At 36.2% G+C, this 72,089-nt stretch overlaps 3 protein-coding genes across 5 annotated transcripts in view; all 3 read left to right on the top strand.

Moving 5' to 3' along the window:
- Positions 1–14,844: 14,844 nt before the first annotated feature.
- LOC149151458 (beta-glucosidase 42-like) lies at positions 14,845–16,088 on the top strand. Its single transcript, XM_089440885.1, has 3 exons — positions 14,845–15,037; positions 15,310–15,376; positions 15,976–16,088. The coding sequence occupies exons 1-3, from the start codon at positions 14,942–14,944 to the stop codon at positions 16,047–16,049; spliced, it is 237 nt and encodes a 78-aa protein (XP_089297011.1). The 5' UTR covers positions 14,845–14,941; the 3' UTR covers positions 16,050–16,088.
- A 15-nt stretch (positions 16,089–16,103) lies between these two features.
- LOC149151457 (beta-glucosidase 13-like) lies at positions 16,104–50,485 on the top strand. The gene is made up of 7 exons (XM_089443165.1): positions 16,104–16,274; positions 16,377–16,448; positions 16,552–16,639; positions 16,741–16,975; positions 18,365–18,480; positions 18,713–18,930; positions 50,427–50,485. The coding sequence occupies exons 1-7, from the start codon at positions 16,223–16,225 to the stop codon at positions 50,483–50,485; spliced, it is 840 nt and encodes a 279-aa protein (XP_089299291.1). The 5' UTR covers positions 16,104–16,222.
- An 18,839-nt stretch (positions 50,486–69,324) lies between these two features.
- LOC149151456 (beta-glucosidase 12-like) overlaps positions 69,325–72,089 on the top strand; it is a 4,345-nt gene continuing 1,580 nt past the window's right edge. For all 3 annotated transcript variants that reach the window (XM_089439551.1, XM_089439550.1, XM_089439552.1), the window contains exons 1-4: positions 69,325–69,509; positions 69,611–69,845; positions 71,246–71,361; positions 71,594–71,811. In XM_089439551.1, coding sequence (XP_089295677.1) covers positions 69,505–69,509; positions 69,611–69,845; positions 71,246–71,361; positions 71,594–71,811 — 574 coding nt within the window. In that variant the 5' untranslated portion in view covers positions 69,325–69,504. The remainder of the gene's footprint in view (positions 69,510–69,610; positions 69,846–71,245; positions 71,362–71,593; positions 71,812–72,089) is intronic.

The following is a 72,089-nucleotide window of genomic DNA, read 5'->3' as shown; positions in this document are numbered from 1 at the left end:
TTGATGTTCTATGTAATGCAATTGTAAACAATTTTTGATGATATATACAAGTTGCATTCAGTTTCAGTTTCATTTCTTTCTTTAAAGTTTAAATTTTTGGCCTCATACAGTAAAGTAAAGGTGACTCAATTAGAAATAGGCACGTCTAATCACACTTACGTGTAATTTCTAAACTATATGTCCAAATCAGATTCATGTCATTCAGTTATGTTGGCAGCGTGATTTATGTCAGTTTAGTTGCGAATAAATGTGACAAATGCCGCTTAAGTCCTTTGTTAGCATAATTGATGGACGGAATTGTTTAAGAAATACGATAAGTAAAGACAGAAAAGTTGCATGCAATAAAGTTAAGGACATATAATCAAAAGGTTGCACTTGTCCATGTGGGAGATTGTTGGATTTAGAGACGTCTAATTGCAATAATTAAGTTGGACATACGTGCATCATGATTATGATGTCAATTACTGTCAGCAAGATTACATTCATATGCCAAATAATGTGATTAATTAAGTCATGGCATTAAACGTATTTAAAAATAAGGATTTGGATACAAATACATGTAGATTAATGTTAATCAATTATAATTGTTAATGGACCGATTATAATTGATTAAAAATAATAGCAGTAATAAATTTGAGCTGAATAAGGAAATCAGAATCTATTCTGATTGATTGATTGATTGATTTCAATCAATCTGAAATTTCAGACAGACTTGTTTCAGCTAAATTTTAGGCTGCCCTAGGATTGGGGTTTTGCACTGCTATAAAAGGGCTGAGTCTCCAAGGCTTGCAATCACTCAGAAAAATTGTCTGCTCCATTGAGGACTAGGTACTCTGTCATTTAGAGAAAAGGATTGCAAGCTCTTGGAAGGATTCAAGAGCCAACAACTCAAGCAAAGACCTGAAGCATTTGAAGATGGAAAGTAAGTTCCGCTGTGCATTATTTTTAATTTCTTACAAAGGAGTAGATCTTGGTTAAGAGTTTAAAGTAATTAGGAAAACTCAGAAATTAAATCTAACAGAGAATAGTTTTTTCGATTAATCACATTGTAAGAATTGGGTCTAAATTCGATTAATCACATTGTAAGGATTGGGTCTAAATTCGAAGCAACTAATGTGGTTGAATTGACTTTTAAATTATATTATGTATTTTTTATTTAATGTTATGTATAATTGATTTTAAATTTATATTTTTTTAATATTATAAATAATTTTAATATAATGTTCTATAAATTCAAAATTATTATAAATTGTGAATTTGAATAAAGTAATCATTGTTTTTTTAATCATTCTAAAAATTTAATTAATATTATAATATCATGTTTTTTTGTTCTGAGCATGTCTCTTCCTTAACCCAGGGTATAGTCACTTGGTAAGATTTGATTTCTTGCTAAAGAAATCTATCTTCAATCAGTTATGTCAATAAAACTTACAACATTATAATATTATTTATATTAATAGATATTTTAATTTAATTTAAAATTTAAAAATATTAAACATTAAAAAATTATGATATTTATTTTCTATTCAAAACTTTTAAAATGATATATATATATATATATATATATATATATATATATATATATATATATATAAAACTAATTTTTTTATAAAATAATTATTTTTTCAATAATTTCTTATAAATATATTTTATTTTATATAATTATAATAATATTTAACTTTTTCACTATTTTATGAGTATTAATGAAACGTAATTTTTTTTATAATATTTATAGTTTAAATTCTTATTGAAATTTAATTATAATTATTTATTTTATAATATTAATAAGTTAATTTTTTATTTAAATTTATGTTGATATTTAAAAGATAAATTTATTTCATTCCAAGTATGTTAAAGGGTATTAAGAGTTTTAAACCGAAAAAAATAAGTATAAAAAAGTAGGTAAAAGAGTGTTATGAGCTTTAAAATGAAAGGAATGATTATAAGAGGAGTAAATCATAATTATAATAATATTATTAATAATAATTGTTTTTAAATAATTTATAATTTAAAAAATAAAAGATTTTTTAAGTTTACCTTTTTTTTAACTAGCTTAAAACACATTCACGTAACACTCAAACCTGTTTATTTAATTTTCTTAAATACAATATAAAATATTAATTTATATGAGTTTTACTTTATATTAATTATGAATTTATAATAATTGTAATTAAATTTATAAAATTAATTTAATAATATGAAATATATTTTTTATATATAAATTAAATTGTATATAAAATTAAAAAATATATATTTAAAAACATAAAATCTAAATAAATTAATAATAATTATAATTAATTTTATAAAATATATAAAATTAATTTAATAATATGAAATATATATTTTTATATAAATTAAATTGTATATAAAATTAAAAAATATATATATTTAAAAACACAAAATCTGAATAAAAATATAATTAAGGTTATAATCATTAATGTAAAATGTCAAAAATTTGTAAAGAAAAATAATTTTATTATAAATAATAATATGTTATAGGCATAAAACAATTAAATACAAAAGTTTTTGTTTTAGAGATATTATTAAAATGGGAAATTGAAATCTTTGAATCTTCAAATTTATTGGAAATTTGTTTTAGAGATATTATTAAAATGGAAAATTGAAATTCATCCATTATTGTTTTATTAAGAGAACAATCTCTAATACATAGTACATTTTGAGAAGAGAGGAATGTCTTATATTTATGTTGGAAATCCATCTATTATTGTTGCATTAAGAGGCTTAAGAGAATAATTATCTTTAATACATTTTGAGGAGACAAGAAAAAAAAAATCATTTGATTAGATGTCTCATGGGTAGTTAAAGGATACAAAAGGTGTCTATTTTTTTGCTAATGCAAGAGTCGGTCCTTCAATTTCATTAACTCTCAAATAAAGTACATAAAATACAACAATTCTCACAGGGTTGTTGACCAAGGAAAGAATCCATCAAAACCTATACCCAGGCCCAAAGCAAAAGCTCTGCCCCCTATCACCAAACCTTACAACTTTCTAAAGAAAAATACACAAGTTTGGATTCGAACTCGAAAAGAAACAACAGTGCCAATATTGTAAAGTCTTCATATCCGCACAACTCCCTAACACGCGAATCAGTGGCCAGAGTGATAAGCCTCTTCACACCAAAGGCAAAGGCTTCCCGCCAATTCCTAACTTGCTTCTTTAATCTCAACCGTCAAACTTCTCTGCTCGATCCAACGGCAATGGCTAATATCACTATGATAAGCAGCCCGTCGTTTACCATAAGGACCCACCAACATGCTCGATCAATCTCATCCGTAGACCTGCATTGCAAGATCCGACGGTTGAGAATAATATCGCATCCACCTACATTCTCGCACAATAGCGTGCGATGAGGCCGGTATTTCTCCTGACCCCACCACCATGTGGAGCACGTTGAGTGGAATCGCTCCCGAAAAGGAAAAACCACTTCCCGCTTGTTAGGGCTGTGATCACCTGAAAACCGCTCAGTCCACGGTAAAGTGAACCAACCGGAAAAACCCCTGATATCCCGACCTCCGAGAGTTCTTGGCTCCCAGCCTCTCGCTGCGTCTATCCTTCTTGAACCGATATGAACTAAAGCAACCACCACCCTACCTGTTAACCACAAAACCAAATCATCCTCGCTGTTGCAACTGGAAACTTCAGTGAACATATTAACCTGGTAATCGAAGGTTGACCACTGCAAGCAGCCTTCAAAAGACTTAACTATGAGCAAACCGCTAAACAAGAAACTGCTAGTCATCTGTACCCGCCTCCATGGCTCTTTTAAGAAACATTGTCTTATCTTCATCTACTTGGTCTTGACACACCGCCTTTAATCTATTATGGGGTAGTTCTTGCCAGTTCATCGCCACCCTATCATCTGTGCAAATCACTCCTTGATTGGCCATTCTTCGCACATGTGCAAAACTAACTGTTCTCAGGCATTGGAGGTGACTGTGAATCCGTTGAAAGACTTGGATCAGCCTCCAGTTTCTTGAGGCTTTTTCCAGTTTTGTTCCCTAGCTGATTGTCTTGACCGAGTTAATGATTAACTTTGAATCAGCTTCAATGATCACATTTTGGCGGTTTTCCTGAACTAGGAACTCTAGACATTGCTCCATAGCCATTAACACTGCCATGTTGTTGGTGGCTCTACCTAAATGACAATGGAAGATAAACAGAATGCTTCCATTTTCATCCCTTAACACCCCTCCATGTCCAGCCATGCCCGGATTACCTTTAGAAGAACCATCAATGTTGAATTTCAGAAAACCCTTAGGGGGAGGATGCCAAAAATCTAGCTCAGGATCCAAAATTGAAACTTTCCTAACTAAGCCCTAAGGAATAAGTCCCTGTAATTCTAGCTGACAAAGAATCCTCAAATCTATTGCAGAAGGGGGATTCAGAGGGAGATTTTGAACTACAGTGCCAACCGTCTCCTTAATCTATTTTAGGATCAGATCATAAAGACAATGGGAAGATTTCTTGACATTTTTGAAGATTCTATTATTCCTTTCTTTCCAGACATTACAAATAATGAAGCTTGGTGTAAGGGTCCAAGCTGAACACAGAACTTCATTATCCGAAAAGTTCCTTCTCCAGTTGATAAGGGTATTGAAAATACTCCCAATGTCTCTGTCAGATTGTTGGAAGATAGAGGCATAAGAATCCCATAATCTGGAAGCGAAAATGTGTTGTTGAGAAGGTGCTCCATTGTTTCCTCTTGAGCTTCACAAAGCTGGCATCTGGAGGGCCAGGACACCCCTCTTATGAATGTTATCTCAGGTTAGAATTTTTCTGTCCAGCGCTGGCCACATAAAAAGTTTAATTTTCATCCAACCTTGATGCCTCCAGAGGTTTTGCCAAATCCTATCTGGAGCATGGGAGTCTAATTCAAGGAGTATGAGTTTAGCTTCCTTGAGATTAAATGTCCCCTCATTATTGTTGCCCCATCTCAGCTGGTCATGCCCCTCTGAAACTAGAATTTTCCTTTGTTCTAACACTTTCATTAGTCTCTCTGCCTTAGCTTTCAGGGGTTGTCATTTCTGAAATTAAATTTCCTCCAGTTTCTCGATTTCCCTATACTATTGTTTTGATCCCAAAATTCCTTAACCTTGGTAAGCCCCTTAGTATCTGTCTCTACTTTGATGTCCTCCAAATCCTCCTTTAACAGAATAGGTTCTTGTTGCCATCTATCCTCCTAGAATAAAGCTAAGTCTCCCTCTCTAATTTCCCAGAAGCCGTTATCTTGAATTAAGCCTTTGTTTTCCCAGGCTTTAGTCCAAATGTGTGATCCCCTTATATTACCATCCATCCTTATGCAGTCATTATCTTGCCATGAGCTAGCATAGTTTTCTTTCCAGATGATAGCCCATTGTGCCTCTGGTTCTTTAATCCATCACCACCATAATTTTGCCCCTAAAACCTTGCTTAGAATCTCAGGATCATCCAATCCAAGACCCCCGTGGTTTTTGGGTTTGCAGATTTTTTTCCCAGGCTATTAAGGTCCATTTCTTCTTTTCTTCCCCCTTGCCCCAAAGAAAGTTTCTTTGTATGTCTCTGATTTGATGCGGGACTCCTTTAGGAGCTGGGACAGCTGAAAGCATAAAGACTGGGATTGATTGTAGAACAGCCTTTGTGAGGACCAGCCTACCAACCAAGTTTAATGATCTCATAGCCCATTTCCTAGTTTTACCTTGTAATTTATTAATCACTTGCTCCCATATGCTCTTGTGTAGCGGTCTAGCAGTTAGAGGAACTCCCAGATATTTTGAGGGGAGAGAGTCTCTTTGAAAGCCCAGGATTCTAGATATGTTCCTCTGAATAGCAATGTTAGTATTGAAGAAAAAAATATTAGATTTGGAGAGATTAACTTCCATACTTGAAGCCCTGGAAAAGTCACTGAGGATTTGTTTATACGCAAGAGCTTCATTGATTGTGGGGATTCCTTGCAGCATGGTATCATCAACAAATTGTTGATGAGTCAAAGCTTGTCCATTGTCAAAGAGTTGGAGACCTTTGATTTTACCCACTTCTTTTGCATGCTTGATAGACCAACCCAGTCCTTCCATCATGAGGACGAAGAGAAAGGGAGAGAGTGGGTCACCCTACCTAAGGCCTCTAGAAGGAATGAAAGTCTTCGAAGGAGAACCATTGACCAGAATTGAAAAACTGGAAGAAGTGACCAGAGCCAGGATCCATCTCACCCAATTGTGATCAAACTTGAAAGCTATAAGAACTTTCCTCATATAGATCCAATTCAGCTTATCATAAGCTTTGGCTATGTCCAATTGCATGATCATTCCAGCCTTTCTCTTGCTAGTAAGAGAGTGCACCACTTCATGTGCTTGAATGATGTTATTAAGAATTTTCCTCCCTTCCACATATCCATCTTGTTCCCTCGAAACTAGGGAAGGAAGGAGGGGTTTGAGTCTATTGGCTACAACTTTTGATATTATCTTGTAAACCACATTGCACAAAGCTATAGGTCTGAACGTATCCGGGGTTTGAGCCAACTCCTGTTTGGGGATCAGGGCTATAAAAGAGGTATTCAGAGCCTTCAAAATGGTTCTGTTCATTCTAGAGTCTTCCACTACATGTAGAATATCCTTTTTGACAATATTCCAACAAGCTTTGAAGAAATCCCATATTTTAACAAGTGATAATTTTTCTCATGGTAATGAAAGATGGCTTTCCTGTCATATAAGTATGGGCTTCCAAAAATAATCCCACAAATTCCAAGTGGTACCACATCAAGTTCTACCTCATTAATAAAATTTGCAGTGATGACAAATCTAAGCATGCATTTTTTCATCACTTGCAATTTGGAATTGTCAGATACCCAACCCAAAGTATAAGGTTTAGGATGGGAAATGGTTTCCAAATTTAGTTTTTTGACAATGCCTTTTGAAATGAGGTTTTCTTGTGAACCACTATCAAACAAAGTATCTACCTTGTTATGTTTTGTGATGATTCTAATATGGAACAACTCTATTATTTATCTTTCATTTTGAGTTTCAATGGGTTTGCTAGAAGAAATAGTACTTGCAATTAATCCTTACCTTTCAATCCCATGGCTATGATTTTATTTCACCTCCAGAATCAGATCTTAGATCTTGTTGTGTATTTGCAACAATCTTTTCTTTCTCCTTGTTTTTTAAATTTTTGGGTCTCATCTCAGGATGAATTTTCCAACAGTGGTCTTCATCATGGCCTTCTTTAGAATAGTGTTTACATGTGAGTTTTTCTCCTTCTTTCTCGGTTGAAGCATTCTTTTTATCCTTGCCTTTAAACTTCTCTTTTCCTTTTTCTCCAAACTTGAATGACTTCTCACTAGTTTCTTTAGAAACATTTTTCCCTCTTGCTTCTAAATGAGTTGCTTGTACACAAACTTCGTCTAGTTTTGTAGGGTTAAACATGAGAATGGTATGTCTCAAATAACTATGTAATACTCCAATGTATTTGAGCAAAGTATCTTGAGAGGAAAAATATATACCCAAAATTAAAGCCCTTTTCCTAAATTCTTGAGTATAACTTTGCACATTTTTCCCCTTAGCTTGCCTAAAGTTTTGTTCATTCATGATAGTTTTTTGCATGTATGCTAATGTATAAAACTACCTTATTATTGCAACAACAAAATCATTCCAAGAGGACAAAACCTTACCATGTTTCTTCATGTCCTCTTGATGTTTGGCTTTCCACAAAATAAGTGATGCTCTTCCAACCTAAGAGAAGCAAGCTGAATTTTGGTCTCATCATCCCTGATTCTTTGTATCTTGCCATACACTTCATTCTAATGAATCCAATTATATAATTTCTCAGCATTTACCTCTCCATCATACATAGGCAATTCAAAATTTATATCAATATTTAACAAAGGAGTTTTACCATGTCATTTTACAGAATTTGGAGGTGTTTGTGAAAGGTTTGAAGAAGTATAAGAAGATGAGGATGAATATGAGGATGAAGATGGAGGTGAAGGTGGTGGTTTGTCACCATTCCCTCCATTCTCTTTTGGAGGCTTCTCTCCTTTTCCTCCATCTCCTTTTGAAGGTTTTTAGCTCTCTCCATACAACCTTGAATTACTCTCTTCATAAAGAACCTTTACCATTTCAGACATCTCAAATAAATATTTTTTGAAAGTTCTTTCATCTTCAGACATCCCTTCAGGACCTTCTTCATGTGCCATGACTATTGAAGCTCGAGGTGTGTTTGTTCTCCTTGAAACAATTTGAGATCTTGGCTCCAAAAGCTCCCCTTCTCCTATTTCAAGCTTCAACCTTGTAAGCATCATAAAAGCACTTGCAAAAAAATCAAACCTTCATAATAACCTGATGCTCTTATACCAAAATAAACTGTTTATGAAACTTGAAGGTGATGAACAAATTTCATGTGAAAATTTTATGTATTTTGGGTAATGGATCAAGTTATAGAACAAATAAGCAAATGATTTTTAAACTTAGTTAACAATTAGAACAGAGACAAAATTCCATATCATAAACACTTAACAACAAACATGATAAATGAGTTCACCCCTCTCCTAGGCTACATCTCTTGGTCCATCTTCCAATGCAAGGCCTCTTTCATTAAGTGCTCAAATTTATGTCTCCAACGGATCCAGAACTATCAAAAACCCCCATCTGGGTTCTTTCTGCACCTCATTTGGCCAAAAACTGCAGAAGTTATGCATATTACAAGTTTTTCCCAATTTCCATAGCTAACCCTCCTCTAATTTGGCCCAACTTGGCTTGAGCGCCCCAAACTATGATGCAGGCAAGTTCCCTCTGCGGACAAAGGCAACCCCTCTAGCCCTAGAGTGTGTCTAGTCACATAAAAAACAATATCAAAGAAAATTCCCTTAGATAGTTAATGTCATGAAGGCCTACCTTCAAATCCTTGTTTGATGAAGTTCTCGTTGTGTTGCTCTAGCTCTTCTTCTAATCACTTTTGTATCTAGAACAACATACAAAGAACAACAACGAACATAATAGAATACGACAAAAACAATCTACTTAAAGGGTCAAGGCACTTCAAGCTATCAATATGCAATTTGACATAAGATATTTGTATTAATATGAACTGAAGAAAAACTTACAACCATGCCTTGACGTTGTAGGCCTCCTTGAAGGGTCCTGTCAGCATGTCTCTGCAAGAATTCACTCATGAAGTGTCTCCCAAGAGGATGAATAACTCTCTCTCCTACCCAAAAGGCAAAATTATGATGTTAGAACACTCATACAATGAAGCCAAATCCACACAAAACCATACCAGGCTAAGTTACATAAGAGGCTACTTCCAAACTCTACTCTCTAACTTCAACTTCCACTTGCCACTACCACTACTTGAACTAGCAGATCTCAACCGTGAAGGAGATATTTATGAGAGGAGGAGCCTCCATGAGAGATGGGAGAAAGAGCTTATCCCTTTGGGAGGTTGCACAAAAGGTGGAACAACCATCCCAAGGGAGAGAGCCGAGCTCATTTGATCCAACAACCAACCTTACTATCGATCATTGACAATTTTTTAAAACAAACTCGCCAAAAGTAACTCGTCGCGAGTGAAACACAGAGACAGAGCGACATCGTTGCTAGGCTTAGTTCAAACTTGGCCATCTTCACAGGTGGAACAACTGATGACTCGCGACGACCCAAAAACATAGGTTAAAAAGGGTCTACTCTAGGAGTAATGAATTGAGGTATTCTTCCGGATCTAACAAGGAAGACACTAACACATATTTTGCAACATGACACAAAGTAGATGTTAATAACATGGACCAGCAGTGTCCGGGATTAGGGAATGCAGGGTCGGTGACAAAATACTGTGTAACAAAAACCTGGAACTGGCATGCAAACATGGCCTACAATCCCGCCAGATGGGCAAAATTATTGGAAAATTAACTTGTCCACTAAACCCCAAATTCTGAAATTTGTGGTTGTATGGGGGTGACATACCCAAGGGCTGGGGCTAACTGCCCGCCCCATCGGCCGAGCCCTCAATAGAACTGGAGTTGTTCATTGGGTGTGCCATAAAACCTGGAGCTTGGCACTTGAAACCCACACCTGAACTTAAGGATTGGGTTGTGGTTATATGCGGCCATGTGGCCTTGGGGTTAGCCCCCACTTTGCACCCTAGAGGATGACCCCCTCCATACTCTACCTATAGTCTTATCAAGTGCTATATGATTGAGGGATAGGCCCTGTGCTATGCCCCCATCCAAAATTCTCCCTGCCTACTCCGACCTGTGGTTATATGGGTCACATACGGCCCAGGGCTGGCCCCCTTTACTCCAAGCTTCAACTCTTAGTGCAGGTGGTTCACATGGGCGTATACGATGGCACAAACACTATGGGATGGGGTTAAGCCCTAACCCTTGGCTCCCTCCACCATGGTCCTATGGTGTGGGGTGTGGCCATGGGCTAGGGATTATCCTTGGCCCCTTCCCCTCTATGTGTTACACATAAACCTGAAATGTATGTGTGCACCCATAGTTTACAAGGAACACTGGTGGCACAGTGGTTAGTTTACAAGGAACACTGGTGGCGTAGTGGTGGAGCACTGTGCTGCCACCCTCACCCATTCGAATCCCATTAGGCTCGTTCAACCCACAAACAAAATTTTACAATACATTTGGGAGGCCGCATGGCAATCAACCATTGGCCCACATGGCTCTCCACCATTGGACCACCTCAACGAATGCACAACCAATTAAAACTCAAGAAAATTTGACCAATGTGGAGAGGCTAAGTGAGAACCTGCCATTGGCTCATAAAAACATAAAAAATAGTAAACTTCCTAGTCACCTTCCTAGTCTGCGTACAGACTGTTGACTGGGCATACCTGCAATCCATATTACAAAAATTTTAGTTACTTGACAAATTAGTCAAAACGCGATATCGAGAGCACACAATATTTTTTTTAAGTGAAACGAGTTGCATTGGATTCAGATAGCCAAGATCCATGCTATGGTACATGTTTCGATCTTTGTCGCACACTTTGATTTTTGAGCACTAAACTAATCCCTTGAATTAGGGCCAAATCATTATAACGTGAAATTATGGTTTTGTTACTAAGGGTCAAGAACAATGGGACCCAAGTGAGGTGGGAAGGTGGCATGATTATAGGCTAACATGGTGCCATAATGGTGTGTTATGTTGTAGCTAGAATAGGCCATATCAGAGGGTCGAAAGGCCCAAATATTCACTAACATGTGGTGCTCCCGAAAGAGTCCACTTGGAGGGAATGATGTTGTGATGATGTCATCTCGGCCCTTGGGGTCTCGAGACCTCGGAGGATTGTGGCAAAGCATGATAAGATGTGGGCTGAGATTGATGCCGATTGAGATGGAAATCCCTTCCATTAATTAATGCGAACAAGTTTATATCACCTTGAAACAATGGGAAGGTGGTTGGCAATAGGCCAAGGTTAATGAGGGGGTGAGGGTCGAGAGACGTGAAACCCCACTTAGGAGTTGATGTAAATTTCCCATATCACCGCAGACTTAATGTTTTGTGATTTTTCACTTTGTGCTAAGGAAAAGGAGTGGCCAAAGTTGAGAATGAATATAATGAGAAAAATGTTGATTGCAAGGTTAAGAGGGTGGACCAGTAGGTACCACGAAATGGTGAGGATGAAATGCCACTTAGGAATGGTTATGAACACGTGAGAAAAGAAGGATGGCACGGACCTCCCATGAGGGTGTGGAGGGATACCACATGGGTGCCAAATGGAATCATAACACTGATGTGGCGGGAGTTTAATGGCTCAACTTCAAATGACTATACCTTTGATTCATGAGTCAATTTTCGATAAATTTTATATCACTGGAAAGGTGTCATTGATTCAGGCACAACAGTGGCCTTAATTTTTAGTCCCAAGGAGTTTTAAAATTGATGAAATTTTAAGACCCCATTTCCATAACAGGATTTTGAAGTTTGATTAGTGGTATTAATGCCTTCTTTTTCACTTAGTATGGTCAATGTGGTGGATAGAGGTGTTACAAAGTGTTATTTGAGAAAATAGTTCAACACTGGACCTATGGAGAAGAGCTAGGGGCTTTTTCCTGGTATGATGATGTTTTAAGATCTATTGTAGAGTGTAGTCTATGATCATGAATGTTGTTATCCGATGTTTATAATATTGGAACCATGGATTTCATATTAATTTCATTATTTCTATGATAGATGTACTGACTTGGAATTTGATGTTACAAGATAGAAAGACACAAAAGGAATAACACAAGATCAAAGGGAATAAACAATGAGATGGCACACTATAGCACTGATAGGTCAAAACATGTGCATGAGGAAGAATTAGTTAAGAAGACAGGAGAGGTAGGATCTCCTGACTAGATGGATACACTTAGAAGTTTGAAGGAAAAGATAAGAAGTTGTAAGGTTGACAATAAGAGGATTGTCAGAGCTCAAGAGCAATGGGATGAAGTAAATGTGTTCCTACTGCGAAGCTTATCAGATTTACAAAGATATAAGCAACATGATCTAGGAGATAGCTACAAGTTCAAGCAGATTTATTTAGGGAAAGGAAGGAAAGGTATGAGGATTGATCGTGCAAAAGGAAAGAGATCGAAGAAAAGGCACATAAAAGGAAGTGAAGACATCATGAGGGGTGGAACTCCTCTGAGTACCCCATAAAGGACAATAATATTCCCCAAATAACTACCTAGTGCTATAGCAAAAAATACACCATCAATGAAGAAGGAAAGGGAAATACTTCATGCTGGAAGAACTTAAGAAGGAAAAGCCTCCTACATTTGATGAAGAGGTGAAGAAGGTTGAAGAAGCAGAGGTATGGATGTTAGGGAAGAAGAGTTTTTTCAGGGTTAATAACTAATTTGAAAATATGAAAACAAAGGTAGCCACCTTCATCCTAAGGGTGAAAGTTGATATCCAATGGGAATACTTGAAGAATGTCAAGAACATTTAAGGAGAAGAGTTGTCCTGAAAGATATTTGAGGGATACTTCTAAAAGAAGTGTTTGTCTAAAGGGTACTATGAGGAAACTTATCAGCTTTTAATTTTTATTATTAATTGAAGTATTAATATAATGAATAATGATTTCTCGTAAACAATAATTTATATAAAAGCTGAAAAGTTTTTCATACATTCTTCATCATCAATGTATCATTCACAAATTTTGAGGAAACCTTTGCAAATTTAGAATGACATTGTTTAGCATTGAACTTTTTGAGGGTGGAGGGGTTTGTAAGGGATTTTGATCTCGAGATCGAAGCGAAGTTAAACATACCAAAAACAAAATGCTTGCCCTTCAATAGTAATTGTCTCTGCTACAATAATTTGGGATCTTTGATGAGTTTTGTAATTGTTCGGTTAGCATTTTCATGGATGACTTCATAGGAATGCAAATGCTTGTCGCTCTTTGTTTTCGTACTACTCATTGCTACTATCGACGAAGCAATCAACAGGCTCCATGTAGTCCATGTAGTCGGAGAGCATGGAGATTGTCTGGTCCACTGACGCCCCAACCTTGACAAGGATGATCATTAACCTCAACTTCTTGATTTCCTCATGCCTTTTCAGGCTTCTGTTAGTTAAGATGTCTCTCCTTTTCACGGGAAGCAAGCCAAACATTGGAAATAAAGGAATCAACTCATAGTTCATCTAGTTCAGGCAGTTGACAGTTCAGGCAATTGATAATTCAAGTAAGAGCCAATGGTGGAATCTAATGGGTGAACATATTTCAATAGTCTAACAATTGATCAAAAGGTGCCCAAAGATGCAGAGTGGCACTCTAGGGAGTTCTTTCTTCCAGAGGAAACACCTTACTACTTAACTAGTTTTTTTATATATATAATGGGACATGGTTATATCTCCTATCATATTGTATGGTGATAAATTTGGTTGAGTTGAAACATGTAAATAATTTAAATTTAGATAACCTACTTAAAGAGAATAAAAGATAGAGTTTAAACTATCTTTAAATCTAGAATACATTTATGATCTTTGGAATAGATTTATTAAAATCATCAAAATGATTAAATTCAATTTATTAAAATTTGAAAAAGTTTGATAACATTAATTATAAAATATGATTTTGAAATTGATTATATTAGATTTGTTAAAGTAATATTATAAGAGTTAATATTTAAAATTGATTATATTTGGGTTTGTTGAAGTAATGAAAGGTTTGATAAATATTAATTATATAATATTATAAATATTAATAGTTTTAAAAAAATTCATGAAAAGGTTAATAATAATAATAATAAACGGCTGGAGTATGCCGTAAAACTGCTTCTGCTTGGCTAAGAGCTCGTCTTCCTCGGACGTAAGGAAACAGGTTAACGGCCCAAGACCCAGAGGCATCTGGCAGGAGTGAAAGCCTGCTCCCTTACGGACCACCAGCGGGTTATTACAGGTGGCGTGGTTTTCCTTGATAACGGTGATGAGTCAAACCGACATTCGCGGATAGCAGCCAGAGATGGTTGTCCTCACTGTTGGTTTGACACCTGAGTTTGATAGGTTTTGCCACCTTCGAAAGAAAAAAAAAAAAAAAAAAAAAAAAAAATAATAATAATAATAATAATAATAATAATAATAATAATAATAATAAACGATCAATCAAACACCAAATTTGGCATATGAAATTTTTCTGTCTGTGGGTACGACGAACGAATGATTCCAATTTTAAAATATAAAATTAACAGAATCTTTTTATGGGATTGCCAACACGTGTAGAAAGACACGAGATTGGCTGCTTAGATAACGTGCTGTATGTGCTGGGTTGACTGCATATGGGGCGCACATGTTTGGTCCACCAAAATTATTTTTCAAACCTTTTAGTTTGTTCGCTTTCAAAGGTAAGACAGAGTAATCAAGAATTTGTTAAGCCGAGGCCTCAGGTGTGCGTTCAGGTTCAGGTCATAAGTACAGTGGATTGTAGTTCTGAATACATCAAAGTTGAACATGGAGAGTCACAGTGAAGTGAACGATCATAGGGGACTAAGGAGGAGCAATTTTCCTCCGGCATTCATGTTTGGGGTAGCGACTTCTGCTTATCAGGTACTGGCACATATCTCTCGCTCTCTGAATCAACTCGAAAATTCTCACGGTAAACCACTGTAGTCTATATGCATAGTGTGAACATCCGACGAAATAAATGTTAAAATCTATCTATTTCAAATAAATCTGTAATGTGTCTTACATGGTATAGCTTAATTGATAATAGTTGTAATTATGAAGTATTATGTAAACAATGAAATTGGAGGTTCAAGTCTCCATAAACCTAGCCAACAAAAGAACCTATAATATCTTTGGTATATGTATTGATGCAGTGTGAAGGAGCTGCAAAAGAAGGTGGAAGAGGTCTAAGCATCTGGGACTCATTTTGCCAGACACCAGGTGCAATAATATGCTCAGCGTCAAGTCAGATTGTTGCTCCTATAGCCTGAGCTTGTGTTCACTGTACATGTAGATTTGTACATACATTGTAGATTTGTATATACATTGTTTTATGTTTGTTGGATGCAGAGAATATGCTATTTATATCAAAATACTTTTTATGTAGCATGCTTTTCAATCACAATTTAAAATTAGTATAAACATGTTTCAACTAGGAAAGTAAGATGTGAGCTAACTCTGTAAATTTAGCTAAACCGTTGTTGAAAGAATTTTTGGTCTTGCAGACTTATATTAATTAATAAATTCCAAATTATAAATACCAGTATAAAGTTTCAGACAGAGAGATATGTTTCTTCTTCAATGATGGCTTCTTCATGATGATATTTACAGACATAGAATTTTATTATTAAAGAGTTTAACTCTAAATTACATTAGTATGATTACCAGTCAATTAACTCAAAGTCATAAAGATGAATATTTACTACTGTGGGTTACATAGTGAGACATAGACACATCTCCACTTCTTAGCTGCTTCTCTCTTAGAAGTAAATTTGTATAGAATCTTATCACTGAATGATTAGTATGTTTTTGCAATGCAGGCAAAATTGTTGATGGGAGCAACGGTGATGTAGCTGTGGACCAGTACCATCGTTATAAGGTAACTCCTAACTGAAATTTTGGATCAAATATAATTTCGAATGATGTTGTAGTTACATATAATATTATACCAGAGTTTCCACTGTGTAAGAGTTTGCACGAGCTACTCAAAGGGATTCTAATTTCTACTCACCAGTCACTTGGACTAAGCGATCTAACCTGCAGGAAGATGTTAAACTTATAAAATATATGGGAGTGGATGTCTACAGATTCTCAATCTCATGGTCTCGAATGTTTCCAAGTAAGCTGCAAAGAAGTAGATTAATACCCAAATGTTTTTATTTCTCAAAGTTGAGTCTAGAGTTTATATTGTCATTGACCTAATGTCTACAAATTGTTGCAGAGGGAAAAGGGGAGATCAATGAGGAAGGAGTAGCCTATTACAATAACCTCATAAATGAACTCCTGGAGAATGGTTGTATGATGTACCCAATGTTATCACTTAATGATCGATATTGCCTGTCTTGTGTTCTGCTTGTCTCTTCTTTTGAACAATGCTGATTGTCAGTAGTTTGCAGGAATCCAAGTTTCTGTCACTTTGTTCCATTGGGATGCTCCCCAGTGTCTTGAGGATGACTATGGAGGATTTCTGAGTCCATGCATGGTGTATGCTAATTTGTATTTCTGCAATATTTTGGATTAGAAAGTTGTTGCTGTATTGACCATTGATTAAATCATTTTTGTGTTGTCGTGATATATTGATGCAGGACTGATTATACTGCCTATGCAGAAACATGCTTCCGATTATTTGGTGATAGGGTTAAACAGTGGATCACTTTTAATGAACCTTATCTCGTTTGTTACTTTGGATATGATCGCGGACTTCATGCCCCTGGCCACAGTAGTTTTGATAATCCCATTGCAACTGAAATATACAGAGTGGCACATCACATTCTTCTTGCACATGCAGCTTCTGTGGAAGCATATAGGACTAAATATCAGGTGAAGCTCTTCTGCAAACGAATGCATTCTAAAAGAAATTGAGGCTACTAGTAGTTCTCATGACTGATCATGCGGACTTAAAGTCTGACCATTTCAATTTGGCTCTGAATACACTGTCCTTCCATCTGGATATTGGAACTTGGATTAGAAACATTGGAATTAGAAGTGGAAGTGGTTTCACAGTCGTTCACACTTCACAGGACTTGCTTTGAATATAGCCTTAAGCTTTTTTTCTTTACTTTTCATTCTTTCTTTTCTTTTTTTTTTTACTTTTCTTTCCTTCCCTTTTTTTAGGTCAGAAGTTTTGGTATCTATAAATAAATTTAGTATTTTCAGATTTCTAAACAATTCAATTGCAAAATTTTAAAATATTCAAAAATTTTGACATAGGCAAGTTCAATTGTTTGACTTCACCCATGTCTGTAAGATCCCTCAATATTATGGGAATCCCAATAGAAATAAGAATGCTCAAATTTAACAAGAAAATATTAACCAGAAGCCTTCAAAACTTAGAACAATTAAAATATAGCTAAAACATCATCTTCACTTTCTTAACAGACAGCCCTGGGAATCAAGGTACTTTGACATTATCTTATATTTTGATACTAGTGCATGCCTGTGACTCATCTCCTAGTCTCTAGTTTTATCTAGTAGTCTATCTATTATAAGTGTTTTAGGTTTTTTCAGCATAATTGTTGCTGTAATTTGCCTAGAATCTAGTAGGGATTTGTTAGAATCACAAGTTTGAGTTGTGAATTTTCCACAATTCTAGTACTCCAAAAATTTTCCAGCATATTGAATCTAAATATGTAGTCAAAAACCATTTACTCAAAAACCCTTTTTAGATTTAAAATAAAATAAAATAATTCAAACTAAAAAAAGGGCCTGGAGTATGCCCTAAAACTGTTTTTGCTTGGCTAAGAGCTAGTCTTCCTAGAACCTAAGGAAATGGGTTAATCACCCAAGACCCAAAGGCAGCAGGAGTGAAAATCTGCCCCTTGAACCACCAGCAAGTTATTCCAAGTGGCTTAGTTTTCATTGAATAAGAGTGATGAGTCAGCCTGCATTCACGGTTAGCAGCCATAGATGGTTACATTAGTGGTTAGCAACAAGAAATAGTTGTCCTCACTGCTAGTTTAACAACTAAATTATGATAGATTTTCCCACTATGTAAAAAAACACCTCATTATAGATTCTATATTTCCTGGTTCTACTATTTCGTTCCCTTTCATGCAATTTATTGTCAATTTACCTTGTTCGGCTGTTTCGTTCACTTTCCTGCACTTTAACGAAAATACGATGAATTAGGTTATTAACCAGGAGAGAAAAGTCATGAAATGAAAATAGTTTTGGATTATTAACAAGGAGAAAGTTTTGAAATCCTTGCAGGTTGAGCAAAAGGGTTCTATTGGGATTACATTAGTGTGCAACGGGACCTATCCATATTCAGCATCTTTGGATGATCAAAACGCAGCTCAGAGAGTTATTGATTTCACGCTGGGATGGTATTATTGTGTTTATATTTTTAAAAATTTCACATTGTTATTTTGATTTGAATTATCAAATATCTATCAATCAAAGAATTATCAGATATCAATCAGTCAAATCTTATATTTAAAAATATTTAGGCTATATTACAAATTTAAATATTTTTATAAAATCAAATTCTAAACTTTTCCATTATTAACAGGGTTACAATACTCTGTTGTAATCAAACCAGTAGTTTCTGTATGGCAGGTTTATGGATCCAATAACTTCAGGCAGTTACCCCACTACAATGAAAGAGAGAATTGGGAATCGTTTGCCAAAATTTAGTGAGCAACAATCTCAACAGTTAAAAGGATCCTTTGACTTCGTCGGAGTGAATTATTATACAAGTCAGTACGCGATAAATTGCCCGGAACCGACCAGTCAGATGTCCTGCTGGAATCTGGACTGTGGGGCACGTTGTGTTCGTAAGTATATATTGGGTGTTTACCACTGCATTAGTCTCTTAATTTGTAAAGAGTTTAGTATTCTTTATAATATTTATAATTTAAATTTTTATTGAAATTTAATTATAATTATTTATTTTATAATATTAATAATTTAATTATTTATTTAAATTTATGTTGATATTAAAAAGATAAATTCATTTCATTCCAAGTATGTTAAAGGGTATTAAGAGTTTTTAAACCGAAAGAAATGATTATAAGAAAGTATGTAGAAGAGTGTTAAGAGCTTTAAAATGAAAGGAATGATTATAAGAAGAGTAAATTCTAATTATAATAATATTATTAATAATAATTGTTTTTTAAATAATTTATAAGGTAAAAAAATAAAAGATTTTTTAAGTTTATTTATTTATTTTTATCAATGTTAAAACACATTCACGTAACACTCAAACCTGTTTATTTAATTTTCTTAAATACACTATAAAATATTAATTTATATGAGTTTTACGTTATATTAATTTTGAATTTATAATAATTATAATTAAATTTATAAAATTAATTTAATAATACGAAATACATTTTTTATATAAATTAAATTGTATATAAAATTAAAAATATATATTTAAAAACATAAAATCTAAATAAATTAATAATAATTATAATTAATTTTATAAAATATATAAAATTAATTTAATAATATGAAATATATATTTTTATATAAATTAAATTGTATACAAAATTAAAAAATATATATTAAAAAACATAAAATTTGAATAAAAATATAATTAATGTTATAACCATTAATGTAAAACGTCAAAATTTTGTAAAGAAAAATAATTTTATTATAAATAATAATATGTTATAGGTATAAAACAATTAAATACAAAAGTTTTTGTTTTAGAGATATTATTAAAATGGGAAATTGAAATCTTTGAATCTTCAAATTTATTGGAAATTTGTTTTAGAGATATTATTAAAATGGGAAATTGAAATTCATTCATTATTGTTCTATTAAGAGAACAATCTCTAATACATAATATATTTTGAGAAGATGGGAAAAAAATCAATTATTTGATTAGATGTCTCATATTTGTGTTGGAAATCCATCTATTATTGTTGCATTAAGAGGCTTAAGAGAATAATTATCTCTAATACATTTTGAGGAGACAAGAAAAAAAAATCATTTGATTAGATGTCTCATGGGTAGTTAAAGGATACAAAGGGTGTCTACTTTTTTCGCTAATGCAAGAGTCAGTCCTTCAATTTCATTAAGTGTCAAATAAAGTACATAAAATACAACAATTCTCGTAGGGTCGTTGACCAAGGAAAGAAACCATTAAAAACTATACCCAAGCCCAAAGCAAAAGCCCCGCCCCCTACCACCAAACCTTACAACTTTCTAAAGAAAAATACATGAGTCTGGATTCGGACCCGAAAAGAAACAAGAGTGCCAATATTGTAAAGTCTTCATATTTGCACAACTCCCTAACATGCGAATCAGTGGCCAGAGTGATAAGCCTCTTCACACCAAGGGAAAACACTTCTCACCAATTCCTAACTTGCTTCTTTAATCTCAACCGTCAAACTTCTCCGCTCGATCCAACAACAATGGCTAATATCGCTATGATAAGCAGCCCACCGTTTACCATAAGGACCCACCAACATGCTCAATCAATCTCATCCGTAGATCTGCATTGCAAGATCCGACGGTTGAGAATAATATCGCACCCACCTACATTCTCGCATAATAGCATGCGATGAGGGCGGTATTCCTCCCGACCCCACCACCACGTGGAGCATGCTGAGTGGAATCGCTCCCGAAAAGGAAAAACCACTTCCCGCTTGTTAGGGCTGCGATCACCTGAAAACTGCTCAATCCACGGTAAAGTGAACCAACCGGAAAAACCCCTGATATCCCGACCTCCGAGAGTTCCTGCCTCCCGGCCACTCGTTGCGTCTACCCTTCCTAAACGGATGTGAACTGAAGCAACCACCATCCTACCTGTTAACCACAAAACCAAATCATCCTCGCTGTTGCAACTGAAAACTTTAGTGAACATATTAACCTGGTAATCACAGGTTGACCACTGCAAGTAGCCTTCAAAAGACTTGACTGTGAGCAAACTGCTAAACAAAAAACTGCTAGTCATCTGTACCCGCCTCCATGGCTCTTTTAAGAAACATTGTCTTATCTTCATCTGTTGGTCTTGACACCCCACCTTTAATCTATTCTAAGGTAGTTCTTGCCAGTTCGTCACCACCCTATCATCTGTGCAAATCACTCCTTGATTGGCCAGAAAATCTGCCAGTTTATTGGCCATTCTTCACACATGTGCAAAACTAATTGTTCTCAGGCATTGGAGGTGACTGTGAATCCGTTGAAAGACCTGGATCAGCCTCCAGTTTCTTGAAGCTTTTTCCAGTTTCGTTCCTTAGCTGATTGTCTTGACTGAGTTAATGATTAACTTTGAATCAGCTTCAATGATCACATTTTGGCGGTTTTCCCGAACCAGGAACTCTAGACATTGCTCCATAGCGATTAACTCTGCCATGTTGTTGGTGGCTCTACCTAAATGACAATGGAAGATAAATAGAATTCTTCCATTTTCATCCCTTAACACCCCTCCATGTCTGGCCATGCCCGGATTACCTTTAGAAGCACCATCAATGTTGAATTTCAGAAAACCCTTAGGGGGAGGATGCCAGAAATCTAGCTCAGGATCCAAAATTGAAAGTTTCCTAACTAAGCCCTGAGGAATAAGTCCCTGCAATTCTAGCAGACGGAGAATCCTCAAATCTGTTGCAGAAGGGGGATTTAGAGGGAGATTTCGAACTGTAGTGCCAACCGTATCCTTAATCTGTTTTAGGATCAGATCATAAAGAAAATGGGAAGATTTCTTGACATTCTTGAAGATTCTATTGTTCCTTTCTTTCCAGACATTACAAATAATGAAGCTTGGTGTAAGGGTCCAAGCTGAAAACAGAACTTCATTATCCGAAAATTTCCTTCTCCAATTGATAAGGGTATTGAAAATACTCCCAATGTCTCTGTCAGATTGTTGGAAGATAGAGGCATACGAATCCCATAATCTGGAAGTGAAATTGCAGCTGTTGAGAAGGTGCTCCATTGTTTCCTCTTAAGCTTCACAAAGCTGGCATCTGGAGGGCCCCAGGACACCCCTCTTGCGAATGTTATCCCAGGTTAGAATTTTCTTGTGTAGCACCAGCCACATAAAAAGTTCAATTTTCATCCAACCTTGATGCCTCCAGAGGTTTTGCCAAATCCTATCTAGAGCATGGGAGTCTAATTCAAGGAGTATGAGTTTAGCTTCCTTGAGATTAAAGGTCCCCTCATTATTGTTGCCCCATCTCAGCTGGTCATGCCCCTCTGAAACTAGAATTTTCCTTTGTTCTAACACTTTCATTAGTCTCTCAGCCTTAGCTTTCAGGGGGCTGTAATTTCTGAAATCAAATTTCCTCCAGTTTCTCCATTTCCCTATACTATTGTTTTGATCCCAAAATTCCTTAACCTTGGTAAGCTCCTTAGTATCTGTCTCTACTTTGATGTCCTCCAAATCCTCCTTTAACAGAATAGGTTCTTGTTGCCATCTATCCTCCCAGAATAAAGTAAGTCTCCCTCTCTAATTTCCCAGAAGTTGTTATCTTGAATTAAGCCTTTGTTTTCCCAGGCTTTATTCCAAATGTGTGATCCCCTTATATTACCATCCATCCTTATGCAGTCCTTATCTTGCCATGAGCTAGCATATTTTTCTTTCCAGATGATAGGCCATTGTGCCTCTGGTTCTTTAATCCATCACCACCATAATTTTTCCCCTAAAACCTTACTTAGAATCTCAGGATCATCCAATCCAAGACCCCCATGGTTTTTGGGTTTGCATATTTTTTCCCAGGCTATTAAGGCCCATTTATTCTTTTCTTCCCCCTTGCCCCAAAGAAAATCCCTTTGTATGTTTCTGATTTGATGCAGGACTCCTCTAGGAGCTGGGAGAGCGGAAAGCATAAAGACTGGGATTGATTGTAGAACAGCCTTTGTGAGGACCAGCCTACCAGCCAAGTTTAATGATCTCATAGCCCATTTCCTGGTTTTATCTTGTAATTTATTAATCATTGGCTCCCATATGCTCTTGTGTAGCGGTCTAGCAGTTAGAGGAACTCCCAGATATTTTGAGGGGAGAGAGTCTCTTTGAAAACCAAGAATTCTAGATATGTTCCTCTGAATAGCAATGTTAGTATTGAAGAAAAAAATCTTAGATTTGGAGAGATTAACTTCCATACCTGAAGCCCTGGCAAAATCACTGAAGATTTCTTTATACGCAAGAGCTTCGTTGACTGCGGGGATTCCTTGCAGCATGGTATCATCAACAAATTGTTGATGAGTCAAAGCTTGTCCATTGTCAGAGAGTTGGAGACCTTTGATTTTACCCACTTCTTTTGTGTGCTTGATAGACTGACCTAGTCCTTCCATCATGAGGATGAAGAGAAAGGGAGAGAGTGGGTCACCCTGCCTAAGGCCTCTAAAAGGAACGAAAGTCTCCGAAGGAGAACCATTGACCAGAATTGAAAAACTAGAAGAAGTGACCAGAGCCAGGATCCATCTCACCCAATTGTGATCAAATCTGAAAGCTATAAGAACTTTCCTCATATAGATCCAATTCAGCTTATCATAAGCTTTGGCTATGTCCAATTGCATGATCATTCCAGCCTTTCTCTTGCTAGTAAGAGAGTGCACTACTTCATGTGCTTGAATGATGTTATTAAGAATTTTCCTTCCTTCCACATATCCAGCTTGTTCCCCCGAAACTAGGGAATGAAGGAGGGGTTTGAGTCTATTGGCTACAACTTTTGATATTATCTTGTAAACCACATTGCACAAAGCTATAGGTCTGAACCTATCCGGGGTTTGAGCCAACTCCTGTTTGGGGATCAGGGCTATAAAAGAGGTATTCAGAGCCTTCAAAATGGTTATGTTCATTCTGGAGTCTTCCATTACATGCAGAATATCCTGTTTGACAATATTCCAGCAAGCTTTGAAGAAATCAACATTGAAACCATCTGGGCCTAGTGCCTTACCATTCTGAATTTCTTTGAGTAACCCACTAACCTCCTCTTCCATCACTGGCCTTTTAAGGTTGACATTATCCTCTCTAGACAGTAGCCTGGGTATATGCTTAGTGAAATCCTGGATGGAGTGTTCTCTCTCATAACATGTTTCCTGTACTATGTTTCGAAAGTGCTGAACTAGAACTGCTTCTATTTCTTCATGAGAATTGAGAAGATTTCCTTCTTCTTCCTTGATCAAAGAAATTCTATTATGAGCTCTATTTTCCATGGTGGATTTGTGGAAAAATCTAGTATTACATTCACCTTCTTTTAGCCACTGAACTCTAGATTTTTGTCTCCATACTATTTCCTATTGTTTGCATAAATTCTCCCAGTTTTGATGATATTTGGTAGCTTGATCACTTCTAACTTTATCATAGCCCTCCGTGATAATGGCATGGTTGAGTTCCTGCATTTTACCTTCAATAGTTTTTTTCTCCTCAAAAATATTGCCATATCCATTCTTGTTCCAAACTTTAAGCCGGAGCTTGATGTGTTTTAGTCTTTTTTGAAGAAGGAACATTCTGGTGCCCTGAATGCTTAAATCTTCTGACCACCATTTGGCTATGTTGCTGATGAAATTTGGGTGGGAAAGTTAGATGTTCTCAAATTGAAAAGGTTTGTTCCTGGGGGTACCAATGCCCTGAACCTCTAGTTGAACCGGCTAGTGATCTGCGCCTCCAAAGGGGAGAACTCTACCTACCATTTCTTTGTCATTGAGCATTAGATCCTCTGGGATTATGAATCTATCTAATTTTGAGGCCACCTGAGACTCTCCTCCTCTTTTATTGTTCCAAGTAAATATACCATTACTCGTTACAATGTCCAAAAGCTTCATATTATCAATAAATGTTTGAAATGCCAAAGAGTCTTTGCATAGAACTCTAGTTCCCCCTTTTTTTCCGTAAGTGATTTGATCATGTTGAAATCACCCCCCAAGATCCAGGGTATTCCTGCATATCTATCTCTGAGATTCTCCAGAGAGTTTAGAAGTCTGAGTTTATCATCCATTCTTTGAGGGCCATAAACATTCGTTACCAGGTAGGTTTCCTTGTCTCCCACAGGTTGAATGACTACAGATAAATAATCCCTAGATGCCTCCGCATCTATTAAGCCAATTTTTTGTGGGTTCCAAAGAGTGAGAATACCTCCTGCTGTATTCTCTGCTTTGACTTCCAGAAACTCAAATCTATTGAGCCATTTACTATGGATATCTCTTATCTTCTAAATGGAACACTTAGTTTCCTGGATGAAGATCACATCCAGAGCTGCTTGTTTCATTCTATTACTCAGTAATCTTTGTTTTCTTTTACTACCTAGACCCCTAATATTCCAAGAAGTGAACTTCATAATTAAAGATTAGTAAAGGAGTAACTGGATAGGTCTTTCATCTTACCTGAATCTATCATTAGCTTTCCACATTCCATCAACAGCTCATTCTGCTTTTTTCTGCCTCTTTTCTTTCTTGGGTTTCTAGGTGCTAGTCCTGATGTGTTTTTCATCATTTTCACTCCTTCGTTGCCCTGCCTATCATTGTTTCTTTGCCTCTCCACCCCTTTAGTCTGGGTTTTCCATAAAAACAGGTGCTGAACTCTATTGAACTCCTCTGTAGGTAACGGGTCTATTCCTTCTATGGTTCCTTGATTCAAGAAACCTTCCAAATCTAGGTTCTCTTTTTCTAGAATTTCCTGGAGTTCATGGTCCTCCATTCCTATCTCACTTTGTGTTATTTCATGGTCCATCTCCTGTTCTGCATCAATCATCATGATTTATTTCTGTTTTTTATTATCTTGTTTTTTATCACTATCTTCTTCTTTTCCCTCCTCCACTGGATTTCCTCCCTTTGCCTGATCTATTTCTATTAAACTTTTGTCCTCTTCGAGAACTTGAAACTTGTTCTGGCTAGCTTGTTACCCTGCTGATTTTTGTGTCTTTCGCCCTCTTTTGCCTCCTTTTCCTTTATGTGCCACCTTGAAGAAGCTTTCTAAGTCCTTCATTGTGTTAGTTTTGCTTTTATTCTCTATTTTACTCAGAGGATAGTCTCTGAACAGGTGTCCATGCTCGTGGCATTTGCGACATCTCAATGGAATATGTTCATAATTTATTATCTGTACCCATTCTTCATCAAAAACTTCCAAGATAACCTCATCCGACAGAGCACCAGAGAGATCCATCTCCACACATATTCTCGTGAAGGAAGTATACTTTCCCCTTCTAGTGGCCTCAGAAGCTTTGACAAAACGTCCTAACTTATTTCCTATGGCAGATAGGGATTCCATTTGCCAGTAATAAAGAGGTAGAGAGTAGAGTCTTACCCAAACTGGGACTGATGTAAAAGCCTCGCGTTTCAGAACAAAATTCATGACCCAAGGTCGCATATAGAGGCCTGCTGCAGCATAAAAGTAGGGCCCTCCTTCAAACACTCTGTCCTTATCTTCAATATTTGCAAATACCACAGTGAAGAAACCCTTAGACCCAAGATGTAGGTCAATGTTGCCTTTTGGTTTCCAGTGGTATTTAATCCACGTTTGTAAGGTTTTTTCAGTGGGCCATAAACCCATGAATTTACAAATGATTGCATATGTCTGCATGTGGTCCTTGTGCGCCTGCAGCGCAGGATCATTTAAAATGACTCTGGGTGTTACCGCCACTTTGGGTTTGCATGGTCCCATGTGTGCTTTGTCTTTTGTTCCTTGCTCCTTGTCTTCTTCCTCATTTTCCTTTGCGCCATTATGCTCCCTTGACTTAGTTCCCTCCTGTTCCTCTTCACTGTTTCTTTTCCTTCCTTCTGAAGGTTCCCTAACATTTTCCATTGGTTTTTTTCCCCTGCTGGCCACAGCTTGCTTGTAGGAGGGAGTGGAGCTCCCTCCTTTGCGTCCCTCCATGGAGAACAGCCTCTGTAACAGCCTGCAACCTTAGTTTTTTGTCCTGCACTCCTCGTCTTCTCCTCGAGGGGTTGCGAAAACTTAAAACAATACTTGCAATTTAAAAACAGTAACAAAGTAGCTAGCACAAAAGGTGTCTACTTATTTGAAAGAGTTGAAGTCTATTTGGTGATTTGTATTCTCAATATTTGGCAAGATTAAGAAATGAAAAATCTAAAAAAAAATAAAAAAATTGGAGCATAAGTAGAGAAATACTTTGGAGGACATAGAATTGGTATGGAGATTAAAGTGACAAAATAGAATACTATTTTCACTAATATGTCAAAGACAAGAAAAATGTCAATGCCATTTGGACTATTAAGAAGAGTAATAAAGAGGTTGCTACCAATTTGGAAGATATTAGAAATAATGGGATTAATCAATTTGATGAGATCTACAAGAAAGATGTATTGTATTTTCACTAATATGTCAACCACAAGAAAAATGTCAATGCCATTTGGATTATTAAGAAGAGTAATAGAGAGGTTGCTAACAATTTGTAAGATATTGCAATTAATGGTATTAATCAATTTGATGAAATCTACAAGGAAAACATAAGAGTTAATATTGTTGAGATAGTTCAAATGATCTAATATTTCCCAATTTTTTTGTTTATGAGGATAATGAAGAGTTGTTGGAAGAGGTATCTAGGGGTCAGCTGGAAGAAGTGCACCATTGTATTAATGGGGACAAAAGTCTCAAATCTAATGGTATGTCATTCAAGTTTTGTATTGGATTTCTATAAATTATAAAATATGATTTTATATAAGTTACAAATGATTCTAAGGTGAATGGTAGAATGTTATCTACTTTCAATGCGTTATTTATTTCTCTCATTCCAAAATCAAATAATCCATATTATTTTAAACAATACAAATCTATATTGTTATTATGGGGCTTCACCTTGTTAACCAATATCTTACTACATTTATATATAAAGGGGGTCTTAAAATTTTGAAAGTAAAGCCAAGATCTTGCAGGTCTAGTGGGTGATGTGGGGCAAGGAGGTTTATATGTATTATGGGGTATAAAAAAGAGTATTTAATAAAAAAAATAGGGAATATATGTATATATGTGTGTGTGTGTGTGTGTGTGTGATTTTTATTATAAATGTGTATTTGGATGGGGATTAAACATGAGGATTTTGGGATGCTTTTATCAATATTTAGTGATATAATTAGAGTTATTCTTTAATATCCCATGAATGCAAATGATATGACACATGTTGGATAAGTGGATACCACATGATTGTTACGAAAATTGTACTTATAAAATCATTGCAAATATTATTGTGACGAGGTTGAAAGACATTTTCATAAAATAAATTTCTTAGGAATAACATGGGTTTCCTTCTAGTAGGAGGATTCATGGGTAATCAAGGTCACACAATAACACTTACACTCTATAAAAACTAGGAAGTTGAATCATATGGTGATAAAGAGGATTTATCAAAATCATATGACAAGGCTAGTTATCTCTACTTGAGGTTAATGTTGATCCATATGGTGTTCTATAATAAATATGTGAATTGGGTATTAAGTTATGTTTCTACAGTCTCTCTCAATTCTAATAAATGGTTATTCTTTTATCTTTAGGCCTGTGAGAGGATTGCAACAGGGTGCACTCTATCACCTTCATTGTTTATTATGTGGTTGAATATTTGAGTAGGGCATTGCTAGCAATCAAGAGATTAAAGACAATTGAAAGGTATTAGAATTTGAAATATGATCACTTTGAAACACTTATTGTTCGTGTATGACATAATTTTTTTCTCTTAGGGGCTATATAAAAAATACCTTAAAATTAAAGGAGGTAGTTGAAATATATACTGTTACAACTAATATGATAGTAAATGCAGGGAATTCTACAATTTCCATCACAAGTATACACAAGGAAGAAGTCAAATAAGTATATGAGTTATTATTTTATCAATGGACAGAGTTACAAAATGGGTTCAAATATATAAGATTTTAATAAGGCCATATAACCATGTGAAACATGATACAGAATGGCCTTTAGTCAAGGATGAGAAAAAAAATTGTTTGGTGTAATCATTAATTATCCAAAGAAGGTAGATTGACATTGATCGAATTAATAATTATAGAAGTTACGGGTACTCACACAAAGGTGCTACCCAATTTTGGTGCAACAGGAGTGTGTGAGTGTAATTCTTTAGGAATGCATATGCATTCCTAAAAGCACGTATGTGTTCCTCTCATTTTAGGTTTGGTGCTTTCCAAACCTCTACATTAGCTAAATGACATGAAATATAAATGCAAACTCTTTTGTTAATTGTGTACATGTTTCTGGAATGAGCATGTGCTTTTAAAAAGTGCATTTGCGTTCCTCTATTATTGGGAAAAAGGTGGTCGAGGATGCATTATTCCCTACAAACCCCATAGACATGGTAAATATCAAGTGAATTGGCATTAAAACATGTGCACACTCGTCAACCAAAGCCACCACCCCAGTAAAAGTATGTTTTTCTAACTTTCTTTGTTGTTTTTATTTCATTCTATTATATATATCTATATCTATATCTATATATATATATATCTATATAGATATATATATATATATATATATATATATATATATATATATATATATATATATATATATATATATATATATATATATATATATATATATATATATATATCTATATCTATATATATATATATATATATATATATATATATATATATATATATATATATATATATATATATATATATATAATGTTAAAGAGAATGTTAAAGAGAAATTTTTTAATGTAAATTAATTTAAACATAATAACCATGACTGAAAACCCCAAACCCAATTAACAAACCAACCCCACAACAGAATCACAAGAAAAAATAAACTTGAAGGAAAATCCAATTCCAGAAACCCAAATTACAAATGTTTTCAATGAATTAAGAATATTGATTGAAGAACTCAAGCACACAAGGGAGCAATAAGGACTCTCATTAGTTGCATCCCTTCATAGTATCATTTCCTCCATTAATCATGATCATTGTAAATTTATCAATATTACTGAATATAGGGCCAAGTTGAGAGAATCTTACTCCAATGGTATTAATAAAGTACAAGTTAAAGAATTGAATATCACCAAACAAATGATTGTGGGGTTATTTTTTGACCCAAGGACCAACCAAACCCCTAATTTGAGGAAGAGATGTCTTTGCATGGATTGATGCACATTCAATGCATGGAAAGACAATTGAATTAATTATTATTTTATGGTTTCTCAATTATATTTCTTTCATAAATGATGGGTCGAGCTCATATGTGATCTCCATGTTAAATATTTTGACATGAGTGAGTTCCAGGGGGTTGGTATTGGCTCTTCCCAAGATCAATAAAATGCCAAGTGTAATCCATTAAGACGACTACCTACTCCTAGACATAAGCCCAATCCCACTCCCACCTTCATTGACTCCCCCGCCACATCCCCCCCAAATAGGTGCCTTAGCTTCTAGATCACCTTGATAACACAAATAATTTGATAGTGTGTTTCACAGAGATTCAAGTCAAACATATTCCATTTGTGGCGGCCTCTAGAAAATATCAATCAGAGGAATCTGTAAGACCTCCAAGTGTAGGGCTTTTAAGCCACACTAATTATAGATCATCAACTCTACATAGGCAAGTTGGTGTTATTGGTTTGAGTTAGGTGGAACTACATGGATTCTCTCACAGTGGGCATACTTTCCATAGCCCAATAGATGATCCTTTCCAGTAACTAGTTATGGATCAAGTTAATATAGTTTTTTATTGATGCTAAATGATTGGTTATAAATTTCATTTTCTAATTGACAAATATTTAATAGGAATAACATTAAATCACTTCCTTTTTGATTTTGTTTTTTTGGCATGTGCAAATTTTACAAGAGATTATGGCATGATCGATATGGGAAGATGTCAAGTATTCCAATCTCGATGCATCCTTAGTTGCATTGTCTGATATTGTAACACCTTACACTATTCTACTGTAGAAATTCCTTGTAGATTCAAACTGCTTATGTAATTTACTAAAACCAAAGACTTGAATCTACTCTACTCACCAGTGAAATTACTCGATCATGAAATCACAACATAAACATGAGACAAGATTGAACAAACATACTCAGAGATATATCTAGGGGAAAGCAACTTCTCAAAACCCCTTATTATTTGTATTGCATTAATCAAGGAATCTGGATGAATACAATATGATCTGCTCAAACTTGATCTCAACTTGCACAAGTATTTTGTATCCTCTGCCTAACTGACTGCATTTGGCCAATACTTAGCCAAATTTCCAAGCCTTCAAGCTCTTGTTTCCTTGGGAACTAGGCCTATTAAATAGGAATTTCCTCAATGACAATTGCACAATACCTTTAGGTTAATTCTCTGACTGCATGCACCATTTGTATAATTTGGAATATTCTACAACTGGTAGTACACTGCCCTCGAACTCCAATCTCAACTGGGTAACTCTCAGATCACAGATGCATGTGTTATTTATGGTTGAATTATCACTTAACTAGTTGAACATATGAAGCAACACCCCACTGTTTGACTTCCTACTAGTTCCTCCATCAATTGGAACTAGTTTAACTAAATTTAACTCAGTTAAACTGAATTAACTAATTACAAGTCAAAATAAACTCAACTAGCCCTCCTAAAATATAGGAGACACTCTACATGACTCTAGTTAGACCCTCAACTCAAATTAACTTAACAAAATAAGTGAAATTAAATTATTTAACTCCTACAAGTTATCTTATGATGTGGAATTGCAATTTTTCTCCTAATTTAATTCAAGGGAAAATTAAATCAAGATTTTTCTTGTTTCATTTTCAACACTCCCTCTCAACAAGAAAGGAATTCTCATATATCCCAATCCAGTACCTTCGGAATGTATTGCATACAACACCTCTCACTGTTGATGCTGCTACTGTAACATCTGCAGCTGAGAATAAAAAATAAATAAAAATAATCATTGAATCAATTTGCAACTATCTACTGGGAAAAATGTGTTGCTGTTGAGCCTCATGCTCTGTTTTCAACACTTCTATGCACTCCTCAGTATCTGACTAACATTGATCCTTCTACTACTGAATACTGTGGGCCCCCGTAGCAAGGTACTGATCCATGAGACAAACACACCTCAATGAACCTTTCCCAATTTTTGCAACTCTTGTGACTATTGCTTCACATCACCCCTACTCACAATTGGAGGTATAATTGCATGCAAATTGAACTCTGATATACTCATACTACTACTTCTATTTCTTTGTTGCTACTTATGCATTACTGCTGTAACTACTGCAATAATGAGTCTTATCTCCCCATATCCTGAAGTGCTAGCTTCCGTAGTTTTACTCCCTCTAAAACTAGACTCCCTCTAAGTCCCGATCTCCTTATGGGAAATATATTTGCTCCTCAATCTACCAATGTCAATAATCACAACTCCTTTTTATGTCACTAAACATTGGCTCATTGATTTGCCCACTAGCAGCCTTCTAACTCCATTAAGAAGTTTGCACATAGGGTCTTTTGGATCTGCCCTGAACTAGAGCTCCATTAATCTACAATTCAAAATTCCTGATCTAATGTGAATCCTGCTCTAATAGTGATTCGTGCTCTGATACCATGTAGAAATTCCTTGTAGATTCAAATTTCTTATGTAATTTACTAAAACAAAAGACTTGAATCTACTCTACTCATCAACAGAAAGCAATTAATCGACCATGAAATCATAACATAAACATGAGACAAGATTCAACACACATACTTAGAGATATATCTAGGGGAAAGAAACTGTTCAAAACCCCTTCCTATCTATATTGCATTAATCAAAGAATTTGGATGAATACAATATATTCTTCTCAACCTTGAGCTCAACCTACACATGTATTTTCTATCATCTGCCTGACTGACTATCTTTGGCCAATACTTAGCCAAATTTCCAAGCCTCCAAGCTCATATTTCCTTGCACTATTTCCTTGGGAATTAGGCCATATTAAATAGGAATTTCCTCAATGATAATTAAGCAATACCTTTAGGTCAATTCTCTGATAGCATGCACTATCTTTACAGTTTGGAATATTCTACAACTGATAGCACACTACCCTTGAACTCCAATCTCAACTGGGTAATTCTCAGATCTCACATGCATGAGTTATTTATGGTTGAATCATTATTTAATTGGTTGAATACATGAAGAATCACCCCACTATCTAACCTCCTACTACTTTCTCCATCAATTGGAACTAGTTTAACAGAATTTAACTTAGTTAAATTGAATTAATTAATTACAACTCAAAATAAACTCAACCAAGGCTCCTAAAATTTAGGAGACACTCTACATGACTCTAGTTAGACCCTCAACTCAAATTAATTGAACCAAATAAGTCAAATTAACTTAGATAACTCATACAAGTTGTCTTGTGATGTGGAATTACAATTTTTCTCCTAATTTAATTCAAGGGAAAATTAAATCAAGATTTTTCTTGTTGCATTTTCAACATCTACTTCAATGATAACTTAGCAAGATTCAAATTTTTGTTGATCTACAAATTTCCAAGTTATTTGAGAGAAATTAATCTTAATTTTGTTGTGTTTCCACATGTGTCCATAGGAGAGTCTCAGAATACATCTCCATCTAGGATTACTAGATCACCTCCCACTAAGGTAGCATATGTTAGATTATATCTACTTTTAATTTGACTTTCATTGTATTAGTCTAGTTAAATTTTATGTTTTTAGACTAATAAAACATATTAAAAGTGTCTATGCAGGTACCATTCTTCCCTATTTTGTTCCCTTTTATCCCATTTTTTTCCTCAGTTCATGCCAAGTGCATTCACCAAGTCCACGTAATGTTTCATGGGTTCATAGGATTCATAAATATAATAAACAAAAATAACATCTCAAGGAAATTGCATAAAGACAAAGTTTATGTTGAACTCTTATGACAAAATGAGGTTATCCACACTTTACCTTTGCATTATATTCTTTCCACCTTCTCATATTTATGCTTACACTAAATTTTTCCAAAAACAGAGACATCTTGACTAATTTTCAACGTCGGGTATTGGTTAATAGAAGGAATAAGTTTTTTATACATATCTTATCATATATTGTAGCCATTATGTGCATTGGTCAATTTTGATTTTGTGTTTTTCCCATGGTGTATCAATTATGTGTGTCATGTAAGAAAAATAATTATGATTTATTTATGGTGCATCACTTATCTAAATTGATTCATATGTAATGATGTTCATCATTCATTGCTTATGTGCATCACTTATATGTGACACCTAATATGGTGTATCGTGGCTCAAGTATGCATTGCTTAAGTGCATTGATTCTTAACTATGTCACTTATGGTAGGTATCTTACATGGCATGTCGACTATGTGTCTCAGTTTTAAGAGTAACACTTATATGTACATTACTTATGGGGCATCACTTACAATTATTCCACTTATATATGCATTTCTTTTAAAAGTATGTCATGTATGGAAGTCTCTTATCATATGTTGGGTATAAATTAATTGCAATGGTATAAACAACAAATTCCACCCATATTTAACATTTAATGCATTCATAACATTCATAGATATAATGAACAAATACAAAATCCTAAGGAAAGTTCATAAAGATAAAGTTTATGTTGACTCTCTTGGGGCAAAATGAGGTTATCAACACTTCACCTTAGCTATGAACTAGATTTTATGTACTTAGCCTTAACCAACATATCTTAACACAAGTTGGCACAAGTGAGACTCTCCAAAACCTTCATATAACATTCACTAAAATAAGAAACCTTAGCCACAAACTATTCTTTTCAAATTACAAAAAACTAGTGTTATCAAATTCCACATCAGGGTTTTCAAATTCCACAAAACTAGGGTTTTCAAATTGCACAAAAATATGGTTTTATATTCCATGCCAATATATATAAACAAACATTTCCAACTTGCAATGCAAGGTCAATATTGTGTGTTTACTTACATTTTCTAATTATGTACTCAAATTTGAACTCACTATGTTGGTCATCGTTCATTGCTTATGTGCATGACTTATGTGTTGTTAGTTAAGGTGCATCACTAATATGTGACACCTAATATGGTGTACCATTTCTCAAGTGTTCATTGATTCAATGTTGGCATTACGATACAGGTGTTGTCCTTGATGGAAACTCACTCAGATGACAGATCATAGTGAAGCAGGTCAATAGCAAAGATTTAATGATCAGAGAGAGGTATACACAGGTTAATCTTGACAAACAAGCGTACACACGCGGGTTAACAGACCAAAAGTGGCGTATAACATACACACGCACTTTCACAGAAGGAAAGGCGTGTATATCTTGAGAAACAAAGTTTTGGTCCAAATTATTTGGTCCATGGGATTTTGATCCATGGTATTTGGTCTGAGGTATTGACCGTAGGTATTTGGTCCTAAGTGGTTTTGTACCATGGTATTGAGAAAGGTATAAAACTATATAAAGAGGAGAAGATCATTAGGCCAACAGTGTAAGGATTGAATATCTAATGAAGTGAGAGATCTAGTATGCAGGTTATGGGTTTGTGATGCTTTGCTTGATCTAAACTAAGGATGCACCTATGTGGATGACGATGAATGATGGATCAGGATCTTAAGGGTTTGAATGTATTATCATTATGTGGTCTGATCATTGATAAACTAGATTTGAATTACTGATGCATGTTTGTTATATAAATGTTATGATTTGGGTATGATCGATGTATGGAATAGCTGCAAAGTTATGAGTTAATATTTGCAGATTTGTACGCGGGTTCACTTTGGTAAAAGTGCGTATACACATTGGTTCAATTCATCATAGTAGCATATACATTATGAAATATGATATCTGAATTTGCAGACGGTTCTGGTGGTTGTTGCAGAGTTCTGGGTTCTGCTCTGTGTTCTGGTAATTGTGTTTTGATGACTGGTTTTCAGTGATTCAATTGTGGGTAATGCAATAGTTGTGTTGCAGTGGTGATTGATTTTGATCTTCAATGTTGTTGATGGGTTCAGTATGAAAATTGGATGAAACATTTTCTTCAGATTATGGTGTTGTGATCCAGTCTGAAAATTTATGAAACGTGGTTCCTGGAGGAAAAGAGAAGGTTGTAGCCTTATATAGGCCAATCCCTACGTACTAGTAAATATATCGGCTAGTACAAGAGCCAGGGGGTTGTAGCTCCCTTCCACTAGAAGTTGGAGAACGAGATAAGGTTGTAGCCTTCTGTAGGTGGGTGCCTGTGTACTGGTATGAGTCTGCGCCAGTACAAGATTGTAAGCAGTTTTTTCTTATATTGAAAGGAAGACAACAATAGGTGGTTTTTGTCCTGCATTAGGTTTCCACCTTATATCATGGTGTTCATATGTGTTTCTGATGTGTGATGATTTGTTTTGTTTTATTGCACCTGCTTACTGTTTATATAGTTAAAGAAGTTCTGATGCATTGATTAACGATCAACATTGTTATCGGGAAAACTAGTGTCTATACAGAGCTGCTAGTCCCACTAAGGCTGGTAGCTACCTTAGAAACAAACACACTAAAAACTACTTTCGTTTTCCTTTATTAGAAATAGATAAGAGAAGAATAAGGAGACCAACCTCTATCTTGCGCTTGGTTCCTTGCTGGATTCCTCTCTATTCTGGTAGGTCTTTGCCACTCGCTTCCTTGGATACCCAGCTTCAAAGAGTACCTATAGAACCAAAGCAGCATAACACTATCCAAGAACATAGATCTATTATCATAAACAATATAGGATCAGATGTACATTGACCACACAAATGTATAAATCATCAATCATACAAGAATGTGGAGGAAAACTTGAATAGCTTTATTGATAATCAAGAAAGAGCAAAGAGGATTACAACCAATTATTCTGACCCAGCATCATCCTCTCAACAAGAAATCCCTTCTTCACCTCATGAAAATCTTAGATCACCCAATACTATGATATTGCGCCCAGAAACCAACAACACTTCCTCACAAGATACAAAATTCCAGCCTATGGATCTCTGGGATGAGGGGTCCATATATAGATGTCTGCAAGGGAGGTGAGTCAACATTTGAGATTTGATTAGTGTCTTCCCTCTAATAGTTCTTGATTCTACTTGGAGATTGATGATCTCTTACTCATCCCTGGTCGAATTCAGAGAGGCAAGTGTCATAGGAGAGGTTTCAGGAAGATTCCATGCTCCACCTTGCGGATTGAACCTGCCATTTGTCCCTTATCGCCCATCGCACCCCATAGAAGGGTTTTTTGACATGCATCGCACCTACTGTGTGTATTCAGGTGGGATGCAACGCACTTTGCCTATGGAGCAGGTGAAATGGTCCAGTTTTGACCAGTTCTGAGTCGTTTTTCATGGAGAACTTCTGGGAGATGCTGTAATCAGTTGACCTTGTTCTTTTAGGGGTTGGAACAACACCTTTAGAGACTTAGGAGCCCTTGGTTTATGGACGTTTATGCTTGGGTTTGCAGTGCCCAAAAATTTCTATAACAGTTGCCCCCTAAAGCATGAGGTCGTTAATCTTTTGATGTCGGGTGGAATGCTTTATCATGAGGATTCGAAGTTTTTTCGAGCTGGAAAGCGACCTGTAATAAGATACAATACAATACATTATCTTCATATTATTTTCATGATCTAGCTGAGGCGGGCATTCCCATGCTCAGATTTTGTTTTCGAAGTTGGAGTGAGCAATGACAAGTCTAAGAAATCAAACAAGAAGAAAGGTAAGGCTATTGATCCTAAGTCCTATTTTTCTAGCCAAAGTTACCAAGTGTTGTTGAAACAAAATAGAAAATTGATAGAACAAAATAGAAGACTCAGGGCTAAGCTAAAAGAGCGAGGTCCTAAATTAAATAATCAAGGTGTGTTGGAATTATGATACAAGGGTTGTCCTTGATGGCAACTCATTCACACGTCAGTTCAGTTTTGATGAAAGGCAACCCACAGTGTAACAGATCCATTCAAATGTAATAGGGCATTGGTACAGAAGAACAGGAAGATGGAACTAAAGTCTACTAATCAAAATAAAGAAGTTGAAGGTAAAGGATGGTGAAAAACAATTTAAGATGTATACGTAGGTCCACTTGGTAAAAACAGCATATAGATGCATGTCCACAAAAAAAAAAGCGCGTATACATATACACGCACTCCCGCAAAAGGAAAAGTGCATGCAGGTTGGAAAATCAAGGAATTTCAAGAGTAGATAATACCAGGGGTCAATACCATGGTATTAGCCCATAATATTGAGTGAAGTAACAACTATTTGATCCCACCCAAGAATACCATAGGTCGTAAGTGGATTTGGTTCGAGGTATTGAGAAAGGCCTAAAACTATGTAATGAGGAGAAGATCATAAGGCCAAGGTGTGCAAGTGAAAAGGGTTTCTAAGGAATACTTCTATCTGAAGTATATTTTATGTTGCACGGGCTATGTTGGTGATTTGATCTAAAATATTTTGGGCACCTTGAATTCAATGTTGGATCAGGATCATGAGACATGAAATGACTTATCATTGAATGATCTGATATTGGTTGGGCCAGATCTAATTTTGTACGCCTGTTTTATTCTTTGAATGTCATGATCTGGGTTTGTCTGAAGTCCAGAAAAGAAGCGAAGTTATGAGTTAATATTTGCAGATCTGTATGCTGGTTTGATTTGGTGAAGTTGCGTATACACACCAGTTCATCTCTTCCAAGTAGCATATGCAAAAGAAAAGTATGTTGTTCAAAGATGACTGATCTATTTGATCAGTACTGTTGTTTAATGCTGTCTATCAATGAATTCTTCTTAGATATGAATGTAAAACTGAATGCATAAAGAGTTTGATATATGATTTATTGACAAGGGTGATCTCTACTACTGCCTGTGTAAGGCTCTATAAATTGAGAGTAGCTGTTCAGTATATTGCTGGTTGGTACAGACTTCATTTAAAAGTTTTATGTTTAAGTATTTTTGAAGGTATACGCAGGTTTGATTAAAGGAAGTAGCGTATACATGCAGGTTGGGTTCAGTAAAGTAGTGTATACATTTTGATGCATGATTTTTGAGGTTGCAGCTAATTTTGAATGATGATACATGTTTCTGTGTTCAGCACAGTGTTCTGGTGATAGTGATCTAATTTTTCAGATTAACTGATTGTTGGTTGATGCAGCTTGAGTTTCAAAGTTTCTCATGGGTCCAGTATGAAAATTTGATGAAACGAGGCCTTCATGTGTATTTTTTTGAACCAAGAGCATCCACTCTGAAAATTTATGAAACATGGTCCCTGGAGAAACAGAGAAGGTCTAGCCTTTTGTAGGTCGGTGCCTATGTACTAGTAAATACATTGGCTAGTACAAGATCTAAGGGGTTGTATCTCCCTTCTAGTAGAAGCTAGAAAACGAGAGAAGGTTGTATCCTTCTACAGGTGGGTGCCTGCGAACTGGTATGAGTTTGCACTAGTACAAGATTGTAAACAATTTTTCTTTTATTAAAAGAAGACAGAGATGACAACAACAGATGGTTTTCACCCACATTGGGTTTCCACCTTAAACCTTGGTGTTCATGTGTGTTGCTTATGTGTTATGGTTTATTCTATTTACACTGCAATGTTTAATAAGTTACTGATGCACTGGTTATTTATAAACACATGATAAATTAACTAAATCACAAGTTCTCTGGGTATATGCTGGTTTCACTAATCACAGTAGCGTGTACACATTAGTTGACTTCACAGAAGTAGCATATATAAATCTGTTTGGGAAATGAAAAATTATTGATCTAATAATACTGATTCACCCCCCCTCAATATTATTTCCAACAATTGGTATTAGAGCAGGTCCTTCAGAAGAAGCTTGATCACTTGAAGGAAGATTGTTCAAGATGAATAATCACAAAGGCATGGGATCCATCAAACCACAAATCTTCAATGGGAGCAACTTAGTATATTGGAAAATAAGAACCAGAGCCTATCTACAATTTCTTGGAGCCGATGTTTGGGAAATTGTGGAAGGAGGATATCAATTTCCAGCAGCAATTCCTACAGACTCTATAGGTAAGAAGTTATACGAAACCAATGCCAAAGCTATCAATATGTTATTGGGAAGTCTGTCAGAATTAGAATTTCTCAAAGTCATGCAACTCAATACAACCAAAGAGATATGAGACAAAATCATTCAGAGCTACAAAGGGGACTCTCAGGTAAAACGTGTTAAGCTTCAAACTCTCTGAATTTAGTATGAAACTATTAAGATGCATAGTGATGAGAGTGTTGCTAGTTACTTTTTACGTATAGATGAGATTGTTAATTGTATGAAGAATCTGGGTGAAGAGATAAAGGAAGCTACTATAGTTGAGAAAAATTTGAGATCTTTGTCTTCTAAATTTGAGTTAAAAGTGTTTGTCATAGAAGAAAAAAAAGATCTTCAAACTATTACTATTACTCAACTCCATGGAATCCTAACTACCTTTGAAATGAGAAAAGGAGGTCCATCAGATATGAGAGAAGCTGCTTTTAGAGTGTCAATGAAGGGAAAAGAAAAGGAAGAGCACAATGAATCAGAACACATTTTAGAAGAAGAATATGAGGTAAATTTTGTCAAGAAGCTTCAACAGGGTTCTGAAAGATTCAGAGGTAAGTTACCTTTCAAATTCTTTGCTTGTGGTAGAGTCAGCCATTATGCTGCCAAATGTTGTCATAAAGATAAATATGAAAAAGGAAAGGAATATGCAAAAGGAAATAGAAAACAGGTTGTGAATAGAAGGAGTTACTATACGCATGAAGATAGTGATGGCTTATCCAATAGTGATGAAGATGAAACTAACCAAGATTATAGACTATTTATGGCTTATGACAATGATGATTTTTTGGATGCCTTAGAAGAGGAAGACTTTCTTAAAGAAATTGCTAAACTCAAAATTTGTTTAGAAGAAAAGAATATGATCATTGAAATGTTGACACACAAACTCACTGAAAGAGAAAAACACAGTGAAAATATATAATGTGAGATTGTGGGTCTAAGAAAAGAACTTGAGAAGACAAAATCTCTTAATCTTAAATTTTCTAAAGGATCTGAAACTTTAAATGAAATCATCAAAGTTCAACATTCTCCTCTGATAAAGACAAGTCTTAGATATACCGAAGAATCATCTCAATCAAAGAAGTCATCAACCTCCACTAGAAGCTATCTTGATGCAGCAAAGACCAGTGAACAATATGTCAATTGTCAGCAAAGGCCTAAAATTACTCATCAGGTAAATCATACCCAATTTACTCCAAGGATGAATATCAGTAGAAGCTTCAACGAATAGGTAAACAATGCCAAAATATTCTATGATCACAAAAACTTCTTTGACAGGCAATTTTTTTCATGTCATAACTTTGGGCATAAGGCTTCTCAATGTGTTGCTTACAAAACCATCATGCCTAGAGAAGAGAAGCACGAAATCAAATGAGTGTAATAGGAATCAAGAAAAGTTCATATAATAAATTTTCTCCTCTATAAAATGAAGTAGAATGTTCGATTTGTAACAAATTTGGTCATGAAGAATCTGAATGCAAGAGCAAATTTCGACCATCACTTCAAAAGGAGCAAAAATCATTAAATCCCAAGATATGGAGAAAGAAGGAATCTCAATGAGAAATATGTGGCATAGCTTTGTATGCAGAAGGACAAGAAAATCAGTGGTACATCGACAATAGATGCTCCAAACACATCACAGGTGATAGAGAGAAACTTCATTCATATAATGCTTTAGAAAAGGAAAAGAATGTCTCATTTGGAAATGAAACTTCAACTATAATTAAAGGTAAAGGTTTAGTCTTCTTGAAAGAAAAGATTAAAGTTGGAAATGTCATGTATGTAGATGGTTTAAAGCATAACCTATTGAGTGTCAGTCAAATGTGTAATCAAGGAAATGAAGTTGTGTTTCTATCAAATGGATGTGTGGTTCGTGAGCTTGATACATGAAAGACGATGATCAAAGGAACAAGAAATCCAAACAACTTATACATACTCAAAGGAGGACAACAACAATGCTATCTAAGAAAAACCGATGAAAACTGGCTATGGCATAGAAGATTGGGACATCTAAGCTTTTCCCAAATAAGAAAATCGTGCAGGCTCAAGGCAATTCGTGATCTTCTAGATATCAACATCCTAGAAAATACCATATGCAAACCATGTCAAGTCGGTAAGAAAACCAAATTTCACTTCAATGAAAAAGAAGGATCAACAAGTAAGCCTCTTGAACTCATCCATACTGATTTATGTGGACCAACAAGGAAAAAGTCACCTCATGGAGAAGAATATTTTATTTTATTTATTGATGATTTTTCCAGTATGTGTTGGATAGGTCTACTAAAACATAAAGATGAAGCATTTGAAAAGTTTAAAGCCTTCAAAGCTTTAGTTGAAAATGAATCAAATCAAAAAATAAAATGTCTCAGATCTGATCGAGGGGGAGAATTCATATTAGATGAATTCTTTGACTTTTGTGAACAACATGGAATAAAGAGGAAATTCTCCGTCACAAGAACTCCTCAACAAAATGGCGTGGTGGAAAGAATGAACAAAACAGTTCAACAAGTGGATCAAGTAATGCTTGATGAATCTGGAACTCCTGCAACCTTCTGGGGTGAAGCTGCATTTGCTGCCATGACTATTCTCAACAAAGCAAATGTTCAGATAAATAACCATCAAACTCCATATGAACTTTGGTAAGAGAAGAATATCCTCTGCTAGGTTTGGTAATCAATGATTTAGAAAGACTTAGGGAATTTGTTGGAGAATTTGCCACTATCATAAGTAATCAACATTATCCAGTTACCGAATATTATGAAATGGCTCAAACCTATTCAATGGAGGCAATCATGTTAGCTCAGGATGTCTGGGATGGTTTACCTACAACTCTTTGAGAAAAACATCCAATGGGTTATCCATATTTTTGTTTGGCATTAAACCACACATCCTTCTATTAATATTCGGTTCTCAAGCATGGAAGTAGGTGGGTGGTAATTTGGTTCCACTTCCCCTTACTCTAGTTCCCAACAAGGTTTTACAAGTATCCCATTCATAGGGGCAAGGAAGAAGAGTGCTTAAATTAGATGGCCATGTATAAGACCTTAGGGTATTACAATATTGGGGAATTTTATCACCCAATTTACAACTGGGGAAACCTTCATGTCGGTATCCCCGAATCAGAATAACATTACATGGGGACATGAAACCAGATAGGTTGGGGGGGATGTTGGGTCTCTCCTTTGACAACATTTTTTTCTCCTAAACTACAAAATTTTTAAACCTTATCATTTTCACTCCCAATCTGTCCAAGTCCTATGTTTCATCATAGGTATACTTGTGTTTGTTTTTACCTAGACTCTTCTATTTAGAATTAAATAACTATTGATATCGATTAAAAGTAGAATATGGGTGTGTTTGGTTTAAAATAAGGTTATACTATATATATTAAGTGTGGTTTATAATAAGTGGTTTAGGCTACTGATTCAGAATTGAAGTGTTTCGTTACATGACTGTATATGGTCTTATATGCCTCAGTTGTGTATTCACAAGGTGCCACTTGAAGGATTTTATGAAATGTCATTTTGATTTAAAACGATAGGCCTTGATGGATCTACCTTACATTACAAGAGTATCCATAGATTGAATCCCAATGGTAAAACACTGCAGTTAGATGTCCGATGGCATATCAGTAGAATTCTATTTGCAAATATTTTAACAAAGACTATGGGTATTAGTTATAGCCAGACTGCCAACTGGACATATTCATGAGCACGTTTGATGCCAAAGGATGAGATTACATCTCTAATTATGTGCACAAGTTGCAAAGGGAACCATTATAATCTAAAGGAAAACCTATTGACTAATCTACAAGGATTTTGGGTGGAAGTTCTATTGTAAGGCTTTGTAAAGATATGTTGTACGAGTTCTAGCCTACTTTTAGAAAGTAGTTAATCCAACGATAGACATAGCACCTTGAGATCTCGACAGTGAGAAACTATCTTAGACTATTATAATTATGGTTAAATATGGTTATAGTTCCATAAGTGCTAAGTATAGGATCTAGAAGTTTGACGAACTGTCTACAGTTCGTAAATCTTAAGGATGAAAATAGTATGGGTTGATTGAGTCACAACTAAATCCAATACATGACTATAACAATTTACTTCATTTATATTTAAGTCAAATAGCTTAGATAAGGTTGAATCCCTGCTATACTTATTTTATATTATGTAAACTTTATATAAAGGAGAATGTGCTCAAAGCACAAATACTACTGTTGTTTTTAAAGAACATAGGCATGGACTGAGCCTTGAGTTGGGCCCAGTCAAGGCGTGGTCACATTCCATAAACATTTTGACTAGTTTTCTTAGTTGTCTTTGTCTTATTTGCATAGTTGTTATTTACATAATGATCGATATAGTTTGAATGAGGATCAAATAACTCTTGATTGTTTCTCTTTGTGAATACGCTTGTGATATTCAACTCTCAGTTTATATGTGCATGCTTTTTATTTATTTATTTCTGATATATGTTTGATGCAATAATGTAGTTTTATTCCTATGCAAAGTTTTTAATAGTTTTATTTTAATTTATTATGGTGAGTTTGGTGATTGGTTTGTTTTAAAGAAAATAATTATAAAATATTTAATTTCTATGGAATCGGTAATTAAAATAATCTTCACTACAGTTTTCATAACTTCTAAGCTACATTAAGTTTACCAACTAAGGATTTTTGGGTATTTGAGGAGCCATCAAGCTAACAATTAAGAAGTAGAACACTTTTAAACAAAACCACCATTCCCATGTGCTTAGTGTAGGTCATTTAATAAGTGAAAAGTCTTATCATCTATTCATACTTCACCAAATGCTTCATAAGTCTACTAACTTTGTTGATAATTAAAAGATAGTGTGTAACTCATAATATTTAAAAATCAATAAAAACACTCGTTACAAATCCCATTGCTTGGGTACATTTCCAACAAAGGTTCATTTTTGTGGGTCAAATCCACACAACCTAGTACCCCAAGGATCATGGGTGTACCTCCCAAGCTACATTTTCAACAAAATCACCTCCCATCACCCAAAAATTATGCTCAATTAAGGTTAGAATGGATTTTAAGGAGATTAGGAAAGCAACATTTTAAATCATAGTATAAGGGACATAAACATTAGTAATGTACCCCACTATTGTTGAGTCTATGAACTAAAATTTCTCTATGATGGAACATTAAGTTGAGAACAAACTTGTGAGAGATAATTTTGTAGGATTCCAAAGGAAGCCTAACCCTCTTGCTACACCTTGTGCAATGACCATTGACTGAATTTTTTTTCAATAATAAGAGGTTATTTGGGATACATATTCCTAAATAAATATCACAATTGGTTATTCTTTAAATATTTATGTTTTAGAAGCCTATGCTTGCTTTTCCCATTTAAGCCTCTAATATTCCATGATATGAGCTTCATGAGGGAGGAAGTTGGGTGGGATGAAACTTATCTGTCATGAGCTTGATATAACTTGAGTTCACCAACACATCACCCAATTATTTCAAAAGTTTTATATTCTCCTCTCCTCCTTATAGGCTTTGAGACCTTCTTTTTGAATGCCAATTTTAAAAAAAATGGAAGATGTACTTGTTGTCTTACTCGGTGCTTGATATCTTTGAGTTGATTGGATTTCGATAAAATATTATTGAACTAGTTGAAGTTGCTACTCTAATATGGAATTAGATTCCTATCTCTCTCAAGTAGTGGTGATGGATTGAAAATATAAATCATATATCCCCATGTCATCTCCATCATCAAGCTCCTCCATGTCTTCATCTACTTAGCTCATGTCCTCATCACTGTCCCGCTTGTTGTTAGTTGTATCATTGTATGTCTTTCACTTATTTGGCTACTTTGTTGGATCTAGGATTTTCTCTAAGGGGTCTTCCAATTGCTCTAGGATTTCCATTTCCTTGTCTTTGTAGTTAAGATTATATGCAAAGGATTTGGATAGGAATTCGTAATGATTATGAGTTTAGGGATCTACATTTTGTCGAAATGGTGTCTACTTCTTGTTGGGCCAACTTTTATTCACCACTTGCTCAAAAACTATAGGGTATTTTTTAGCCATGGGTTTAGAGGGGGAAGGGTGGCACTAAGTTAACATTCCCTTAATAGGTGGCCATAATCATGGCATTTATGACATCTAAAGGTATGTTCTTGTAATCAATAGTCTAATACCAATATACATCCTAATAGCTTAGACATAGTTTCCCTGAGAAGGGTTGTGAGAAATTAGTTAGACATAGGTATGAGTGTAGAATGTGTAATGGCCATATTTCATATATTCAATATCATGACAAAGGATCCCAATTTATTTCCTATTCCCTCCAAAATTTCTAGATCCCAAGACTCATGAGGAAGAGAATAAAAATGGACCCAAATTAGTGTTGTTATAAAATCTTCCTTGTCTGGACTAAACTTTTCTATCTAAAAGAAAAGTTTGAGCCCCACTAAGTTAAATAAGTAAGAACCATTTTGAAACACTTTGTCATAGTCCTCCAAATTGTTGACAGTTATTATGAAGAATCCCTTGGAACCCAAATTAAGATCAAATTTCGCTTTTGGCTTCTAGAATGTTTTGATCCACCAAACAAGGGCTTTCTTCTTTGGCTAGATGTTCATGAACTTCCTAATGAGTACATGGTCTTACATATATTGTACATACTTAGCCATTAGAAGCATGGTGGACTTTTTCTGATGTTAGAATACACTTGATCATGCATATAAAGAAAAGTTATCCTATCTCAAATTCAGAACCATTTTCTCTTTAGATACGATGTTGAGGTTTCTTGCCCCTTCTACACTTAAAGAGTCCTCTATGGCTTTACCATGATTAGTTAGTAATGGATTTGAGTGTTTCATCCCTTGCCCTATATTAACCATTACATTTGTGAAGGAGGAAGCGAACCCTCTCACAAATCGTTGTCGTTATTAAAACTAAATCAAAATCCTAACTTAATTGCATTATTATTATTTCCATCACAATTACAAATTAATATTTTTATCAAGTATATTACCAAACAATTAATATTTTAAAAATTAATAAAATTCAAATAAATGTATATTTTATTTCTTTTTCCAAAAATATTGATTAAACAAAAAATGATTTATTTACAAATTAACTTACAGTGTTTCATAATAATAATAGTTATTATAGCTTTAAGTGCGGATGGAAGTGAACTAAACACTAAGATTTACTTCTATGTATTGAACCAAATAAAAAGGAAAAGTATTTTATTATATATATATATATATATATATATATATATATATATATATATATATATATATATATATATATATATATATATATATATATATATATAGATATCTAAACAACTTTGGATCAGTTAATTACATTGTAAGGCATTTCCTTTGAGAATAACTTCCCTCTCACCCACCTGTCATCACTCTGCACCATCGGATTATATGTTAGACGATTGGAGGATGTTTATATTTTGGATCATCACAGGTGAAGGTAGTTGGAAGGTGAAGAATGTTGTGTAGGAAGGTGGCCTGTTATAAGTAACGCTGCCAAGGAATTTATAAAGATGCCCTAGGACTCTGGTTATTCCTACCTATTTTTGGGGCAGAAAACAAAGGCTGTGCTTTGTTCGCTAAGTGTTTGTCCTCCATGGACGACGCTACCTTTTCTTCTTCAATTATTCCTCATGCTGCTTCACCTTCCAAAACCCCCCAAGTAGTGGATTCAAACTCAGCTCATTTCCAACTTTGTGACTTGATATATTCTATGGGTAATCCCATGCTATTGAAATTTGTCATTATACTCAACATTCCAAACATTATCGCCACCCATGGTAGAGGTCACACTCTTTCTATAGAGGATATCTCTTACTATATTGTAGATTCCACCAAGAATCCCCTCACTTGGAATAATTGTATGAAATTGTTGTGTAGATAGGAAGAAAATACTTTTATGAAAAAGTTTGATTCTAGCCTGAGAAAATAGAAAATTCGTCACAAAAGGTGACTCGAAATTTCATGTTGATTCTTTAAGAAATAAGACAGAAGGGAAACAAAATATCCAACTTATAAATTGATACAATATCAAAATAAATATTCCAATGAATAAACCAATGATGATAACGAAGGAGGGAGAAGGAGGAGATGTTCTACTCTAACCACGTTCAATTTGCTAGTCTGCCCATTAATGGTTCAATCTGGAGTTGATTGGCTACAATGACTCATATTGGGTAGGTTGCATTGATGACAAGAAGTCCACTTTAGACAATTTTATGCAGCTAAAGATATGTGAAACACATGTTACGAATTCCAAATCCATAGAATCCTTTTGAGATTGGGGTGCTAACTAATTCATTGGGCCAACGAACTTCAATGGATTAAGGGTAAACTGCTAAAACTGATGATATAAATCTAAGGGGCCATCTTGGAAAACCACGTCTCGATCTTACTCTTCAACTGCACCCGCTCTTGTATATTATGTGGGTTCTTTCCTTTGGATCACCCATCTCAACTGGCTATAAATAAAATCAATCACTTGACCTTCTACGCTTACTTATGCTGCGGTGATTAATCAAACTTTTGATATGGGATCTTGCTTGACTTCCATGGGGAGATGAGACAGGAAATTATTATATAAGATGCGATTAGGTTGGGGACTACTTATTTAAGTTAACAACTCATTACATAAGGATGAGAGGGAGGGTCTAGTGAGTTGTACCACTCCATCCAGAGTATTAATCCATTCTGCCTCCTAAGCTTAGGGTTCATTAGAGTGTTGGAAACTGCTTCAGCATTATGTAAGATTAATTCGGTGATCTTATGAAATCCTAGTCTGTGCTCTAAATTATGATACTCAATCAGGTGGCCATGCTTATTTGATGTTTTGGAACCAATAGAGAATTTATTCTTTGTTTCTAGGAGAGAGACACTTGACTATTTACTTTCTGAAGCCCACCTTGCTTTTGCACCTATTTCAGCCATAGGTTTAGGATTTGAGAAAAAAATAAAACCCTAGAAAGGGAATTTCATGGCTAGATTGATTGAATTGATGGAAAGATCTTATGATTCATCACATCAGGAAACCTAATAATAAGTGGCACGGGCATTCCCAACCCTCCCAAATATTTGGAACCAACCACCTTCTTGATGAGCTTCATCACATTGATTTCTTTAGAAGAAAGAGCTTCATAACCATGAGGTCAAACAACCATGTTCCCATTATAATTCACCACAAAATATGGAGCTACCCACCCCTCGAATCTATACAACACAGAAGAATGAGCAATGGACCAAGAGACAGGTGCTGCAGCAACGCCTACATCGGCGCCATTAGAAAATAAGGGGCTGGGAAAAATCAGAACCAGAAGAAAAATAAGAGAGCCCTCCCTAGGTAAGCCACAACTACGAAGGGGGTTATGATGGGCAGAATCCACAATGCCTCAGCAAGCTAGGGGAAGCATCCCTTCCCACCTTTTTACCGTCTCTCGGGATTCAAAATGACATGGGTCATTATTGTAACGAACTTCTAACACAACGTTTACTGTAACTGCGTATGGTGATCCAATAAAGAAAAAAAAATCGTCTAACACATCAGATCAACGGGGGAAGATAGTACACAATGGCACATAGGGGAGTTCTTCTCAGAGGGAAACACCTTACGACATAAGTATTAGTTTGAAGCATTTTCTATTTTCTGACCTTGAGATTAATTAATACAAAACAACACAGAGGCATGTCATGCCTATTGTGGAATAGGGATTCCATAATTTTAATTTAATTATCAATAATTATTAGGTGAATTTAACCTCCAAAAAATATTTTAAAATATATGAATTTTGACTCACCTCTGTATTGTTTCCTTCATGATCCTTGAAACTATTTAAAACATTGCATTGCTCTTTACCACTAATCTCCTTTGTGTCTGCCATGTTCTTGTTTAAATCCAACAGATTCCGCTTAAGTAAATCTAACCCATTTCATGCAGTTGAAAATAATGTAGAGATCATTCAATAACATTTAAACCATTGTATCTTGAAAATCAAGCAAGTGTGGTCCATAAGCACCACAATGATAATATTGTTTTTTATATCAAAAGGCCACACCTCACCTTGGTTTTAAAATAATGGTCCCAAAATTTATTAAAATATTTATCCTTTATTAATTTTCTGTCCTTCCTGATAAACAATACATCACATCGCCACATGCAATTCATCATCAAATTATCCTTACCTAGAAAGGAAGCATAGAATTTTCTTGATTTATATCTTTATATCTCCTTGTTTTCATTGCTAGGTGATGAGAGTTTAGACTGAAATGACAATTATGTGTCATTCATGCATCAACATTTTTTTCTCTTGAGAATATGTTGTTCTATGTTATCTTTTCTTTAGGTATATTTCTTGCCAACCTGAAGAATCTTAATGTTTCTTTGACAACTGTTGAAAGGTAGAAAAATATCAACAAAAGGCAAGGACCATGCTACAATGAAATCTTACTACAATATTGTTGGGTGTGGAGCATGATTATCATCCTAATTTAGAGGTTTTTGTTTCAACCGGATGTATACCCTACGAAGATTGTACACCCCTCCATGTGGGGGGGTGCAGGGGGGAACTTGTCCCCCCCCGCCGGGGTTCTGGGGGGGGCCATCCCCCCTAGATGGGGGGTCTAGGGGCCAGCAGTTCCCTAGCGAGGGTTTCAGGGGCAGCGCCCCTAAAGCTAAAAACAGATGTAAAATTGCCTTGTAAAAGTATAGTAATTTCTAGTCAATCTGGGCCATTCATTAGGCGGATGATATGACGGTAGAGTTTATGTTTAGTTTATTGTTTTTTGCCCTAGAAGGCAACCCCTCTCTTTGTATGAGGGTATTGTATTGAGGCTATGAAATATATGTATATTCTTAGAGCGAGAAACAGAGAGGTGAGACTATGAGAGAAAACAAAGGATATTACAGCGGATTTGCTGTAGGTTGTGTCTCTTCATTTTTTGCTGGATAATAGAAAGGAAGGACTGGCTGTTCGGGGTGGATGTAGCCAAAACTGGGTGAACCACGTATATCTGTGTTTGGTTTTATGTGTTTGTGTTTTTCCGCATATTATATGTCTTGCATTTATTTGTCATATATAATATTTTTCTAACAAATATTTCTTCCTTAAGCCTTACAAATCATGAGGCATGTGTTGAAGTTAAATTGAGAGTCTAATTATGCCAATATGAATGCCCTGTATATAAATAAATAGATCACGGTTTTCTACCTTTGAAATTAGAGGTTGTTTTGGTACAATTCTTCCATATTTATTCTTGATCACTTCCTCCTGCTATAGACAACCTTAATCAATACAAAGCAATTTTTTTATAGTTTGAAACATGTGTCTACAAAGGATTATACCAATTTTGTAAATAAAATTTGAATTTCTGTGTGAATTAAGATCTACCCTTGAATAAAAATGCACATATCTCCAATTTGGAATTTGAAACCAAGAATAGCATCAACTACATCTCTTCTTTATAAAATTTCCCCCTTAAGCTCAATACTATGTAGTCCACCTCTATATGCTCTAAAGAGAGAGAAGACCCTATCCCTACAGGTAGTATCAACTCATTAGTGTGGGTTGAAGTGGAATTGTGGATATTGTTCTAGACTTCTAGTATTGTCTGGAGGTGCAAAGGATGACAAAAAGAGGGGCAATAGTGAATTGTATAAAAAAAATAGAATCATATAATTGAGGTTCAAATAAAGAAGTGAAAGAAGTAAAAGAAATGGAAGCCATTATGTGTATTTGTTTGTTGGTGTTATTGTCAATCTATCCATCAAAATATAATGCTTCTTTTACTCCACAAGATAACTACCTTATAGAGTGTGGATCAAAGAGTAACATTACAATGGGTAAAAGGATCTTCAGTGCAAATACCCCCTCCTCAAATTTGTCGATTTCCTCCAATGAAGAAATCCTTGCTAACACCACAAGTTCCAATCTAAAGGTTCCTTCTAGTATCTATTTGACAACTCAAGTGTTTACTCAGTAGTCATCCTATATCTTCAGTGTTGGGAACCAGGGCATAAACTAGGTACATTTACATTTCTTTCCATTTTATTTTCAAAAGTACAATCTTACAAGTGACATATTTTCAATAGGAACCCAAGACTTTGGTCTACTGTACAATTTACATATCCAGAATAGTTCATGTGTGATGAAAGAATATCTCATCAATATAGCTAAACTAACATTGATCCTGACCTTTATTCCTTCCAATAATTCCTTAGCCTTTTTCAAATTCATTGAAGTCGTTTCTATGTCGAAAACTCATGTTTTAGACATAGCTCAAACTGTGTCCCTCTCTAATACTTATAGTGGTATATATGAGCATGCTTTTTAAACAATTTATAAACTTAATATTGGGAGGTAAAATGCAGTTCAATGTACTTTGACGCTATGGGTCCTATGTGATAGCCTACACCCATTGTGACTAACATGTTGCCCATACAGACTATTACCACCCTCTCAAGAGCGTAACCTAGTTGTTTTTTCCTTTTCCCTATTTTTTTATTTTATCTTATTTTTCAATTGTCTTGGTATTTTTTTGGAATCTTAAGTTTAGTTTATGTAATTTGTATAATTTTAATGTTTTATATATTTTTATGGTGCTAAACATATTTATATATTTAAAATCATATTTTAAACAATTAAATAAACTAGATATTTCAAGAGCTTGATATAAATCTACTAGTCCAATCTTGACCATAAATGATTGGAAAATTAGGTAAACAATATTAGCAGTGAATGTTGTGAAACGACAATCATGTAATAGAATGGTATACGTAATTTGAATGAGGGTGAAGAATGAATTACCATGAGATGTAGGGGAATTGAACATAAACCTATTGATGGTAGCATTGAGAAGCACTAGGATATTGTTGGGATTGGAAGACTTGGGAGGATCTATTGTTGGGATTGGTAGACTTGAGAGGCACTGATCTTGGTTCCCTCTACATGATCCAATGTATATCTGTTGTGTGGAAGAATTGCTGCTTGTAGGAGCCCATTTCTGAAAGTTAACGACCATCTGAAGAGGTGATCGGGTTGGAAGGCGTTATGCTTCTCGACCCATTCATATGTCTCCTTTACAAGTGTCTCATCCCATCCAATACTACGAATATAATTGGAGCTTGCCCTGCTGTAGAACTCAACATTGAGAGCAATTGCACCTCCAAGAACTTTGGCTCTCGCTAGAGTTATTCCATCCTTTGTAACAAATGACTGCGCTGGGGTAGAGTAATTGTCAATCTGCCCCAATATATTTACAAAGGCTTTGGCCTTCTAGATTTCGGGAACCCCGTAGGGCGATGCTTGCCTTTCTATGAACAAAACCGAATACTTGGCAGATACCATGCAGCAAGGGAGCAACTAGTTGTTCCTCCTCAAACAACAATGTAGTCATATCTTTTTGCAACTACTCTCACACAATCCACACTCATAAACACAAATAGATTCTAATTCGAGGGTGGTGTGGAAGAGGATAACAACAAAAAATATACTTTATCGTTCTCGCAACTTTGGAGTTATTCAATCAAATTCTCTGTGGGCACTCTTGCTTTAGAAGCTGTAGTAGGGTTGATTCAAGAGGCTTGTTGAAGAACTTTAACCGCTATAAGGGATGAATTCCTTACCAGCTAAGTATATGCAATATGTTCATGGGTTATAATAAAGATCAACAAGTTGAACAGTTTCACAAATCAAGATTCAATTGATAGTTAAATTAATGGGATCTAATGGTAAAATAACTTTCAATTGTCTAACATTGGATCTGATGATGCAAAGAAGTGCAGATGGCAACTGGGGGAGTTCTTCCCAGAGGGAATGCCTCATAGTGTAACTATCCTAAAGGATATCCAAGTTTGGCACAACTTCACATTACTATAGACATACCATTCGTCCATCCATTAGATAGGTTGGCCCAGCCTAAGCTCACTATAATTACCAAAAAAAATAACCCCCTACATATGAAAAGCACTCTACAATTCTTCATCAATACATTCCACAAATATCTACTTGTATTTGTATTATTATTATTATATCTTTTAACATCTATAAAAGTGTGAATACCATCAATAATATAGGTTATAGGAATTTTCCTAGCATTAATTTAACTATAAATAAATCAATATTTAAAATGATAAAATTCTTAAAAGTGAGATTTTTTAAAAATAAAATTTTAAACAAAAATATACATTTTCTCTTCCTTTCATAAGTCCAAAATTAATATAAATTAAATTGGTTAAAATTTTTTATAAAATAAAAAATTTACATCATTCTAATTATTTATATATATATATATATATATATATATATATATATAATTTAATAATAGTAATAATAATTCTTTTTTAATGCAAAATAAAAATCATTTACTTTAATTTTATGACTAATAACTATTAATGAATAACAAGCCTCCCATAAGTAATAACCTATATAAAACATGGAGAGAAAGTGATCTTTATTTTTTTATTATTACTGTGGTGAATCGTGATAATTATATACACTTTCCAAAAAGTTATAAAGCTGTTTTGTCTTTTTCTTGGTCTTTAATGGTGAAGAAGTTTCAATGTTTTTCTTGATCTTTATTTTTTTATTATTACTATCGTGAATCATGATAATTATATATGCTTTCCAAAAAGTTATAAAGTTGTTTTGTCTTTTTCTTGGTCTTTAATGGTGAAGAAGTTTCAATGTTTTTCTTGATGTTTATTTTTTTATTATTACTATCGTGAATCATGATAATTATATATGCTTTCCAAAAAGTTATAAAGTTGTTTTGTCTTTTTCTTGGTCTTTAATGTTGAAGAAGTTTTAATGTTTTTCTTTTTAATGGTGAAGAGTTATAGTTAAAAGTAGGCTTTTCATAGTGGTAATATAAATTTATTATAATTACAAATTTAAAATTATATTTTCTTTTTAAAAAATAGATAAATTTAAATTTAAGATAAATCAAAATTATTTTATCAAAAAATTATATAAAATTAAAAGTTATACTAATTAAGTTTATTGAAAATCATTCATTATTTTAGGGGATTTTTTTTTTTCTTACCCACATCTACCTTTTAAATCTTTAGTAAAATCTCATGTGTATGGACAGAGGGAATTGGGGTTACACTCTCTCATGAGATGAGTTGTTATGGTGAATTTGGGGTTTAGGCTCTCCCGTGAGATGAGTTGTTGTGATGACCCCAAGAGAATGTAAATATTTAAATTTCACTATGGTAAAAGACTGAGTTAAAAATGACATTGCAAGATTATTTTATTATTTGTTTTCAAAAAAAGATCTTATGAGTATTTATTTTATTTTACAAATGCATTAAAAATGTTTAATAAAGAATACTCATGATTGTGTTGGCAACTCCTGGGAGGGAGTTGGCAAGAAAAGTTGGTTATTGGAACTGACTTTAACCACCCTCCCTAACTGGAAAAGTTCCCAGGGAAAAAGGGAGGGGGATGGCAAAAATCTGCGCTGTAGAGACAGGCAGAGGAAAAAAGAAAGGGATTGAAGACTAAGTCTGGTAAGGACCAGATAGTCGAGCACACAGTGCAACCTTGCTGAGGATAGAGATCCGGCAAGAGGAAGCTAGGGGGGAGGCTCTGGTCTCGAAAGACGAGTCTCATGGATGGGCGGTTAAATCGATATGCATGAATTTGCAGGTGACCTACTAAGGACTTAAGGCTGGCAGACACCAGGTAAGTAAGACTGAACCCTTAATTTATTTTCTGCAAGTACCTGTAAGTCACTTGTGTTAAACCTCGTAAGTACCTGTAAGGCTTATGTGTTATCTGTTATTTGGAAAATTACCACTGCTACTGTCTGATGATACAAGAGTGGGTCAGTACATGTCTGCTTATAAGCTTAGGAACCTGCGTCCTGCTTCTGGACAAAAAACCAAGCATATAAGCTTAGGAACCTGTATCCTGGGTTCTGGACAGGGACCGAACAGACAAGTTTGAGGGTCTCGCTGTCAAGGTAACCCGAGCAAGGATAAATAAATGCTGGTGGCAACAGAACGGTTAGCGACACTAATTTTCCGAACAGCTAACGGGGAAGAGAGTCGGCCAAATTGAAGAGATTAAAAGGGTTATATCAATATACAAAGCAATAAAACAACAACTTCGGCTTATTGCTGGATTGAAATAATAAACCCTACGAACTTAGCTATGTATTCTTGAAAACGAACATCTGTATATATAAAAGATAAGGAAGGAACACGAACCCTTTGCATCGGGTAATACCTGAGGTGCAGGTTAACCCTGTAACGAGAACACAACTAAAGAAACAGTTTATACATAGCGAACATTAACTCATTTATATAACATGCAACCTCAAAGAAGAGAACCGGTATTCAATGTGTTAATACATAGAATTTAAACAAAAGATAAACCAAGCCGTGTTAAATCATCATCCACAGGGTTGATGCAATAAGTGGAATAACCAAATTATGAAGCCAGGAAGGCCACACTTTGGCTCGCAGGTACGAGCGAAATCTCTGACTAATTCCTTTACAGAGTAAGCATACGGCCGGGTAACCGAGCCGCTTACTCTGCCTGTGGAACAGTCGTGGAACAACCATACTAGAACAGTAAACAGGGGTTTACAACTATATGCCAAAGTATATACATAAAAGCTCTATCATAATTAAAATAACCACTGCGCAATATTAAACAGAACGCGCAGTGCGAGATTATTCAGCATATTTAACAGAACTTGTAATGCAAGAGTATACAGTATATTAAACAGATATACAGCATCCGGGTCGATAGACCCACACCATCCTTTGATCCAAATAAACTGATAAACGAGCATGAAACAGTATAAAGATATATTGCTAAATCGGTAAAAGCCACACGGCTGTAGCCACTCTTTTAAAAGAAAACAAAAGGGACTGTGCCCAATATTTGCATCCAAGGGGCCGTGGCCGGAATACTACTAACAAGCAATAGTATAATAGTCAAATTACAAGTAACGATGTTCGCAAAGACAGTTCCCTCATTCTAGAAATTTCCCCAGTCTCAACAAGGGAAGCGCTAGGGTTTGATGGAACCATAGCCGGCACAGGATAGTCACTGAATAAGACGGAGGATAGCCTTCCGTAGCCACCTGCGTCCAACCACAGTAAGGTTAAGGTTGGCTACGGCTAGGCGCAGGGGAAACCCTCTGCCGACAGTTCAAACAAAGGAAACATAAATTCGCAACAAAGCCACGCACCATGAACTTGGGAGGGACACACCTGTCGTGGGGCCGGGAGCGCCATAGCCTCGAAGGAGGACCTCCTTAGCCGCATCGAACCAGAACCGGAAGCCGCTGAATGCACACACCCACGACAAGCAACTATTAGTATCGCTTCATACAGGAATACATGCAACGATTTGGGAGCAAAGAAACCAGAACGAAAACGGAGCAAAGGAAAAATAGAAGAGAGGAGTCGGTGGGTTACCAACTGTGTCTCACCTCAGCAGCTTCGGCGCAATATGTATGTTCAGCAGGGCGGATGCTCGGCGCCAGAATGCTCGCTCAGCGGAGGAATGAGCATTGGCGCAAGAAGAACTTCCCAAAAGTGCGCAGGCTAGAACAAGGTGGCGCAGAGAATGAATAGGAGTCGCCGAGCTGCAAAATAATGAGAACAGTCGAGAAGAGTAAACCATATACCTTCAACACCTTGGGGAGGACACCTGGAGGCGTCTCCGCCCTCGGATTCACTCCGGTCATCCTCACCCTTGAATAAGGTGGCAAGGGCTAGCCGGAACTTAAATGCAACCCATCTCCCCTTCACGTGATCAGACCAGCGAAGTGAATGCCGCATACACCTGCCACTACGGTGCATGCCGGCGGCAGCTCTCGAGTTGCTAAATTGGCAACGCCGAGGTTCATACGGAGACTTGCCATGAGTTAAACAAACATACCAAAAATCAATCAAACTATCCTTAGTCCTCATCGCTCCTAAGGTGTGCAAATCGTAAGGGCTCATGAATACTTTAACCAAATCAGTCGATAGCCAAAAATTGCACCATAGTATATATGCGCATTCATTATATAATCATGTGTGTAAACCATATACATATCCATGTGTAATCAAGTCAGCGGAATATATTCAATGTATAATCATAAATGTAATAATTTATATGTCCATGTGTAATCAAGTCAGCGGAGGTAAGGTGTTATTACCCCAGGCCCTGATATATATATTTATATATATAAAAAAATATGTAGACACGGGTATGTGACAAATTGGTATCAGAGCAGAGGTACCTATACTGTGACCTCTGGGACGAGCCTAAACATGTTAAAATTGGGAAGGTAATCATAGTATTGATTTTCTTTTTTTTAACTAAATTGTGCAAGGTAGCTAACAGTGTCAATGTTCCCCTGATTTTATACCAGGCAAAAAAAAAAAAGAGAAGAGTAACAGAAGACACTAGATAGCAATCAGTCAGTATGCAGAGAGCTAGCAGCGCTCCGCACAGGTCCACAGCAGAACAGGGACCTGCAGCCAATCCTAGAGATAACCCAGAGCTGTGGGTACAACTTGGTGAGGAAACACGGAGCGCGAACCTGGCTATATTGGAGACAGTCCAGGACCTGAAAAATGAGATGGCCCGATTGCGGGAGGATAATGCACGATTGACAATGGAGCAAGAGAGAATTTTAAAAAGTTTGTCTGAAAGACAGAACCCTCCGTTAGCCAATCCTAGTGCAGAATAGCAGAGGATGACAGAGGAATAGCACTATCAAGCGGAACCCGAAAATTCGGAAGAGGGAGAGGATCAATTTGGTAATGCATCTGAACAGTAGACTTCAAAACGTCAAAGAGTGGAATTACAGGGAGAATTTCGGCAACCCCCACACTTTGATGGGGAACAAGAGGAAGCGGCTGAAGCATGGCTAATTAACATGAACAAATATTTCCAGCTGTATGAATATGACCATAACCTGAAGGCACGGTTGGCTATTTTTCAGTTACAAGGAAAAGCAACCCTGTGGTGGGAGGAGGTTAAAATCGTTAAAGGGGTAAGCGAACGAACCATAACGTGGGAAAAGTTCCAGAAATACTTTAAAGAAAGATATTTGACAGAGCGCTTCTATGATGAAAAGGCAAAGGAATTCCACGATCTGCGATTAGGACAACAGACTATGGATGAGTTTATTAATCGTTTTACCTCCCTGCTTCGTTATGTGCCCTACCTTAAGGAAGAAAAAGCCAAGGTGCAAAGATTTGTTAGTAGTTTACCCATGTATATGAGAGAAAGGATTGAATTTGACAATCCTAAAACAATGGATGAAGCTATTCGCAAGGCCAGAATCTGTTATCAGCAGAACAAACAGAAAGGGGACGTTTCCAACAGGAAATGGAGTGAGAAAAAGAGTAGTAAAACTGCTGGAAACAGTAAAGGAGGCCGAGGCGGTGGAATTAAAGGAAGCAGTAAAGGGCAGAACAGTAGAACAGCACCAAGAGGTTCATTCAGATCTAAGTAAATCGGTGAAACCAGAATGAACGAACCATCTGCCAAGGTGGACGGCGAGGGAGTAACCAGACCCCCAGTGCAGTGCTGGGGTTGTGGAGGATTGCACTATGTCAAAAACTGTCCGCAACGGAAGGGAACTGACCAGATATCCCAGATTCATGAGGCATCAACCGTCGGCGATGTGGGTCGAAGCGTGCCAATGATTAATACAGCCTTGGACGACCGTCAGGCAGAGTACCAGCCCACCATGGTAGAATTTGAAGGTAAAATTTTAGACCTTTCTATCACTGTTCTAATTGATCCATGAGCTACTTTAAGTTATATTAGCCCAAAGATAGTTGAACAGTGTAAGTTACAGCCTGAAAAATTCAGGAACCCTTGGCTGGTACAGCTAGCTATGGGGGATAAAAGGCGAGTAATGGTGAAAATTAATAACTGCCCCTTAACAATAGCAGGACAGCCAGTGGTAGCAGATCTGAATATGCTTCCACTTGGTTCATATGACGTCCTAATTGGGATGGATTGGCTAGAAAAGCATTGGGCATTAGTGAACTACAAGACAAAAATCATTCGATACAAGGATGATTTTGGAAAGGAACAAGAGATGCAAGGGATTAAACGACCAGTGCAGGTCTGGCCAATCACTGCATCTCAGCTAGCGAAGTGCATCAGAAAAAGATGCCAGATATATGCCATTCAGGTGGGTTATGCAGAAACCAAGGATAAAATGGCCACGCTGGACAACCTTCCGGTAATAAAAGAATTCGCAGATGTGTTTCCGGATGAGATTCCTGGTCTACCCCCAAAAAGGGATATCGATTTCACCATTGAATTGCTACCAAGGGCAGCACCAGTTTCGCGGGCACCCTACAGAATGAGTGTACCCGAATTGACCGAATTGAAAATGCAATTACAGGAATTGCTAGACAAAAATTATATCCATCCCAGTGTGTCTCCATGGGGAGCTCCGGTGCTATTTGTCAGGAAGAAAGACGGAACCCTCCGAATGTGTATCGATTACCGACAGCTAAACAAGCTCACAATCAAAAACAAATATCCCTTACCTCGGATCGATGAGCTTTTCGATCAAGTCAAGGGGGCGACAGTGTTCTCTAAGATTGATTTGCGATCTGGTTACCATCAGATCAGAATTAAGGATGAGGACATCGCTAAAACAGCTTTCAGAACCCGGTATGGACACTACGAATTTGTAGTGTTACCTTTTGGATTGACTAATGCACCCGCCACTTTCATGTGCTTAATGAACAGTGTGTTCCATCGATTTTTGGACAAATTTGTACTGATATTCATCGATGATATTTTGATTTATTCTCGTTCTAAGGAGGAGCACGAGGAACACCTCCGGTTGGTACTGCAAACTCTTCGAGAGCATCAATTGTATGCTAAACTCAGCAAGTGCGATTTCTATAAAGAGGAGATCCAGTATTTAGGCCATGTGATCTCAAAGGAAGGAATTGCAGTGGACCCTGAGAAAATAAAGACCATAATGGATTGGCCCGTACCTAAGGATGTGGCGGATATCAGGTCATTCATGGGATTGGCCGGTTATTATAGAAGATTTGTGGAAGGCTTCTCAAGGGTGGCATGTCCTATCACTTCCTTGCAGAAGAAAGGAAGGACATTCAAATGGGATTCGGAATGTCAGCAAAGCTTTGAATGGCTTAAGCATTTGCTCACCTCTGCTCCCATCTTGAGTATAGCTGATCCTGATAAGGATTATGTGGTATGTACCGATGCAAGTCGAGAAGGCGTGGGCGGTGTGTTAATGCAAGAGGGAAAAGTGATCGCTTATGAGTCGAGAAAGTTGAAGGAACATGAGCAGAAGTATTCTGCCTACGACTTAGAGTTGGCAGCCGTCATACATGCACTTAAAATGTGGCGGCACTACCTTCTGGGAAGGAAATTTCTGTTGTTGACAGACCATCACAGCTTGACCAACTATTTCAGTCAGCCCACTCTGAATGCAAGGCAAGCCCGTTGGGCAGATTTCTTAAGTGGATTTGATTTCGACATTAAACATCTGAAAGGAAAGGAAAACCGCGTGGCTGACGCACTGAGTCGAAAGGTGCAATGCTTATATGAAGTTACACTCAGTAAATGGAAGAATTCCTTGCAAGAAATGATAAAAACAACAGCATACCAAGATGCGGAATATCAGCAAATGAAACAACAAATACCACTTTCTAGCAAGTAAAGTCAGCAGGGGTGTGAAGTAGGTGAGGATGGAATGCTGCTCTATAAAAAAAGGTTGTTTGTACCTAACGACAACAGTCTCAAAAATCTGATCTTGGACGAATTTCATACCAGCCACTACGCAGGTCATCCCGGATACCAGAAGATGCTTACTGCGCTTCGAAGGGAATACTATTGGCCTGGAATGAAAAAGCATGTGGCTGAATATTTAGCGCGGTGTTTGGAATGTCAGCAGATCAAGGCAGAGCACCTTCATCCGGCAGGGTTATTGCAACCCTTGCCCATTCCAGAATGGAAATGGGAGATCATATCCATGGATTTCATAACTGGACTGCCTAGGACAAAGAAGAACAATGACTCTATTATGGTAGTAGTAGACAAGTTGAGTAAGGCAGCACACTTTATACCAGTGCAATCTACCTACCGGGCAGTGCAGATTGCACACATTTTTATGCAGAACGTGTTCAAACTGCATGGGCTTCCGAAGACGATAATATCAGACCGAGATGTAAAATTTACATCCGCTTTTTGGAAAGCCTTGTTTGCAGAACTGGGTACACAGCTGAATTTCAGCACAACTTACCATCCCCAGACTGATGGACAAACGGAACGAGTAAATCAGGTTGTGGAGGATATGTTAAGAGCATGTGTAATGCAAAAACCGACACAATGGGAAGATTATTTACATTTGGTGGAATTCGCATACAACAATGGATACCACACATCGATACAAATGTCTCCATTTGAAGTCTTGTACGGACGGAAATGTCGTACGCCCTCAAGCTGGAGTGGCCCGGAGGACAAACTAAGGTTGGGCCCAGAAATGCTCAAGGAGATGGAAGACATGGTAAAAAGGGTGCGGACTAATTTAAAGGCTGCTCAAGATCGACAAAAGAATTTTGCAGATCGGAAAAGAAGGTTCAAAGAGTATCAGGTTGGCGACCATGTTTATGTAAGAATACAAGCCAGGAAAAGTACTCTGCAATGGAGCGGTTGCGCTAAACTTGCACCCCGCTATTTTGGACCTTTTCAGGTCTTGGAAAGAGTTGGGCCAGTAGCCTACCAGCTTGCTCTGCCAAGCCACATTAGAATCCATAATGTCTTCCATGTTTCCATGCTTAAAAAATACATTTACGACCCTAAGCATGTGATCAAATGGCAAGACATACGGGTAAGAACTGATTTTAGTTGAACTATTTGGGATGTATTTTTGGAAGTGAGAATTGACTGTTACGGTTGATGATTGCAGGTCGAACCGGAAGGAGAGGTCCTGGTCGAACCGCTGAGCATTCTCGACCGGAGAGAAGTGCAGCTGCGAAAACGAATTATTACCCAAGTTAAAGTGCAGTGGCAGCACTATGGGCCTGATGAGGCCACCTGGGAAGATGAAGAGCTTCTTAAGGAAGCTTATCCGGGGCTGTTTATGAACAACAGACATCGGGATGATGTCTAATCTCAGGAGGGGGAGATGTGATGACCCCAAGAGAATGTAAATATTTAAATTTCACTACGGTAAAAGACTGAGTTAAAAATGACATTGCAAGATTATTTTATTATTTGTTTTCAAAAAAAGATCTTATGAGTATTTCTTTTATTTTACAAATGCATTAAAAATGTTTAATAAAGAATACTCATGATTGTGTTGGCAACTCCTGGGAGGGAGTTGGCAAGAAAAGTTGGTTATTGGAACTGACTTTAACCACCCTCCCTAACTGGAAAAGTTCCCAGGGAAAAAGGGAGGGGGATGGCAAAAATCTGCGCTGTAGAGACAGGCAGAGGAAAAATGAAAGGGATTGAAGACTAAGTCTGGTAAGGACCAGATAGTCGATCACACAGTGCAACCTTGCTGAGGATAGAGATCCGGCAAGAGGAAGCTAGGGGGGAGGCTCTGGTCTCGAAAGACGAGTCTCATGGATGGGCGGTTAAATCGATATGCATGAATTTGCAGGTGACCTACTAAGGACTTAAGGCTGGCAGACACCAGGTAAGTAAGATTGAACCCTTAATTTGTTTTCTACAAGTACCTGTAAGTCACTTGTGTTAAACCTCGTAAGTACCTGTAAGGCTTATGTGTTATCTGTTATTTGGAAAATTACCACTGCTACTGTCTGATGATACAAGAGTGGGTCAGTACATGTCTGCTTATAAGCTTAGGAACCTGCGTCCTGCTTTTGGACAGAAAACCAAGCATATAAGCTTAGGAACCTGTATCCTGGGTTCTGGACAGGGACCGAACAGACAAGTTTGAGGGTCTCGCTGTCAAGGTAACCCGAGCAAGGATAAATAAATGCTGGTGGCAACAGAACGGTTAGCGACACTAATTTTCCGAACAGCTAACGGGGAAGAGAGTCGGCCAAATTGAAGAGATTAAAAGGGTTATATCAATATACAAAGCAATAAAACAACAACTTCGCTTATTTCCGGATTGACATAATAAACCCTACGAACTTAGCTATGTATTCTTGAAAACGAACATCTGTATTTATAAAAGATAAGGAAGGAACATGAACCCTTTGCATCGGGTAATACCTGAGGTGCAGGTTAACCCTGTAACGAGAACACAACTAAAGAAACAGTTTATACATAGCGAACATTAACTCATTTATATAACATGCAACCTCAAAGAAGAGCACCGGTATTCAATGTGTTAATACACAGAATTTAAACAAAAGATAAACCAAGCCGTGTTAAATCATCATCCACAGGGTTGATGCAATAAGCGGAATAACCAAATTATGAAGCCGGGAAGGCCACACTTTGGCTCGCGGGTACGAGCGAAATCTCTGACTAATTCCTTTACAGAGTAAGCATACGGTCGGGTAACCGAGCCGCTTACTCTGCCTGTGGAACAGTTGTGGAACAACCATACTAGAACAGTAAACAGGGGTTTACAACTATATGCCAAAGTATATACATAAAAGCTCTATCATAATTAAAATAACCACTGCGCAATATTAAACAGAACGCGCAGTGCGAGATTATTCAGCATATTTAACAGAACTTGTAATGCAAGAGTATACAGTATATTAAACAGATATACAACATCCGGGTCGATAGACCCACACCATCCTTTGATCCAAATAAACTGATAAACGAGCATGAAACAGTATAAAGATATATTGCTAAATTGGTAAAAGCCACACGGCTGTAGCCACTCTTTTAAAAGAAAACAAAAGGGACTGTGCCCAATATTTGCATCCAAGGGGCCGTGGCCGGAATACTACTAACAAGCAATAGTATAATAGTCAAATTACAAGTAATGAAGTTCGCAAAGATAGTTCCCTCATTCCAGAAATTTCCCCAGTCTCAACACGGGAAGCGCTAGGGTTTGATGGAACCATAGCCGGCACAGGATAGTCACTGAATAAGACGGAGGATAGCCTTCCGTAGCCACCTGCGTCCAACCACAGTAAGGTTAAGGTTGGCTACGGCTAGGCACAGGGGAAACCCTCTGCCGACAGTTCAAACAAAGGAAACATAAATTCGCAACAAAGCCACGCACCATGAACTTGGGAGGGACACACCTGTCGTGGGGCCGGGAGCGCCATAGCCTCGAAGGAGGACCTCCTTAGTCGCATCGAACCAGAACCGGAAGCCGTTGAATGCACACACCCACGATAAGCAACTATTAGTATCACTTCATAAAGGAATACATGCAACGATTTGGGAGCAAAGAAACCGGAACGAAAACGGAGCAAAGGAAAAGCAGAAGAGAGGAGCCGGTGGGTTACCAACTGTGTCTCACCTCAGCAGCTTCGGCGGAATATGTATGTTCAGCAGGGCGGATGCTCGGTGCCAGAATGCTCGCTCGGCGGAGGAATGAGCATTGGCGCAAGAAGAACTTCCCAACAGCGCGCAGGCTAGAACAAGGTGGCGCAGAGAATGAACAGGAGTCGCCGAGCTGCAAAATAATGAGAACAGTCGAGAAGAGTAAACCATATACCTTCAACACCTTGGGGAGGACACCTGGAGGCGTCTCCGCCCTCGGATTCACTCCGGTCATCCTCACCCTTGAATAAGGCGGCAAGGGTTAGCCGGAACTTAAATGCAACCCATCTCCCCTTCACGTGATCAGACCAGCGAAGTGAATGCCGCATACACCCGCCACTACGGTGCATGCCGGCGACAGCTCTCGGGTTGCTAAATTGGCAACGCCGAGGTTCATACAGAGACTTGCCATGAGTTAAATAAACATACCAAAAATCAATCAAACTATACTTAGTCCTCATCGGTCCTAAGGTGTGCAAATCGTAAGGGCTCATGAATACTTTAACCAAATCAGCCAATAGCCAAAAATTGCACCATAGTATATATGCGCATTCATTATATAATCATGTGTGTAAACCATATACATATCCATGTGTAATCAAGTCAGCAGAATATATTCAATGTATAATCATAAATGTAATAATTTATATGTCCATGTGTAATCAAGTCAGCGGAGGTAAGGTGTTATTACCCCGGGCCCTGATATATATATTTATATATATATATATATATTTTTTTGTAGACATGGGTATGTGACAGTTGTCAGGGTGAAAGCTTCTAGCGTTAAGGGTTATATATATATATATATATATATATATATAAATGTGTAATTTATTTAATACTCAATATCATATACATATAAACTCTATATTTATTATGAGTTAAGAGGGTCTTAATGATGAAAACCTTCTTGTTTTTAATTTTTATTATTAATTGAAGTATTAATATAATGAATAATGATTTCTCATAAACAATAATTTATATAAAAGCTGAAAAGTTTTTCATACATTCTTCATCATCAATGTATCATTCACAAAGTTTGAGGAAACCTTTGCAAATTCAGAATGACATTGTTTAGCATTGAACTTTTTGAGGGTGGAGGGGTTTGTAAGGGATTTTGATCTCGAGATCGAAGCGAAGTTAAACATACCAAAAACAAAATGCTTGCCCTTCAATAGTAATTGTCTCTGCTACAATAATTTGGGATCTTTGATGAGTTTTGTAATTGTTCGGTTAGCATTTTCATGGATGACTTCGTGGGAATGCAAATGTTTGTCGCTCTTTGTTTTCGTACTACTCATTGCTACTATCTACGAAGCAATCAACAGGCTCCATGTAGTCCATGTAGTCGGAGAGCATGGAGATTGTCTGGTCCACCGACGCCCCAACCTTGACAAGGATGATCATTAACCTCAACTTCTTGATTTCCTCATGCCTTTATATAATGGGACATGGTTATATCTCCTATCATATTGTATGGTGATAAATTTGGTTGAGTTGAAATATGTAAATAATTTAAATTTAGATAACCTACTTAAAGAGAATAAAAGATAGATTTTAAACTATCCTTAAATCTAGAATACGTTTATGATCTTTGGAATAGATTTATTAAAATCATCAAAATGATTAAATTCAATTTATTAATTTTCAAAAAATTTGATAACATTAATTATAAAATATGATTTTGATTATGATTTTGAAATTGATTATATTAGATTTGTTAAAATAATATTATAAGAGTTAATATTTAAAATTGATTATATTCGGGTTTGTTGAAGTAATGAAAGGTTTGATAAATACCACCACCACCACCACCACCACCACCACCACCACCACCACCACCACCACCACCACCACCACCACCACCACCACCACCACCACCACCACCACCACCACCACCACCACCACCACCACCACCACCACCACCACCACCACCACCACCACCACCACCAGATTCCAATTTTAAAATATAAAATTAACAGAATCTTTTTATGGAATTGCTCACACGTATAGAAAGACAGGAGATTGGCTGGTTAGATAAGGTGCTGTATGTGCTGGGTTGACTGCATATGGGGCGCACATGTTTGGTCCACCAAAATTATTTTTCAAACCTTTTGGCCTTGTTCGCTTTCAAAGGTACGACAGAGTAATCAAGAATTTGTTAACTCCAGCTTTATTTTCGTAGTATAAGAGCTATGTATCTGCAAAGCCGAGGCCTCAGGTGTGCGTTCAGGTTCAGGTCATAAGTACAGTGGATTGTAGTTCTGAATACATCAAAGTTGAACATGGAGAGTCACAGTGAAGTGAACGATCATAGGGGACTAAGGAGGAGCAATTTTCCTCCGGGATTCATGTTTGGGGTAGCGACTTCTGCTTATCAGGTACTGGTACATATCTCTCGCTCTCTGAATCAACTCGAAAATTCTCATGTTAAACCACTGTAGTCTATAGGCATAGTGTGAACATTCTACTAAATAAATGTTAAAATCTACCTATCTCAAATAAACTTCTAATGTGTCTTACATGGTATAGCTTAATTGATAATAGTTGTAATTATGAAGTATTATGTAAACCATGAAATTGAAGGTTCAAGTCTCCAAAAACCTAGCCAACAAAAAAACCTATAATATCTTTGGTATATGTATTGATGCAGTGTGAAGGAGCTGCAAAAGAAGGTGGAAGAGGTCTAACCATCTAGGACTTATTTTGCCAGACACCAGGTGCAATAATATGCTCAGCGTCAAGTCAGATTGTTGCTCCTATAGCCTGAGCTTGTGTTCACTGTACATGTAGATTTGTACATACATTGTAGATTTGTATATACATTGTTTTATGTTTGTTGGATGCAGAGAATATGCTATTTATATCAAAATACTTTTTATGTAGCATGCTTTTCAATCACAATTTAAAATTAGTATAAACATGTTTCAACTAGGAAAGTAAGATGTGAGCTAACTCTGTAAATTTAGTTAAACCGTTGTTGAAAGAATTTTTGGTCTTGCAGACTTATATTAATTAATAAATTCCAAATTATAAATACCAGTATAAAGTTTCAGACAGAGAGATATGTTTCTTCTTCAATGATGGCTTCTTCATGATGATATTTACAGACATAAAATTTTATTATTAAAGAGTTTAACTCTAAATTACATTAGTATGATTACCAGTCAATTAACTCAAAGTCATAAAGATGAATATTTACTACTGTGGGTTACATAGTGAGACATAGACACATCTCCACTTCTTAGCTGCTTCTCTCTTAGAAGTAAATTTGTATAGAATCTTATCACTGAATGATTAGTATGTTTTTGCAATGCAGGCAAAATTGTTGATGGGAGCAACGGTGATGTAGCTGTGGACCAGTACCATCGTTATAAGGTAACTCCTAACTGAAATTTTGGATCAAATATAATTTCGAATGATGTTGTAGTTACATATAATATTATACCAGAGTTTCCACTGTGTAAGAGTTTGCACGAGCTACTCAAAGGGATTCTAATTTCTACTCACCAGTCAGTCACTTGGACTAAGCGATCTAACCTGCAGGAAGATGTTAAACTTATAAAAGATATGGGAGTGGATGTCTACAGATTCTCAATCTCATGGTCTCGAATCTTTCCAAGTAAGCTGCAAAGAAGTAGATTCATACCCAAATGTTGTTATTTCTCAAAGTTGAGTCTAGAGTTTATATTGTCATTGACCTAATGTCTACAAATTGTTGCAGAGGGAAAAGGGGAGATCAATGAGGAAGGAGTAGCCTATTACAATAACCTCATAAATGAACTCCTGGAGAATTGTTGTATGATGTACCCAATGTTATCACTTAATGATCGATATTGCCTGTCTTGTGTTCTGCTTGTCTCTTCTTTTGAACAATGCTGATTGTCAGTAGTTTGCAGGAATCCAAGTTTCTGTCACTTTGTTCCATTGGGATGCTCCCCAGTGTCTTGAGGATGACTATGGAGGATTTCTGAGTCCATGCATGGTGTATGCTAATTTGTATTTCTGCAATATTTTGGATTAGAAAGTTGTTGCTGTATTGACCATTGATTAAATCATTTTTGTGTTGTCGTGATATATTGATGCAGGACTGATTATACTGCCTATGCAGAGACATGCTTCCGATTATTTGGTGATAGGGTTAAACAGTGGATCACTTTTAATGAACCTTATCTCGTTTGTTACTTTGGATATGATCGCGGACTTCATGCCCCTGGCCACAGTAGTTTTGATAATCCCATTGCAACTGAAATATACACAGTGGCACATCACATTCTTCTTGCACATGCAGCTGCTGTGGAAGTATATAGGACTAAATATCAGGTGAAGCTCTTCTGCAAACGAATGCATTCTAAAACAAATTGAGGCTACTAGTAGTTCTCATGACTGATCATGCGGACCTTAAAGTCTGACCATTTCAATTTGGCTCTGAATACACTGTCCTTCCATCAGGATATTGGAACTTGGATTAAAAACATTGGAATTAGAAGTGGAAGTGGTTTCACAGTCGTTCACACTTCACAGGACTTGCTTTGAATATAGCCTTAAGCTTTTTTTCTTTACTTTTCATTCATTCTTTCTTTTTTTTTTCTTTTTACTTTTCTTTCCTTCTTCTTTTTTTTAATCTCAGAAGTTTTGGTATCTACAAATAAATTTAGTATTTTCAGATTTCTAAACAATTCAATTGCAGAATTTTAAAATATTCAAAAATTCTGACATAGGCAAGTTCAATTATTTGACTTCACCCATGTCTATAAGATCCCTCAATATTATGGGAATCCCAATAGAAATAAGAATGCTCAAATTTAACAAGAAAATATTAACCAAAAACCTTCAAAACTTAGAACAATTAAAATATAGCTAAAACATCATCTTCACTTTCTTAACAGACAGCCCTGGGAATCAAGGTACTTTGACATTATCTTATATTTTGATACTAGTGCATGCCTGTGACTCATCTCTTAGCCTTTAGTTTTATCTAGTAGTCTATCTATTATAAGTTTTTTAGGTTTTTTTCAGTATAATTGTTGGTGTAATTTGCCTAGAATCTAGTAGGGATTTGTTAGAATCACAAGTTTGAGTTGTGAATTTTCCACAATTCTAGTACTCCAAAAATTTTCCAGCATATTGAATCTAAATATGCAGTCAAAAACCATTTACTCAAAAACCCTTTTTAGATTTAAAATAAAATAAAATAATTCAAACTAAAAAAAGGGCCTGGAGTATGCCCTAAAACTGTTTTTGCTTGGCTAAGAGTTCGTCTTCCTAGAACCTAAGGAAATGGGTTAATCACCCAAGACTCAAAGGCAGCAGGAGTGAAAATCTGCCCCTTGAACCACCAGCAAGTTATTCCAAGTGGCTTAGTTTTCATTGAATAAGAGTGATGAGTCAGCCTGCATTCCAAGTGGCTTAGTTTTCATTGAATAAGAGTGATGAGTCAGCCTGCATTCACGGTTAGCAGCCAGAGATGGTTACATTAGTGGTTAGCAACAAGAGATAGTTGTCCTCACTGCTAGTTTGACAACTAAGTTATGATAGATTTTCCCACTATGTAAAAAAACACCTCATTATAGATTCTATATTTCCTTAGTTCTACTATTTCGTTCACTTTCCTGCACTTTAACGAAAATAAGATGAATTAGGTTATTAACCAGGAGAGAAAAGTTATGAAATGAAAATAATTTTGGATTATTAACAAGGAGAAAGTTTTGAAATCCTTGCAGGTTGAGCAAAAGGGTTCTATTGGGATTACATTAGTGTGCAACGGGACCTATCCATATTCAGCATCTTTGGATGATCAAAACGCAGCTCAGAGAGTTATTGATTTCACGCTGGGATGGTATTATTGTGTTTATATTTTTAAAAATTTCACATTGTTATTTTGATTTGAATTATCAAATATCTATCAATCAAAGAATTATCAGATATCAATCAGTCAAATCTTATATTTAAAAATATTTAGGCTATATTACAAATTTAAATATTTTTATAAAATCAAATTCTAAACTTTTCCATTATTAACAGCGTTACAATACTCTGTTGTAATCAAACCAGTAGTTTCTGTATGGCAGGTTTATGGATCCAATAACTTCAGGCAGTTACCCCACTACAATGAAAGAGAGAATTGGGAATCGTTTGCCAAAATTTAGTGAGCAACAATCTCAACAGTTAAAAGGATCCTTTGACTTCGTCGAAGTGAATTATTATACAAGTCAGTACGCGATAAATTGCCCGGAACCGACCAGTCAGATGTCCTGCTGGAATCTGGACTGTGGGGCACGTTGTGTTCGTAAGTATATATTGGGTGTTTACCACTGCATTAGTCTCTTAATTTGTAAAGACTCTGCATTAGTCTGCCCCTTCTTCTTTATATGTTTTTGCATGTATCTGTATATGGAACTCTCACGTCAAGTGTTGACATGTCTCTGTCGAGTTTTTTGAACATCTGGTTTTGTAGATGTGTAGTATATGTTATTTTTCTCATTTCAGAGTTGTTTAGATCTGGTCTATCTGACATCTATTTTTTGTTAAGGATGATAGGTTTATATCGCCTCAATGGACTATCTG

Source organism: Pinus tabuliformis, chromosome 9, assembly GCF_031772625.1.
Source record: "Pinus tabuliformis cultivar Carrire ecotype Pingquan chromosome 9, CPIR1, whole genome shotgun sequence".
Classification (NCBI taxonomy): Eukaryota; Viridiplantae; Streptophyta; class Pinopsida; order Pinales; family Pinaceae; genus Pinus; species Pinus tabuliformis.
Note: the sequence above shows the minus strand (reverse complement) of the source record. Positions and strands in the feature narration are given on the sequence as shown.

Coding starts and splice junctions, on each gene's coding strand:
- LOC149151457 (XM_089443165.1), top strand. CDS start 16,223: ATGGGAGTGGATGTCTACAGATTCTCAATCTCATGGTCTCGAATGTTT. Junction 16,449..16,551: donor AAATGAACTCCTGGAGAATG/GTTGTATGATGT, acceptor AGTAGTTTGCAG/GAATCCAAGTTTCTGTCACT. Junction 18,481..18,712: donor ATTGATTTCACGCTGGGATG/GTATTATTGTGT, acceptor TCTGTATGGCAG/GTTTATGGATCCAATAACTT.
- LOC149151458 (XM_089440885.1), top strand. CDS start 14,942: ATGGAGAGTCACAGTGAAGTGAACGATCATAGGGGACTAAGGAGGAGC. Junction 15,038..15,309: donor TAGCGACTTCTGCTTATCAG/GTACTGGCACAT, acceptor GTATTGATGCAG/TGTGAAGGAGCTGCAAAAGA. Junction 15,377..15,975: donor CTCATTTTGCCAGACACCAG/GTGCAATAATAT, acceptor TTTGCAATGCAG/GCAAAATTGTTGATGGGAGC.